Genomic DNA, 72,089 nt, shown 5'->3' on the forward strand with positions numbered 1-72,089 from the left:
TGAAGTAAAGGCAGCATTCAGTAACTGCCTTCTCTGTCTCTTCTGTCACTAGATCACCCATCTGATTCAGCAGCAGACCCACATTTTGCCTGGTGTTGCTTTTCCTACTAATGTACTTGAAGAAGCCCTTCTTGTATTTTTTACATCCTTTGCCAGATTTCATTCCAAGAGGGCCTTAGAGCTTTCCTCGCTGCATCCCTACATATTCTGGCAAAGTTCCTATATTCCTTCCATGCAGCTAGTCCCTTTTCCCTCATACTGTGAACCTCCTTCTTCCATTTGAGTTTTTCCAGAAGCTCCTTGCTCATCCATGCAGGTTTCTTGCCTCATTTCCTTGATTTCTTTTTTACTCATGGGCATGTACTGATCTTGGGCTTGGAGGAGGTGGTGCTTGAGTATTAACCATCTCTCTTTAGCTCCCTACCTTCTAGAGCCATAATCCATGGGATTCCTCCAAGCAGGTCTCTGAAGAGGTCAAAGTTGGCTCTCCTGAAGCCCGTGGCTGCAATCCTACTTACTACACTGCTACTTGCTCACATGATCCTGACCTCCACCATCTCACAGTCACTGCAGCCAAGGCTGCCTCCAGTCTTCACACCCCCAACCAGACTTCTGTTTGTTAGCACAAGGTTCAGCAGTGCATCTCTCCTCATAGAGTCCTCCATGATCTGTGTCAAGAAGTCGTCATCAACACGCTGCAGGAACCTCCTGTGCCTTGCTGTGTTGTCTTTCCAGCAAATATCAGGGTGGCTGATGTCCCCCATGATAATCAGGGCATGTGATCACAAGGCTGCTTTAAGCTGTCTGTAGAAGCCCTCATCAATTTCCCCATCAGATGGCCTCTAGTAAACACCCACTACAATGTCACCCATTATTAGACTGCCCCATAATTCTTCCTATGGGCTTTCAACTCTTTCTTCTTCCCCCACCCCAAGGCAGAGCTCGATACATTCCAGTTGCTCTCTCACATAAAGAGCAACTCTACCACCTTGCATTGCTGGCCTGTCTTTCTTTAAAAGTACCTAGCCATCCATGGCAACATTCCAGTCGTGTGTGCCATCCCATGGCCCTGTGACCGCACCCACACCTCTAGTTCTTCTTGTTTATTCCCTATAGTGTATGCTTTGGTGTATAGGCATTTCAGAGGGGTAGTCAAGTAAGAAGGTTTCCCCAGAGGGGTACAAGAGGATTCACAAGAGGAAACATCCATAAGGTGTTTCTCAAAAGATTAGCAGACCTCCTACCAATGTAAGAAATATCTTTCCTTTTCATAATAGGATAAAATAGGAGCCCTAAATCTTCAGAATCAGAGCCTGAAATGCAAAAGTAGATAAGTATGTGTCTGGCTAAGAACACATCTTTTAAAATCACCCTCCCACATAATATTTATGCTGCTATTCATCCTTCTTTTCCTGAAAAAAGCAAATGCTGGAGATGCCTTTTAGGTTGTAAGTGAAATCTTATGCCTTTTGAAGTCTTTTCCAATATTTGTATTTTCCATTTTCTTTCTATCTCCCTCAACAGCTTTGATGGAGCTGTTTAACACCAATTTCAAAGACTGTCCTTTTTTCAGGGATATGTGATGTTGGGGACAGTGTAGTGTCAAATGCACTGTGCCAAAGGGGTTGTCTCCTGTGTGCCTGCTGGTCTAAAGTTAGACTTCTGTGGTTCAGTCTTGCTACCTGCAGTCTACACAATCATGCTTACACCAAAGGGCAATTTCAGGTATAAGAAAGCAGCCTGGAAGATGGCAATATTCTCTAACTTGCCCAGAACATAGACTGCAGCTACTGACCCTTGGGTACCACCCTTCTCATTCCTGACTGCATAGATCATCTAACTGATGATCTAAGTCCTAAATCCTCTAGCAACTGCAGTTAGTACGAATGGCTAGGAAAATATTTGCAGTTAAAACAGCATAAATGATGAGTGGACATATAGCAGTATTTATTTAGGAGGCCTCCTTTAAGTTTCTAGGACAATCTCAACCTATGAGGCCATAGACCTTTCTGGAGACTTCTAGCAAGGTTAGGGAGAACAGGGGATCGTTTCTTAAAAGGAAGGGTGTGTACAAAAGCTAACAATTAGCTGTGAAAGATTATGAAACTATTAAAGGCCTGAGAGCCAGGAGAGCCCAGAGCATAGGCAAAGTACCTTACAAATTGGCTCATTTTAAGACTATAAATTAAAAACAGATTAATGTGATCCAATTTGGCTCCCTGTGCATGGGTCACCCTGACCTACACAGATTTCCCCAAGTGCTTCTGGTAACATTGGCTCCATGTAACATCTAGCATTTTCAGTTGAAGATGTGGGCTATTACTGAATCTCTTGTATTTCACAGAATCACAGAATCAACCAGGTTGGAAAAGACCTCAGAGATCATCAAGTCCAACCTATTACCTAATACCTAACATCTCCTGACAACATTTTCATGGTTGGACATGGATGAGACCTTCCCTGCTCCTCAGGGGCTCCCAGGCTCAGGAGTTCTCCTCTCACTGAAAGTTCAAGCCCAGTCTCCATACTAATATTCAGCCCTCTTCAGTGCTTTGATTGAGCCCCACCACAGCAGGAGCTAGAATTGCATGCAACTCTGAATCATCTCCTCTCTGAATCATTTCCTTTTTCTCTTTCAGGATGACAATGGACGCTCTGCAACTAGCAAACACTGCCTTTGCAGTTGATATGTTCAAAAAACTCTGTGAGAAGGACAAAACAGCTAATGTTATCTTTGCTCCGCTGTGCACCTCAACGTCTCTGGCTCTGGCATATAAAGCTACAAAAGGGGATACTGCAGTCCAAATGAAACAGGTAAGCTGTCAGCATCCTGCTGTGGCTGCAAAATGACGTGGTTGTTGGAGGTGGCATTCTTATTTATTCTTGTTACCATTGTACTGGAAGTCTAGTTCTCTTGCATGCCAGGCTGCAAACCATCCACCCAAAATTTGTGAATGGTTCCACACTCCATGGCCCCACAGAGCAAAAGAGGCTGAAAATCTGGCATAAAGAAAAACTTTCTCAATTATGTACAGGGTGGAATTGGACACTTTAGAGTCCTCAACTAGTTACATTAAAGCCTTGTCTTCTTTTATCATAGTGTTGATCGTGGCTGCAAATCACAGTCAAGATCACTGCATTTTGTGGATAATTGTTGTTTCATTATTCAAGAATGCTTCAGCTTGATAGAATTGGAAATAATTTTGCCATTACCTGTAATCAACAGTTATGCTTAACAGTCCTGTCACTGACATTTCCTCTTTCCCCCACAATGCTGCTAAGATGAGGTAGATGCAGTACAAGAGGGCGCAATTTCAACCCTGTTTCTCCTTTCAAGCAGCTCATAGTGCTCGAGGGGTTTCCAACACTATGATGCAGCACGGTGGTCATGATACAATCAGTTTATCAAGCTCATTCTGTGGTGCGTGGTGGCAGCCCTGCAGCCCCTTCTGCTGCTTCTAAGTAGAGATTTCTGTAGTTCTTTTATCCCAGCGAGGGTGCCCACAGTTTCTGCAGCTATCTAAAGGTGGATAAGAAGCAAATTCGGTGTGCATTTATATGCTGATTATCACCTGGCTCCGAGGGATATTTGAATACATTCTCCCTCATTTGGGAATTCTTCCCTGTATTTCACTCATTCACAAGCCCAGCATCCTGTGCCCCCACTCATGCCACAGATTACAGTTGAGTCTTGGGCCATTCACAAATCTGCAAGGAAGTGTCCATGAAGATATTCTTGGCCTTGCAGATTTTCCAAACAGCACTGTAATAAAAAAAAAACCCAAACCTCGAACTCAAGATTGAAAATAGAATGATTAAAGGGCACATTGCAGCTTCCCTATTGTGTCGGTGTGAGCTGAAATTCCCCCCCCCCACCGACAATAACCAGGCTAGCCCAGTCTGGAAGCAAATGAAGGGCTGTATTTACAAGCAGATGAAATGCAATGAATATGTACAAATATACAAAATTCACAACATTTACAAATATATACAATCAACAGAAAAGCACAACCGATCTCCCTTTGCTTCCCCCCAAAGGGACCCTCCCAAAGGGGTCTCTCTCTCCCAGGAGCTTCCCCCCAGACCCCCCTGGACAGAGAAGCAGAGTTAGTTAAGCAGAAAGTTGTTAACTTAGCTGCCAAGGTCAGTGTGTTATCTTCAGCCAGAAGAGAAGAAGAAACAGCAGCCAGACAGCCCAGCAACTGCCCCCACTGCCGAACGCAGAATGTGCAGAGTGCCTACTTTGTTTTGGGTAATAGTTCTTAAACATTTCTATCTATCCAATGGAAGTGTTTAGAACAATCGTTATTTTGCTTTCTTACACCCAAGAGTGACTTATTTACATTCTTTCACTTTCTCTGTTCTGAACTTTGCAAGGAAAAATTAAAAAGACAGTTTCAAACCACCACACCTATCATTTCAAGACTCAAGGATTTTCTTTCTAATGGGAGAGTTCAAAATATTAACCTGTCCTTAATTATGTTTTCACTTGTCTGCAATTTGCTTTGAACCATGCCATAAGTCAAGGCACACATCCACAAGTGGAGCTCTGTTACACAAGCATGTTTATGTTATATACGAAGTGTTGAGTGCAGATGTTAGGGAGAACTTGATAGGTTTTACATGTAGCATCTCCTGTTTTCCTGCCTGCCCATGAGTTTGTGCTTGGGCTTTGATTACTAGGTAAGAAAGGAGCCAGGTTGGCAGTCTTACTCAGCAGTAGCAGTTACATTTGTGCCCAAAACTCTCCTAGGTAGAGAAGCTGCAGTAGCATAGCCTTCTCCCCAGTTTCCAGGCACAGAAGCTTTCTGCACTTAACATGCTAAGAGATAAAACTGTTGGAGAAAAAAGAAATAATTTAAGTTGTTTCTGAGGAAATGACCATGGAGTTTGGCTGTGAAAGCTGTGCTGGTGCTGTGTCCTTCAGAGATTTGTCTTGTTCTGCTCCCACTGAGCAAAGAAAGGGGAGGAGAATCACATCCTGGTCTGCATCAAGAGAAGTATAGCCAGCAGGTCAAGGGAGGTGATTCTCCCTCTCTACTCCACTCTGGTGCGACCCTACCTGGAGTGCTGTGTTCAGCTCTGGAGCCCCTATTACAAGAAGGATCTGGATGTGCTGGAACATGTCCAGAGAAGATCCATGAGAATGATCAGAGGGCTGGAGCACCTCTCCTATGGAGACAGACTGAGAGAGTTGGGGAGTCTGGAGAAGAGAAGGCTCCAAAGAGACCTTATTGTGGCCTTCTAGTATCTGAAGGGAGCCTACAAGAAAGCTGGGGAGGGACTTTTTAGAGTGTCAGGTAATGATAGGACTAGAGGAAATGGAGCAAAGCTGGAAGTGGGGAGATTCAGATTGGATGTTAGGAAGAAGTTCTTCACCATGAGGGTGGTGAAACCCTGGAACAGATTGCCCAGGGAGGTGGTAGAAGCCTCATCCCTGGAGGTTTTTAAGGCCAGGTTGGATGTGGCTCTGAGCAACCTGATCTAGTGTGAGGTGTCCCTGCCCATGGCAGGGGGATTAGAACTAGATGATCCTTGAGGTCCCTTCCAACTCTCCTAACAATTCTATGATTCTATGACATGGAGAGATGGCTAAGGCAGAGCAGCAGTTTGGTGTGTCTGTGAAGGTAGATTGTGTTCTTGGAGAAAGAGTGGGAGTGACAAAGGGAAAGGAAGGTGGTTATCACCTGCTATGCCTCTGACAGGTGAGGAGAGTTGGGCATGCTGCCTGTAATAAAATAGCCACCATCAGACCCTGTAATAAGCAGGCATTAGAAGCTTGATTCATGTTTACAGAGTTGGTTTCAAACAAACCCAGCAGTAACTTCTCACCTCTGGTGCCTAACAGCAGTGAGTTTTAGGTCACCACAGCGCTTCCTAGAATTGGACTTGTCATTCCCAGGAGCTGGGAGGTGGCCACATGTGGGTGAGCAGCCCTACCTCCAGCTCATACTGTCTTCCAAAACAGGTCTGATTATCTGATCATTTTTTGCTGAAATATCCTGTGATGTCACACATCACTCACAGCAATCAGGAAACTTCATCTGTTAAGCATTCTTAAAGGTGTAGCCCACTTCTAGAAGGAAGACTAACCAGGACCTTCATTGACTTGGCTCAAAAGCTCCATGTTTCCAGACAGGAATCCAAGTTTGGAAAAAACCATTGTGACGCCATGGGAGAGACACTGACAAAGCTTTTGACCATCTTGTCTCAACTGAGCAAGCAGCAGCCAAACCGCGATGTACCCTGCAGAGGTTGGGTAGTGAACTGTTCCTGGAAGGTTTCCGATGGTTGTAAACAAGGCTCACAGGGCATGCCCAGGCAGTTAAGGGGTAGCGCGGCACCCGCAACTCCTCTCTAAGGACTTTCAAGTGGACCCTGAGGCAGGGATCAGACAGTGGCTCCCAAATAGCTGAGAAGTGTTTTATTCAACGTTTGGCTGAATACAGAGGTGTGGCTAACTTCGGAGTAGCAGACATTCCAATAAAAACTTAGCACCAGCCAGCCATGTAAATAAAAACCCCCACACATTTAACAAGAGGAAGAGAAGAAATGGAAAAGAGAAAGAAAGGAGAATGAAAGATGGAAGATAATTCTCTCTTCCCTTGGATCCAGCGAGGAGTCTTGATAGAAGTCCTCTGGATTCCTCTGGAAGCAGGTGCACAGCCTGGGGCGGGTCTCGCCCTCTTCTACATCCTCGCCCCACGCATGCGTTGTGGGGTAAGGTTTGCTTGAAAGTCCCTGGAGGGTAGGGGTGAAGGGGAGTTGCTGGTGCCCTGCTACCACATAGCTGCCTGGGCATGCCCTGCGAACTTTGTTTACAATCATAGAAAACTCCCCAGAGACAGTTCACTACCCACCTCTGCAGAGCACCTCATGTTTTGACTGCTGCTTGCTTGGTTGAGACAAGGTGGTCAAAGGTTTTATCAGTCTCTCAGGTGCTTTAATTGACTGAGCCCCATTGATGCTGTTATCAAATAACTTCTTAGACACCATTGTGCATAAGAAGTGGAATTTCTTTATTCAGTGCTGGGCCATGGGCCCCAGTGAAGAGTTCTTGTGGCTATTTATCCATGAGCTTTTACACAGTCATGCCTATCTAATATAATTATTCCTCCTACCTGTTACATATTCAGCTAAATATTCGTGTGTCTGCACTTGTGCGAGTGGGCTGGGGTCTCCCAAACCCCCTCCTCAAAATATCTTTCATGGCATCAAGGACACCCTTGATGTTTTTTTTGCCTGCCTTTAGTTCCTGACAGAAAAATTGTACCATAAACATTCTTTCTCATCTATGCTTAGTTTACATACATGAGCTCTCTGTATAGACTAGGAAGCAAAGGAAAAAGTTTGAAAATGACTTGTGATGAAACCAGTATATTACAAGACAAGTGGTAAAAAAACCCATCTGGTGACTAGCTGATGTAATGAGAAACTCAAGGACTCCAGGAAAACATAGGAAAGAAGACAAAGAAAAAGCTAAAGTATTGTTCAGTATTGCTCTTTGAAATGCAGACAGGCCTAAGGCCTGGCCTTTGGAATCTGAACCTCAGGTGACACTGTCACCTGCATGTACAGCTCTACTGATTTCTTTCCACTGCTCACAGTGTTTGGTTAAAGTTCTGGTAGGATCAGGTTTTTAGATTTATATGAAGATGTCAAATAAATAAATGATACTTGAATAATGACAGCGAAAGCCTATGTGCTTAGCTTAAATATGAAAAGCACCAGCTCTGGTCACAAATGAGCATCTTTTGCTAAGCTGTTGGGAATATTTAGATAACAAGAAAAAAACTATGCTTAATATTGTCTTCTGTTTATTTACCAGGTACTCCATTTACAAGATGTCAAAGATGTTTCTTTTGGGTTTCAAACAGTCACTTCAGATGTTTCCAAACTCAGCTCTTTCTTTGCACTGAAAATGGTCAAACGGCTCTTTGTAGACAAGTCTCTAAATCCTACCACAGTAAGTACTGCAGGAAAGCCCTGGGGCTGTGAATTGCTTGCCCAGCATGATGACAAGTGTTACAGTGGAGAGCTGGAATCCCCCTCCTACACTGACAATAACCAGGCTAGCTCAGCCTGGAAGCAAATGAAGCTGTATTTACATGCAAACCTACAATCTATGATGAAATGCAATGAATATGTACAAATACACACTATTCACAACATTTACAAATATGGACAATTAACAGAAAAACACAACAAAGCCCCTTGGGCCCCAAGAGGGGCTGTGCTTCTTCCCCTCCCCGTTCCCAGAGCAGGCAAAAGGGAAGAAAGCCAAGAAGCTGAGAGTTTTGTTAAACTTAGCTTGTCAAGGTCAGTATGTGAGTGTGTGTTATATCCCACCAGAAGAACGCAGCAGACAGACTGAGAAGACAGACTGCCTGAGACTGTACCTTGTTTTGAGTACTGACTCTTAAACATTTCTCTCTGACCAATGGAAGTGTTTAGAATAATCATTATTTGTTTTCTTACACCCAATAGTGATTTATTTACATTCTTTCACTTTTCTGCTCGAACTTTGTGAGAAGAAATTAAAGACACAGTTTTAAAACTATCACAACAGGTTATGGTGTCAGACTGCAGTGTTACATAAAATACATTCCCTCACTTTTGGCTGTTACTTGACTGCTCTGCTCTTGTGAGACACCACCTGGACACTGTGTCCAGCTCTGGAGCCCCCAACACAAGAAGGACATGGATCTGTTGGAGAGGCTCCAGAGGAGGGCCACAAAGATGATCAGAAGGTTGGAGAACCTGTCCTATGAGGACAGGCTGAGGGAGTTGGGTCTGTTAAGCCTAAAGAAGGCTCTGGGGAGACCATACAGTGACCTTCTAGCATCTGAAGGGGGTCCACAGGAAGGCTGGAGAGGGACTATTTATAGGGGATGTGGTGCAAGGGGCAGCGTTTTTAAACTAGAGCAAGGTAGATATAGACTGGACATTAGGAAGAAGTTCTTCATTATGAGAGTGGTGAGACACTGGAATAGGTTGCCCAGACAAGTTGTGGATGCCTTATCTCTGGACATCTTTAAGACCAGGCTGGATGAGGCTTTGAGCAACCTGGCCTAGTGGGAGGTGTCCCTGCCCATGGCAGGGGGGTTGGAACTAGATGATCTTTAAGGTCCCTTCCAACACAAGCCTTTCTATGATTCTGTGACTAGACTCAGATGATGAACAACATAATATTGTCTCCTGCCATAAACATTTGTAGACATTTGGCTCTGTAACTTACAGACCTCACAAATAAGTGAGAAAAAGAAATGTTATGGGTTTGGGTTTTTTTATCCCCCAAAGGTGCCTTTCAAAAGGGCTCCAAGCAAGGAAGCAAGGACAACATCAGCCTAAAAGTAATGTTTCAGAAAACTAAACATGCTTAAATGTTGCTAAACTAAATTGCTTAAATGATGCTGTAATCAGATTGTCTGCTGTTCAGCCTCTGCTACAGCAAATGCCCACAGCCATTCAGAGCAATAAATGCCTCATCTGGTGAGGACAAGCATGATGTGATCTTTGGTCTTTATCTCAGTACTCTCACTTACCCAGGCCTGGACTGACAGTTGTTTTATCCTTTCAAAATCTGGCAATGTGGTCACTCCTGCAATACCAAAGTTACTTTAGCTGGTGATGTTACACCACTGGACTGAAGACAATCTTGGGAGCAATGTGCTAAATGCAGCTGTTCCTCGTGGTTGTCACTCTCTGGTATTGAAGAGCTGTCCATCATAATAAACTCGCCACCTATCCCCTGGTGGAGTTTAGGATGCTGATGTTGCAGGCTGTGTGCAAAGCCTTTGAGTGGACAGAATTTAACCCAGGGATGACTCTGATACTTTGTATCTTACAGGACTTTGTCAACTCCACGAAGAGGCCTTTTCCATCTGAACTGGAATTAGTGGAGTTCAAAGAAAAAACTGAGGAAACTCGACAGAAAATCAACAAATCTCTGTCAGAGCTAACTGATGGTGAGTATAGCTTGATGTTGGGGATCCTGTTTGCCTCTTTGGAGAAAGAGATATTTGTCCTCATGACACCTCTTTTTGAAGTGAATATATAGTCAAAGCAATGGGACAAGACCTACTATTTGGATTTGTGAGGACTAGCAATGTCATCTTGTTTTGAAATCTCTAATTTTACAGGCTGGAGAATTGGGCAGAGGTGAACCTCATGGAGTTCAACAAGGGCAAATGTAGAGTCCTACACCTGGGGAGGAATAACCCCATGCATCAGTACAGGCTAGGGGTTGACCTGCTGTAAAGCAGCTCTACAGAGAAGGACCTAGGAGTGCCTTATGAATGCTTGTAAACAGCTAAAGGGTGAGCATGGGGTCAAGAGGATGGGGTCAGATTCTTTTCAGTGGTGCCCAGCAACAAGACAAGGAGCAATGGGCACAAAGTGGAACACAGGAAGTTCCATATGAATGCAAGGAAAAACATCTTCACTATGAGGGTGACAGCACTGAAGCAGGCTGCCCAGAGAGGTTGTGGAGTGGCCTTCTCTGGAGAGATTCTAAACCTGCCTGGACATTGCAATCCTGGCCAACCTGCTCTGGGTGACCCTGCTTTAGCAGGGGGCTTGAACCAGATGATCTCCAGAGATTCCTTCCAGCCCCTATCATTCTGTCATTCTGTGTTTCCCCAACGTATTACCCTTGGGGAAAGCTGAACTACAAGAGGACAGTTTAGGAGAATGACAGCTCCTGGCTCTGAAGCTTCACAAACATTTGACATCAATACACAAAAGCCAGGCACTGGTTTTCTAAAAAAAAAATAAAAAAGTACTTGCTTGACTCTGAATTTCAGGCCATTGATTTGCAGCTCAGCTTAGCTTAGCTCAGCTGCCTTTAGCGGTAAGTGTGCCACAAGCAGATGTGTGCCTCTTATTTGCCTTCCTGTGGAAATGGGGCTGCAGGCACTGTTCCCACAGCACTGCTGAGCCACCAGCCGCTGGGCTGAGTCACAGAAGAAGCACATCAGCGACCATGAGGGTCTCCATGCAGAGCCTGCCCAATTTATGGGAAGCAGAGGTCTGGCCCTGGCCCATGCATAACAGAGCCTGTTTACAGCCTGTGCCGATACAGCTCTGGGATCTGTTGATTCCTGTTGCCCTCCAGTGGCACAAATATGAAAACAAGGGTGCATGAGTCTGCTCCTTCCTAGACTGCCACAGATGTCCCTGTAGAAGCCCTGTGCAATTTATACATGAAAGCAGGACTTGCCTCCCCAGTGCTCTGAATTCATTGTCTTTGATGGCAGTGTTTGAACAGGTCTAAAACAGAGCAAGGAGAGGAACACATTTCCATATCCTTTTTGCAGTTTGTAGCAGTATTTGGTTATGAACTATAATCAGAGCAGCATTTTTTGTTATTCTGTTCTCATGTATCCATCTAGAGATTTGTAGTTGCTAATCTGGGACTTCCCTTCAAGTCTTGCTGTCCAAATGAGAAATGCTTTTTCACTCATACCTGTTGACTTTCACTGAAACTTCAGTACCTTCTTTAACACACTGAACAAAAGCAGTAGATGTGGTTTTGATTCAACACTATAGGAGCCAAGCAAACATGTCATTTGGGGAATCTGCTTTGATCCCAAATCCCATTTAAAAATTTAAGTTGCAATTTTAAGCAAGTGCTTGTTGTTGGAATGAAAATTTTTTATCTGTGAAGCAGGGTTTAATTTTAAAAATTCAGTGAAATGTTCCCATATTCAGTTGAAGCAATTGATATATTGGTAATGAATTGTATTAACACCCATCTTAAACCTGTTCACAGGCAAAATGGAGAATATTTTGACTGAGGATAGTGTAAATGACCAGACTCAGATTCTCCTAGTTAATGCAGCTTATTTTGTCACAAACTGGATGAAGAAGTTTCCAGAGGCAGACATCAAAGAATGTCCTTTTAAAGTCAACAAGGTATGTTCAGAAAAAAAAAAAAAAGGTAGTAAAAAGAGGGAAAGTACTGTTTTCAATCCAGAAAATGCAAACTTTCAGCTAAGGAAATCCCAAAAGTTGAAAATAAGAAATGTTTATTATTACCATAGCATTCTTAAACTCTGTCTAAACCTATATGCTGTTGCAAGGCTCCCTAAACTAGTTTCCTTGAAATGTTGTTTTAAAGCTTTCTGGTACTTTCACATGATATTTCAAAAGCCCAGTGTGAATACAAACTGTTCTGATAGTATATTTAAGTGAACAGGAGCTGAGTACAAGCTCAGAAGTAGCCATTGCCTACAAAGAGATGCAAGATTCTCATGGGTAGCTTCTTTCAATAAATTGTAGCCTGTATCAGAGGCTGCATACCAAAACCAGCAGGGCTGAAGCACAAAACGTTTCATTTCTCCAGGTCTCAGAGCTAGTGAAACATACATGCCCCTAGGATCTCTTTGACTATAGCCCTGAGGTGCCTGGCCCTGTGCTTTCCTCCTCAGGATGGCATCCCATAATTTCCTTCTTCCCAGTCAGGCTCAGGAATGCAGCCCTCTGCCTATCAGCCCTGCTTAGCCACGAGGTCCAAGTGAGTGCAGCACTGATGTCTGTTGCCTTCAGGAATCTGTGACCAGTGATGAATATTGTGAATGGTTGGTCAGCTATAAAGCTGGGTAGTATTTGTGTGATAAAGAGATTATACTCCAAACATATACACACACATACATATGTATGTGCAGGAGGAAAGAGTTTGAGGTTCACTTAAAATATTCACAAATGACCACATCAGCCAACAGTTTCAGCTAAAAATGTTTTGAAAATGATACAACCAACACTAGATTTTAAACATCTCGAGGTTTTTTCCCTAAGGTAACATTTTTCTAATGAATTTGAATTTTAAATGTTTCAGGTGGACAAAACAGTTTGCAAATCTTCCCTATGCAACAGTAGTGCTTCATTCCTGAAAAGCAAAGACATGGGGCCTTGATAAGCCTGAAATGTCTTATTCTAAAAGATTCTTTTAGAATAAGAAATTTCTTCTGTTTCAGCTCCTGAATCAAAATATCAATTATCCATATGAACAGCTAGACCTCACTGTTGAAATGTGCTCAGTGCTTGACACTTAGCATTATGGTGTCAGGTAGACAGTATAGTTTGCAGCACTCAGTGAAACAGGCATGAAGGGCTGCCAAATCTGTTAGATTTCTCTTTTAAGGCACATGTCCAATGTGCTATTCTATTAAGTAGAATAGTTTTTCTCTGGAAAGTTGCCTATTGTAAAAATCCCACAGTCTCTTACACTGCTTTTGTTACCTAGGAAAGCCACCAGATTCTGATGGTAACTCAATATACCATTTCCATGGAAGCTTACAAACTTTCACACCACGGTATCTGTGAATTAAAAGGAATGCTAGATGGTTTCCTCTCTGTTTTGCAGACTGAAACTAAACCCGTGCAAATGATGAATCTGGAAGCCACTTTCTGCCTGGGCTATGTAAAAGAATTAAATGTTGCCATCCTTGAGCTTCCATGCCTTAACAAACATATAAGCATGCTCATTCTGCTACCCAAAGAGATTGAAGATGAGACCACTGGATTGGAGCAGGTGAGAAAAAACAGAATTGGTATGATGCTTCTCTTGGAAACAGACCAGTTGTAATACCATATGCTTATAAAAGGTTTTGTTATGCTATATAGACAGAAAAAAAAAAGAAAAAAACCCCAAAACCCCAACAAGTTTCCTGCAAATTTATCGTCTCATTCTGATCTTATATTTGTGACATCATTATTTCCCTGCTTGTAAATACGACTTTGTTTTAAGCTACATTGTGCACAGAAGGCAGCGTGAAGTGCTGCTGCTGATCTTGTATTTGTGACATCATTCTCTGTTGCTGATCTTATGTATGTGACATCAGTATTTCCCTGCTTGTAAATAAGACTTTGTTTTAAGCTACATTGTGCACAGAAGGCAGTGTGAAGTGCAGAAGATGCCCATGATGCACTTCAGGAATCTGCATCAATCTGAAAATCCAGAGATGCCAAATAATTTTCATCATTAAGATTTTCAGTTTTGCTTTAGTAAAGTGCTTAGAGTCACACATGCTGGGTGCTCACTAGTGCTGACATAGTTTACTCTGGTGACCTCATTTTTACAGTTGACATGTGGCATAATTTATTTTACTAAGGCCTTACACATCTCTAAGTTTTAATTTTAAGCAACGCTGCCTGAAAAATGTGCCTTTTTTAATTACAATTGCATATAAATTTGAAAATGACTCAGGTATTTCCTAAAGAACAAATATTTCATATGTCATTTTGTTTTGATTTGGATTATATTAATGAGGTGGGAATTATAAAAATACAGTTATCCTTATTCTCCTGAAAACCCTGCCCCAAAATTATGTACAAAACTGATTAGATTTATCTACAGGTTCTATTTGGTCATGAATTCTACCAGGATGCTTATGGGCAACTTTAGTACAAGTTAGAGAATTCAGAAAATGGAAAAGGCTAAGCCACAAAATAGCTTTGCCCCACTTACAAAATCAGAGGCAAGCCAGGACCTTAGGGAAAGCTAAAAATGCTGGGTTTACTCATGAGGACGGAGCAGGAATTTGGATGTGGTCCCTAGGGTCTCTCTTCGGCGACAGGCTCCAGAACTCCAGTTTATAATCCAGTTTGTGGATAATGCGGCACAAAACCAAAGGAAGAGGGACCCCCCAAAATTAAAGTGTCCTTAGACACATCTGCCATGAGGCAAAACTCGTGCAGCAGCACTGTCTGAGCAATGCAAGGGAAGCCGCACTGCTGGCCTGTTCCAGCGAACAGCCACGGTTCTTACAGCAGGCAGGGTCACTCCAGTCTCCTTTGTATTTGCTGCACCTGGCCATAAATTTTAAAAGCAGGAGGAATCTGCCTTTGCAGCTGTAAGGTACTTTTAAATGTAGGAGTAAATAACAGAACACATGGATCTTAAAAAGCAAGTGAAGCCTTTCCTGATACCAATTTGTTGTGGCCCCATATTCTGCTTCCTCACTTCACAGCTTTTAAAACTACTCTAAGAGCAGCACATTTCACTGAGACCAGACTCTGGGACTTGGAATCTTCTTCAGTTCCAAATACCAGCACTGGCCTGTAGGGTCAGGAATAAAAACTTTTGCATCTGCCACTTGGCCGTGTGTAAGCTGGGTAGGGAGTGTCTTTCTCAGGTTCCTTCACAGAGTTACTGAAGTGATGCCTACGTGATTTCATAAAAGTCCCCTATGAAAACCTTGTAAGGGGCTAATAGTCAGACCATGCACATACAGTGGAGTTGCTCCAGAGGCCTGTCCTATGGATGGAGTCATACTTGCCTCAGTCTAACTCAGAGTATGTTAACTCTGAACGCTACATCTGTGAATTCAAAAGCAAAGGTTGCCTTTTGGACTTTACTTTTGGGGGCTTGATAGGAGTGAGAAGTGTTTTTCTCTTTTCTTGAACCAATCAGTAATTTCCTCTGTTCCTTTATGTCTTCAGCTGGAAAAGGCACTCACACCGCAGACATTATTGCAGTGGACCAATCCCAGCATGATGGCCAACACCAAAGTGAATGTATTTCTTCCAAAATTTAGCATGGAAGGCGATTATGACCTGAAGCCACTTTTGGAAAGCCTGGGAATGACAAATGTCTTCAACGAGAGTGCATCAGATTTCTCTGAGATGTGTGAGACAAAAGGTGTGGTTTTGTCAAAGATCATCCATAAAGTCTCTTTGGAAGTAAATGAACAAGGTGGTGAGTCCCGAGAGGTACCAGGGTATCGGATTCTGCAACACAAAGATGAATTTAAAGCTGACCATCCATTTATCTTTTTGTTTAGGCACAACAAAACTCGCAATGTGATTCTTTCAGGCCGATTCTGTTCCCCATAAGCAGGGCATATTCACTATGAAAAAGTGCAATTACATTTATGGTGGTGAATGTTCCTGTGAAACTTGGCATCCTGTCGCCTTTGAAAGGAAATTTAAGAGGTTCCTATATCAGCTGGTACTCTACATATGCAGCAGACCTAGTTTTATCTCCTTTTGTGTCATCCCCTTAAGATGAAGGATTTCCACTGTGAAGAACACATTGTGTCTTACTGAGAAGTATCCCATCCCAATAAGTATAATTTGTTCCTCTGTGACATCTTTGTTCCAAAACTAAATGAACTGAGAGCCTGCTTTAGGCTTTAGATAGATAGATCAGGAGTTGGAAAAGGCTCTGGGAGAAAGAGCTATTTTTCTGCTCCCTATCCAAACTACTCTCCCTCGTGACCCATGCTCTACTACATAGAAGGGGAAAATGTGGACATGACGTGTGATAGCCTCCCACTTGTACCTGACTACACTCTGCTGGCCCAGGGTGCCCTACCAGACCCTGCCAGTGCCCAGTGAAAAACTGCCCAAGTTCTGCAGCATAGTTAAGACAATTCAGGCTAGCATCAAAACGTGCATCTGTGGAACAGCAGCTGCGCTGAGATGTATGGATGCAAGAGCAAATAATCATGATGACAAAATTAATACCCAAAAGACTCCAGTATGAGATATGTCAGTTTGTAAGTTGGGGAGGTTGAACTTTGCTGCATGGACTTTTTGACTCATAGCCCTTCAGACATGGAAGACGGAACCAGTTCACTGCAGCTGCAAAGAGCCCTGTTGCATATATCCTGAGAAAAGTAGAACATTAATGCAATTCTAGGATAGAAAGCAGTTGGATTAATACTGGAAGTGTTATACTTTTCCTTCACACACAGCTATCTGCCATTTCTAGTTCTGAATTCAGCATTAAGACTCCATATAATTACTTTATGTCTGAGGCATGAGAAAGAAATAAGGACTTCAACCTGAGTGACATTGTAATTACCAGTCTCCAAATTCCATATGAAATCAGGGTAATCAGATTTCATTTCTAGCTAAAGAATGCCTGCTGCATATGTTCAGTACTGATTTACCTAATTACTGTTCCGAATAAAGCAGTGTAAAACCTGTGTCCAATGTCTGCAGTACCTCCAGCGTCAGTCTGGGTGTTCACTCTTGGGTGTTCACTGACAACGTTGGTGTTCACTCTTGACCTCAAATAAATGGTAAGAATGGAAAGGATTCACTTAGGCCACAAAGTAAAAATAAAAATCTTAATCAATGTCTTGGTACTTCAGGTCTGAAAAAAAAATGGAAGAAGATTTCTAAATGGGAACATGCAACCCCTAGTATGCATACTTCTAACACCATGGTGATTACTGTGAATTTGGAAAAAGGAGTTCTATTTTGCCTCTTGACTTTACCAGCCCATGAGAAGCCTTTAGTCACAATGACTTTGCCTGTTTCCTTCCCCTTGGAGGCCTTTAACGAACTCTAACATGTTTAAATAACAGAGGGTTAACTGGAGTCCTTGGCCTGTATCTTTGAAGGTACTGAGGTGACTAACTTCCACCAAAACCAATGGGAAGACTGCAGATCTCTGGGGATCTTTGCTCAGATCCATCAGGTGTCCTGATACTTGAACAGTAGTCAGAAGGTGGGGACAATATATAACTGTTACTTTTGCAGCCCCTATGTCACCTCGAGTACTGTGCGCAGTTCTGGGCCCCTCACTTCAGGAAGGTGCTGGAGTGGGTCCAGAGGACAGCAATGAAACTGGTGAGGGGGCTGGAGGTAAAGTCATGTAAGAAATGGCTGAGGGAGCTGGGGTTGTTCACCTTGGAAGAGACTTAGACGGGATCTTATCACTCTCTACAACTACTTAAAAGGAAGTTGTAGCCAGGTGGGGGTCAGGCCCTTCTACCAGACTACTAGTGACAGGACAAGAGGGCATGGTACGAAGTTGTGCTAGGGGAGGTTCAGGTTAGATATTAGGAAGCACTTCCCTACAGAAAGGCTGATGAGGCACTGGGATGGACTGCCTGGGGAGGTGGTGGAGTTGTGGACACTGGAAGTCTTTAAGGAAAAGATTGGATGTGGCACTTGGTGGCATGGTTTAGCTGATGTGGTGGTGTTATGTCATAGGCTGGACCTGATGATCTCAGAGGTCTTTTCCAGCCTCAATTCTGTGATTCTGAGTTTCCAGGGCTCAAACCCACAGGACAGAATGTAGGTTACCCCCCTCTTTCCCCTCCCACTCTGTATAGAAAAAGTAGGCAGGGGAAGCAAAAGGGGTGAACTAAAGACCTGAACAGAAAGTTAAGAAAGTAATTTTTACAAAAAGTAAAGGATATTTAGGGAAAAAGGATGTACAGAGATATAGGGGAAGGGGATAAATATAGATATTTACAGAGCCAGATTGCAGATGGCAATGGATTCTTTGGATGTAGGCCCTGACACGAGGAGGTAGGCCAGGACCACATGGCAGGCCCAACCCTGTGGTCAGCAGCTCTCAGGCAGGCAGGGAGGCAAAGGGCAAGAGAGGGAGAACTGGAAATTCCCCATCCCCCCCATATAGAGGGTAGGCAGGAAATAGGAGGGAATAATATGCCCCAGGGACTCCTCCCCTGGGGGGTCGGGTTTCTCATCCACCTGGGGGGCTCAGGTTCCCACCCACCTAGGGGGTTTGGGTTTTTTTTTTGGTGGGTACCTGGTAGCTCTGAAACCACAAGGTAAGCAGAGATAAGACTAGTTACAAAAAATACCATTCCTTTTCACCCATCATTTTTTCCCCCCAAATGACCATCTTTTGCTACCTATAGATTAGCAGTTGTGTTTTCCTACTTGGATCCGAAGCATTTTACAATCACTAGTAAATGACACTGTAGAATATTCCAGCAGGCTTGATGATCACTAATAATTAGGGCTAGAACTGTCCAAGTGTTAATTTTATCCCTTTCCAGTCTAGCTGCTGCTGTTCTTTGGTTTCTCTCTCAGACAAGTTCTCTCTCTCTAGGCCCCACGCTCCAGCAATCTTTTTAATTACTAAGGAGAAAGTCCTGTAGTTACAGTGGGTTTAGAACTACAGCATTTCTAGGAAAGAGATTTTACATCATGAGTAATATCAGGTTCAGAATTGTGAGATTTGAACAAGGGCAAATCCTGTGACAGATAAGTGCATTGGTTTCTAGGACTACTGTCTTGAAACCATTTCTCCTCTTTGTTTGAATATTGCTTTTTTTTTTTTTTAAGTATATGCTTTACTTGCTGCATTTACGCCTGGTTTTGTTTCTTTTTTTCCCTGCTTACTTTCATTTCCCTGTCAAGCTTATTCTCAAAACATATTTTTAAAAATTAAGGAGGACTTAAAGAGGTGATGGCTATAAAAAGACAATACTTGTGGAGCCCCTAACCTGTCAGCTTGTAGGAAGTAGCCATCAAGTCACAAAAATATGGAAATAGCTATGGCTCGGAGCATGAAAATCAACATATGTAGTCATCATGGATTTTTTTGGAAGCTAGGCTAAACAACCTCTGTCACTTTTGCTGTGCAATGGAACCCGCTTTCTCTTTTAGGGATCACCCTGCCACTTCCCGTTAGCGTCAGCGGCACTCCAGATTGCAACATCTTCAGATGAACGTGCCGAGTCCTGTCATTTCCCCCACAGGCTGTCTGGCGATGATCATCCGCTAAAGGATTGTTCCATCTGAGCGGCTGTGGCTGAGTCAAGTGCCGGCAACAGGCAGGGAAACCCAAACCTGTTGAGGCAGACGTCTGCCAAGATGGGAGGAATCAGAGTGACAGGCCTTAAGAGGGTGAGGAGGGGAGGATGGACTTTGTGCCAGCAGAATAAATCCATGGGCTGCCCCTGTGATGGGAGACTGAGACCATCATGGTGATGGCTGGAAGTTTGTGGGCCGCCATGCCAATGCTGGCCAAAGCAGGCCTGGGGCTGCGCTCTTTGGAGGAGTGCCTTGTCAGATTAGCTGTGCGGCTACTGTATTTGATGCTCAACCTGGATGGACAGGCCTGCCAGGCAGAAACTGCTCAGGCAGATGATGCTAGGGAGGACAAAAATTATCCACCGCAAGACTAAGAAGACAGATGACACCCAGCAGGAACAGCAAGCCAGATCTGCAGAATCCACAATGCAGCTGGCTAGCCCCAGGCTACCTGCCTCTTTGAAGTAGAATAGACATCACCGATGAGCTGTCAAATTAGATCACCAGCCTGGAAATGCTGAAAGAGATTTAGTTCTTCCAACAGAGAAGGGAAAGTTTAATAGATGAAAATCTTCCTGAAGAGGCCAACGTAATGTGGGAGGGGAAAGGGGAATCCTTTAGATGTGGCAACAATGAAAAATTACTTACCTTCTGCCTGCCTGCAGAGTGAGAGATGATGGGATGCATGGTGTTCGGCAGCAACCGCTGTGGCTGCAGTCACCACCAGCATGGAGAATAAAGGCCACGCCTGCAGGAACCTGCACAGAGCAGCAGCAAGTAGCCCTTGCTACAAAATCAACCCCCTGCCCCCCTCAAATCTGTGATGTCTTTATGCATCGCCCTGGAGCTGGGCTCTGAAGTACTATAAATCTAATATTCAAGACAAGCAGCAGTGGGATGCAAACACTCAGCTTGAATCTGAAAGCTTGGCGCAGCAGAGGTGCTTGATGGCATCTCCCCTTGCATGTCTTTTGCAGTAAAATTCAAGCATGAAAAAAAGCGTAGAATACAATTCAGTTTTGATAAATATAGAACAAACATTAAGATTACTAAGCGAGTAGGTATGTGCCCAGGTGTACACTGAACACAAAACCTGGTGATCCGTTAGGGACAGCAGCAGCACGATCCAATTATAGATGCAAAGAAGAAATTCTGCTCTTAAGGGGAAAATATTGAATGTATTAATCCATTAAGCAACTGCATCATTACAATTACACTTTAAAGCTAAAGACCGTGAAACATGCCAAAGATTACAAGGAGTGATAAAGCTGAAAACCAAAAGGAACAAAATAATAATAATAATGATAAAAAACCCCAACCAAACACAAAACCAAAAAAACCAACCAAACAAAAAAAAAAAAATCAAACAGGCCTACAGATTCCTCTTCCCAGCAAAAAAAAATAAAGGTAGAAAAAATTATACTGTAGGGTCTGTATACATATACAATTCTAAAATTGATTTATGGCCATATCAAAGCAAATTTACTTGCAGAAAAATCATAATAATCATTCCCAGCTTCAGTGCTTATGTGGTAGAGAAACCAAAAATCACCTGCAGAGATGCAAACAGAAGATAGTAGCAGATCAGAAAGAGCAGACCTCTGAATTAGAAGAGCTGACAACGGACTCCTGGTAATAATTTTGTAACTATTCCTTTATTTTCACCTTTCTCAGCTAATCTATCTCTTTATAAGTACTTCGTTTTCACCTCTTCCAAATCCTCAGCACTGAGGAACAGCATTTTGATCATCTGTGGCTTCTGAACCGAGAATAAAGATGCCAAAGTTCTACAGCACTCTTCAGCCGTAATGTTAGAGTGCATTTTATTTCATAGATAAAACCATGTTAAGATTTCTAAGTCACACTTAATATAGAATAATATAAACTAGTCTTATTTGAATTGCAAATTACTAACAGTCATTTAAAATCTTTAAGTCCCAGCTCCTTCCTAATAACCCAGGTCCACACCCATGCTGGATTCCTCTTCCACGAACTAAAATTATAATTAAACACATTTATGTGAGAGATCAAGAAAGCAACTATCAATTCTTACACAAAAACTACTCAAGTGCTAACTAGAGGATCTCCCTGTCCAAATGGTATGTGTTGTACCCAAAGAATCTCTGGTAATTCAATAGGTGTCAACCTCTTGAAAGCAAGAACTTACTGTAGGTGGGCAGCAAAAAAAGGTAACAAAACTTGTTTGCTTGGACTGTTTCATTTGCTAATTGTAAGTCGGTGGAAAACTGGGATGCCTACCTGGATGACAAAAAGGAACTTGACAAAAAGCAGGTTATATATTTAAGGTATCATAAAAAACCCCAACAACCCAATTTGTTTCTGAGAAGCCTACACTGCAGTTCCATCTGAATGGCCAGATTTTCTCAGCACGCAGGTCTCAACTGAAACTAGTTTTGTTCATTCACTGTAACAGAGCTTCTCAAATTTATTCAGTCACTCTTTAATCCTGTATTAAACTTGAAGTTTTGTAGCGATCGCTGTCACCCAGTTTCATCTCAGTGCAAGAACTGTCCCTAGAGACATCTGAAGTCAAACTGAACTCACTTGTAAATGAAAGTGTACAAACAAAGGTAACTAAAAATCATCAACAGATTGCTAACATGCAGTCCTTCAATACCTGTTTCAGCCTGGCTTGTCTGCAAGCAGCGGTCATCTTGGCATCGAGAGAAAAAAAGCCAAGTGGGAAGTGTTAAGATTTCATGAAATGCTTACAGTTATCATATTTATTTCACTGTTGAATTCTTCAGTTGCTGAAAGGTTGTCATGCAGCCCCATCTCACCATATGGCAACAACCTCAAGTCCTAGAGGCACATACTTAAAAGACCATAACGTGTCAGGCCCCTTGAATGAATTAGATAGAACAATTATGCAAAACAATAACGCTGCAATGATGAGATACACACTAACAGATGAGGGTGTCATTGCTCATGAAACCCTGCAAAAATAAATTCCACACATCGCTGTGGTCGTTGCCATCATCATCATCAAACTGCAAAGCAACAGAAGTAAAACAACATCATGGAATCTACTGTGACTTTCAGCAACTGAGTTTTTAAGAAAGGGGGAAATGGAAGAAGGTCGCTTTTACTAATGTTCAAAGTGCAATAAAATATTCCAGAAAGACAAGTGGTAGTAGCTTTGAAAGAGCAGAATATTTACCCCCACACACTCTTTGTGCTCACCATCAGTACTTGTTTGAGAGCTCAGGTACACTACACCCCAGCTGTTAATTTTTGTGAAGCATTAGTGTGAAATACGTCCCTCAGTCAGTCTCAGATCAAGCTAAGTTTTTTGATGTTTGTGAGGTTTGTACAGATTGTGTTGTCCTTGATCATCAAAAGGCATCAGATGGAAAGAGGGAGAGGGTAGGAAACCAATGCCATCTCTTTTCCCCAGTCATCTCTCTAAAGGCAAAGTCTCAATTCCTCCTTCTTTGCTTTTAACCCTCTACCCCCTTCAGTTTCTCCATGCAGGGGAGAGAAAATCGAAATGTTCAAGTCATCATGGAATGGCCAAATGCTTTTGAGATACCATAGAGTTAAAGGTTACCAATCCACTTCCAAACGTTTCATCTGGTATCTGAGCATTTTTCCTTCCTTTTATTAAAGGGTTGCAGCAGCAAGTAACAGCTCGGTTCTACACCAGAGAAAATAAAACTGGCACAAGAGGCTTGGGGATAGTGCAGCAGTAGTGTGTCACCACCTTGAGAAATCCCAACACTTGGAAACAGCATCTGCTTGGGATTAGAATAAAAAGCACTTCATAGTATCATCTCCAAAAAAACTTGTGTGAAAAGATCACAGTGTTGCTTCCTTTAGCTCTGGTTCCATCTCAGTGCTCTCAGCTGTGACAGAAGCTGCTGTTTCCATGTATGGAGGCCTGCACATCCACTTCCACGACTTAAATCATTCTCCTTTCCAATAGCAGGTGTAAAAACAAGTGGTCTGTAAGAGGAACAAGAAAATTCCCCAAACCCTAACCAAGAGGATGATGATTCCCACTCACACTCCCCTTCAAAAGCAGAGAGGGGTTCAGTATAGCAGAATTCAGAAGTGCAGGTAATTTTCATAGTAGGATTTAGAGCTGCAAGTTTTTCCTCACAGTAGCAGTGTAGGTAATTTTCTAAGTCTTGTCATCACTTAATCCCAGCCACAAATCGGGGGGGTGGGGGGGGTGGGGCGGGGGAGGAAATAATTAAAAAAAAAAAAAAAATCAAACACTTAAATACATACTAGTAGGCAATAAATATTGCAATAAATTGGGAATTCAGAGTGCAAATACTGACAGTAAAAACCTGAAGGCCCCAATCAAACAGGAAAAGTTTGGAGTATGAAGTTCCTAATATATTTCTGCACTAAATCCCACTCTGTAATTCTTGTAAATCTCAAGATTTCAGCCAGATCTTCATAATTAAGCACACAGGCACACTTTGAAATAGCAGGGAACACGAGTAACTAGTAGAAGAAATGGTAAAATAAGCATATTTTCAAACCAAACAAAAATATTTTCAACACTGTAAGAAATCCCTAAAAATAACACCATGTGCCTGCAAACCCTCCAAAAAAATTATACATATATATACAAAAACCACTCCTTAGATATGCTGGAATTGCCAAAGTTAACCTTACTCATTAATTTTCTTCTCTCCTTTTATATTTTAATTACCTGTCATTATTTACCGTTTTTTTTTTTTTTTCTTTCTTAAGGCCATTTAACATTCAAAACACTCGAAGAGCTATCCAAGATACCTTTATATCTACCTTACTGGGTGGAAGGGTCCTACCTACCTTACAGTAAGGGGTTTTTTGCTGTGCAGGTAGTTTTTTTTGCTGCTGGTGGTTTTGATTTTTTTCCTCTTTTCTTATTAGGATCTTGAAAGCTCCATTTACAGTTGTGTCAAAATACACAGAGTGAGACACATGCAAAGCACTGTAGTTTTGGTACCCAGGTTGAAGGAAAACACTTCCAGAATTGAAACAAAAGCTCACATACCACAAAATGAAGTAGGAAGTGAATTACTAAGCTTTTAAAAAACATCTCCATTTTCTTTACTCAAGAAAAATGAAAACCTTTCACAGCCAAATTAAGACTCCAGGTTTAAAATAATTTATTCAGTCACATAAATACTTTGTAACATTTGCATGTTCCCTTTGTTACATCCTTGGCACACAATATAGCTCTGAACTCTTACAAAACTAGTGTAAACATCCATGGAAAAATAAAATGAGAGGGAGCAGGACATATGGAAAAATGCAATAAATAGCAAAAGAAGTGAATAATTGAAGGAAAATTTCTTCTTTCCTATGAAGCCCATGTAATTACACTTTTATATTGAGAGCTTTTTCATTGTTAAAAAAGACTGAATTAAAACTCAATTTCCATCTTTCTACCATTGTTGCATTTAATTAGATACATGATACAACCCTTTAACCAGGGCAGGTTCTGGAACGCACAACAGCAACTCAATGCAACTGTATTATTTGAGGCATCACCAGTTTTGGTTCACACACAGAGGGTTACAAACCAGTACTTGCAGTTCAGTGGTTTTGGACAAGGTAACTTCTAAACTCCCAAACACCTTCTCAACATAGCATTACGTTTTTCCTTAATGAGCATTAGTGTATAATCTGTTCTTAATGAAGACAACATTAGACAGATGTTGTCGGACACCTGGATAATGTTGAATGTGGTTGAACCAACGAGAGACATTAAGGTATTTCTCCTTTTCTTGCACTGTCAGCTCCACCTGTATGGGAAGAAATAAAGGCACCAGTAATTCAAAGCACTGCATCGTTAGTGCTGTACCATGTGGTCAGGTAAAATAAAAGCAGGTTGTCTTACAGCTGATTTTAAATTCCATCAAAAGTTGTTACAATCCAGCAGTTTTCTACCTTAATGTCACATATTAAAATTCACAGCCTGAAATATTGACTTTTAATTCACTCCAACGAACAGACGTGGTGGGTGGAATATACATTTGAATGGGGTGAGGGGAGGGCATTAGCTTGCTTGAATTGAATTCCTCTACATACTGAGGAGTTAGCAGTACTAGGGGTGCAGGGAAGAGTTCCACATGTCCATCATGTTCATCTAGCAGGTGGTGACTACTTCACATATCAATGTGTATTAGAAGTACAGGAACAAGTTATTTCCAGGCACTTTCAGACTGGATAGAAAGGGTTTCCATGTTGAGCTACGCCATACAAGAGTTACTATGAAAGAGCACAGCTTAACACTTAGCACCCACATGTGCTAGTTCACATTACAGCAACGGTGAGATTCAAGTTAGTACAGTAAAACAAACTAGAAACCTGTCCATATCCCAAGCACATTTTAAGTATTATCACTGACTCCTACAGTTTGAGGTCCTGTTGCTCAGAGTTATCAAGTCACCAGCAGGCACTTGGATATTTTCACCTAGACCTGAACAGTTCAAGATCAATCAAGAAGCCTCCTCACACAGCTCTTGCAACAGCTCCTAGCCATAAGAACTGTGGCTAAGGTGAAGAGCTTCAAGCCTACCTTTACTTTTGATCAGATGAACTCATCTAGAATTACAGACCTTAACTACACCTTTCAAAGCCTAAACTCAAGACAGCAACATCTTCAAAGTTTCACTACAAAGTTTTTTATTACTTCAAAGTCTTTCACCCCGGCTGTAGGAGGACTGTTCCCATCCTGGATTACAATTTTAGGTCTCCTCATTTCTCTGTAAGGAGGTTACATCACTAGTTTAGACACTGCTTCCTCACATTCACCTACTACAATTAATTGCTCTGAAAACAGACTACAAGAACTGCATCAGGAACAGAACGGGATTTTCACATCAACCCTAATTTTATCTCACCAATACTGAAACTGATAAGCTTGGGATTCCTCTCACTTCCATTTTCATTTAGCTAAGGCAGCCAGGAAGCTGAACTTTAGTCATCTTGACAACACCTGCAAGTCGACGACAAAGGACTAGATGATCTCTAGAGGTTACTTTCAACCCTCACTAATCTGTGACTGAAAAGGAGAATTTTAACAGATATCACTAGACATGTCTAATTTTTCATGTTTAGACTCCTAAAGCTCCTGAAGGTTAATCCCCTCTTCAAAAGCTAAGCAGATGGTATATTCCTTATGCCTTGTTCTGCAAACACCAGATTTGATGGATCATTGTTCGTTTGATCTTGGGTACAAGACAGCTGGAAACAAAGATGCTGCAACAAACTTTCAATCACAGGAGGAGCTATATATACACATTTACTCAGCTCTGTGAGTGAGAAGCTGGCATTCAAAGCTCAGTCTCATGTTAAATTTCACCTCAGATAAGGTAGTGGTTTAAATTTCCAGAGCTGCCTATAACACTTGCTGCTTCTCCTTATCGTTCCCTCACACAGCCCAGTATTTGGCTTAGATTTGGAAAGCTTTAAACATGCAGAGGTCAAAAGAAAATAAGGAAATAAGGAAAATACTGGAAAAATACTGAGGAAGATTTTCAAGGAGCTTCAGGAAGGAATTCTGAACCAACCCCACACATCATTAAAGCTCTAGTAACAGAAAGATAAAAGGAATTGGGGCAACAACTGAAGAACAGGGGTCTTGTGGCTGCTCCTAAACCCAAGCAGCTCTTGTTCCTCTGGGACTCACCTGCCTGAATTTTACAAGCACAGCACTGCACATGTATTTTCACAACACCACCTGCAGTTTTGAACTGTGAGGAATCCAGTTCAGGCAGTATAAGAAAACCAGCTTTTTTTTTTTTTCTCTGCTGGCATGGAAGTGTAAACACTACTCCTAAACCATATAGTCTGATAGAAGCGCAAATACAACCATGTATTTTTGATGACCTAGAAACGTAAGAGCTCATCAGCATTCACCAAGTGGAAGGGAATAACAGTGGTAAGGGGAAAAGCTCCACAAATTTTAAATTTATTACAAGCAAAAAGTGGAAGCTATTAAAACGTAACACTGAGTGCTTCACACATCGCCTGAGCTTCTGCAAGGATAGTATATTCAGGACAAAGAAAAACCCCTTGCAATACCATTTCAGGGAAGATCCTTTTGATCACCTGCATTTTGCAATAATGAATTGTAGTTAGAAGGTAGTGCCTGGTATGAAGCTTTACAACATTTACAAAGTGACATAGAGCATGAAAAGAGGAACATGGGTACTCAAAGGTCATTACTGAAAGTATTTAAAATATGAACAGATACTAGAAATGGTATCACCAAGTTCTGTGAGTGTTGTACAATTAACGTTGTAATTACAATACTCTTGAGGTTTTTAATGGGTAAGCACATGTTTATGAAAATCACAGACTGGTTTGGGGTGGAAGGGTCCTTAAAAATCACCCAGTTCCAACCCCAAGGCAGGGATACCTCCTCTTCGACCAAGTTGCTCAAGGCCCCATCTAATTGGGGCACAAGCCAGCCTCATGAGGTTCAACAAGACCAAGGGCACGGTCCTGCATCTGGGTCGAAGCAATCCCAAGCACAAATCCAGGCTAGGCAGTGACTGGCTGGAAAGCAGCCCTGAGGAGAGGGACTTGGGGGTGCTGGTGGATGAGAAGCTCACCAGGAGCTGTCAGTGAGCACTTGCAGCCCAGAAAGCCAACCAGAGCCTGGGCTGCATCAAGAGAAGTGTGACCAGCAGGTCAAGGGAGGTGATTCTCCCCCTCTACTCAGCTCTGGTGAGACCCCACCTGGAGTACTGCATCCAGTTCTGGAGCTCCTATTACAAGAGGGATATGGACGTGCTGGAAGGTGTCCAGAGAAGGGCCACCAGGATGATCAGAGGGCTGGAGCACCTCTCCTATGAGGAGAGACTGAAAGAGTTGGGGCTGTTCAGTCTGGAGAAGAGAAGGCTCCCAGGTGACCTTATTGTGGCCTTCCAGTATCTGAAGGGGGCCTACAAGAAAGCTGGGGAGGGACTTTTTAGGATCTCAGGTAGTGATAGGACTAGGGGGAATGGAATAAAGCTGGAAGTGGGGAGATTCAGGCTGGACGTGAGGAAGAAGTTCTTCCCCATGAGAGTGGTGAGAGCCTGGAATGGGTTGTCCAGGGAGGTGGTTGAGGCCCCATCCCTGGAGGTGTTTAAGGCCAGGCTGGATGAGGCTCTGGCCAGCCTGATCTAGTGTGAGGTGTCCCTGCCCATGGCAGGGGGGTTGGAACTGGCTGATCCTTGTGGTCCCTTCCAACCCTGACCGATTCTATGATTCTAATTTAGCTTTGAACACTTCCAGGCCTGGAGCCTCCACAGCTTCTTTGGGCAACCTGTTCCACTGCTGCCTCTCTCTCAGGGGGAAGAATTTTTTATTGATGTCTAATCTAAATCCAGCTTATTCCTGTGCTAAACTAAAATGCCAATCTAAGTTTCAGATTTTGGAGCTGATCTGGTATTTCCTCCTCATGATTTTATATTGATAGTTCTCAATCTTCATTTCTCTGATGTAAATCAAAAATAGGTCTGGAAAAAAAAAATCCTCCTCCATTCTGTTAGTGCAATGAAAAAACATCTGAAGGGCAAACCAGACAGCTACTCTAATAACAACCTCCCCTTTCTGTACTCTAGGCACAACAAGCAAGATATTTTTCCTTATTTACATAATGTACTCTATCAGTGAAATATATTAAAAAGCACTTTGTGGCATGCTCTACTTTCTACTTGGAACATAACTCTTAGGTTAATTGTTTAGAGATCACTTCCATGGCATTTTTTACAACATTTTGTTAGATGGGTATTTTCTGTTCTTCCTCATTAAATTAGATAATTCCCCCAAGTTAAGAAAGGCTGCTGTTCTGCTGTTAAAATAATTATTTGCTATTAAAGCAATTATTTTAATAGCAAAGAAGCAGAAACTCAATTTGATAGGCTTTTTTATGTCATGGAAAAAAAAAAAGAAAAAAAGGAAAGAAAAAGAAAAAAGAAGTCTTGCTCTTCCATGACCAAGCTCACAAAGGGTAAGCAAGGTGGTCATCACAGAATGCAACCAGAAGAGTTTCTAGAAGGACTATAAATACACAAGCTTTAATTATATTTGCTAATATATAGCATGAGGGATGAAGGAATAAAATATCGTTCCCACAGCCAGTATGTGCATTTGAAATCTAAAAATACCTGCCTACATCTGAAGTTCTGCAGCATCAAGAAGATACCTCACTTGTAAAATGCAGATGTGAGGGAAAGAAAAACCAAAACCAGATAAATGGCCTATTTCATGAAATACATCTCCTTTCACATAGTTGTAAGTCATTCCTTTTTTGCTTATAAAGGAACATGCTGAAAGTTTAATATTTTCTTTAGAGCAAACCTGTTTTTTGTAATTCAAGTGCCATTTCCAGCATCGTCCGTCAGAAGGAAAACCTGTTAATTTCATTACTAAAACAAACAGATTGCTATTTTTTATTCATATTAATTGATAATCTGCTTATTACAACAATGTTTCAGTAAGGAAAGAAATTACTGGAATAAAACCTACTGCTATGGTCTCATCTTAGTGCTGTATAGTTCTGACCTGGGGACAACTTGCTTTGTTTTCTACTTTGACTCCAAAATTTTGACTGAGGCTTCTCTTCCGTTTGCAGATATAAGTTTCAAGTTATTTTCTAGACCTTAAAGAAATTTTCAGTCAGACATATCTGAGACAGCTTCTGACAGCTGGTTCTGACAAAATATCTGAAGTATAAAACCAGATCAATCTTTTTATTGATTCTCTTAAACAGAACTGGACTTCTGCTGCTTGAAAATACGTCAGAATAAAAAACAGAGGGAAACTTTTCATATTATTTTTTACATTTAAAGTAAACACGTTTATTACCTCAGGGACAATTTAATGCTCACCAATTGTCTCAGCTCTCCCCAGGCAAGGACTCCAAATTTGTGTTTTCTTTGCAATCTATATTTCAACTTCCCAGAATTTTGTTGCTTATCATATTTATCCACATATGTGTTTAAGCAATCAAAGTGTCCAAACCCAACAATATTTACATTAAATACATGGCAACACAGAACTATATATGACAATATCCGTCACATGGTTTGAAAAAGCTCAATTTGCATGAAGAATTACACTTTTCGGGTGCTTGTGACCAAAATGATGCAGAACAAAGTATGTAATTTGGCTCCTGACTTATTACAAGTGTCTATTTCTCACTAATAGACTCAGTCTGCAGGAAGCTTGAAATACTCCTATGAATCTGACTCCCACTCATAAAATGTCAATTCCTTTCCCACAAGATAGATTTTTAAACACATAGTACTACTGTGCTTATTAAGATAACTAGAAGGGAGAGGAAGAGTAACAGCAGGCAAATAACAGCAAAATTAAGAGTTACAGCTGTTCAGTAGCCAAACTGATTACTAAGTTCAAATGCACAAGCCTGAAGAGTGAGGAAACAAGATCCAGAACCCCCCCTAGAAAATAGGAAGGGCAAAACAAAGGTGGGGAGGAGGGGAGAAATATGAAGATGTATGATCTATATTCAGAAACATTCAGAAAGGAAGATGAAACAGGTGAAAGAAAGTGAGCAATAGGACTAGGCAGGCCTAAAAACCCTTCCAGTGAAATGTTTATCAGAAGGTGTTACAGTTTTAATAATACTTAGCTCATTCAGAACAATCATAGCTTGTTACTAGTATTTACAGTATTGTATTACTAATGTCTGTGTCTGTCAAAAGCAGAGAGATTAATCGTAAAGGTCAGTATCAGCAACACTTTCAGATCGATTTTCAAGACAGCTTGATGGACAGCAAGAAGTGTGGGGTCTTCCCCCATGTCTCCATTTCTACTTCCTCTCTTGAAAGATTATAGAAAACGTTTACAGTATTTTGCACATGGAAAAGAGTGGTGGACAGAACAAAGTGCTTCCCTGGACCATATCACATCGAGATACAGTCTCTTTGCTTCCCCTCCCTCAAAGCTCAGAGCAGAGAAGCAGCTCTGGATGTACTCTCTTCTTATTACAGGAAAAATAAAAATAATTAAAAAACAACAACAACAACAAACCCCAAAACACCACCACAACACCAAAAAAACACAACAAAAAAACCCCAAGATTCCACACTTCAAGATCTTACCTCTATAGTTAACTACTAATATCAATAATTAATCAATAATATTATCAATTAATCAAAATACATGTAATTCCAATTGGGAAGTTCCTGGAGTTTCCTCTTTATTATTACAGCCACCCCATTATTTGCTCTTTATACCCTTCCAATTGAGAACATTAAATCATGAAATCAAGTATTTCAGAAACAGATGCTGTACTATAAACTTTTCCCAAGTAGTATCTGGATGGTTGCAGGCACCCAGGAGCACCAAGTCATTTGTTTTTACCATCTGTTCTATTTCCCAAAGCAATAACTTGTGTCTTTTCTTCTTGATTAGGTGGTCTACTCTAGAGCAAACTCTAAATTTAAAATAGGCTTGATTTTCCCCTGCCTAGCCTTCGGAAAAAAAAAAAAACAAAAACCCAGTCTCATTTGTCCTTATGTTCCTATAGCACATACAGTAATATTTTTAGAAATTACTTAAGTTTTTGCTGTGTCTATATATCGTACGTGAAAGGCAACCCATCCTGACATGCCAGTCAACACATCTGTCATACTAAAGACAATTTACAAGGCAAATATGATTTAACCAAATTAATTCTAAGTGACTGACTGTAACATATTTTCACCAACCTTCTGAAATGAAGCCTCCTGGACAGTCAAGATACATTTATGAGAGTTCTCTCATGCTTTTGCTAGTGTTTCATTACTTGATCTTTCCCTCTGCCTCCCTTTTGAACTGCTGCTTTCTTGCACTCTTCTCCCAGAGCCCTGCTTTTTCTTGTGCACAGTGACTGTTCACCCCGCTGATTGAATCCACTGATTTCACAGACACACATGCATTTCTCAAAAGGATCTTTGCTACCTCCTCTCCCTCCCAATATTCTAATGTAAAACTGATGTTATCCTCTCCCAAGAATTTAGCACACCTTCTTGTGTAAGTCCTTTGGTCCATTTAGCAGTTCTCACTCTAGAAGAGGATGGCTCGATTTACAGCCACTTTCCACAGTCCAAAATATTAACTAACTTACCCTGCTTCATCTTTCAAATACCACTTGGAGTCGAGAATTAAGGTGCAATGATTTATAAGCACTTCATAGTAAACCCGAGCTGAGTACAAAGACTCTCAACATCATCTCCACTCAGTACAAACCTTTATTTTTGTTGTTTTTCTTCCTCCTAAGCATCAGCTCCCCGTTTGATTTTAATATTCTGTCTGTTATCAGGACTAGAAACACAAATGACATTTTGTTCTGCCTAACACTCCTCTATGTGTTCATCTTTCAGGAACTTATTTATCTTCATCTTTCACAGCACCAGCAGCATTTCTCCAATACTAACAAAGTTAGTACTTCCAGTTCTGACACGTTCTTTTATTTATCTATTGTTGTACATATAAAAATAATGCAAATAACACTTACCATGACACGATGCAGTCCATAGTACATCAAAATGTCTGCTAAGGTAAAAATGTTTCCTGCAAGGTAGACTTTGTCTTCAAGATGTACATTAAGATCCTAAAGGAGGAAAAAGAAAAAAGTCATTATACTGCTGAAATACTGACTTTGTAAGACAAAATATTAAGGCAGCTTTTAAAAATAATAGAAAACTTCTTCTGGAGACCATGTGTATAAAATAAACATCTTTAATTTATCCCATTAAAAGTGGGGGGGAGGAAGAATATATAGAAGCTATCAAGGTAATTGATTGAAACATCATCATTCCTCAACAGTGAGAATTCTGTAACATTTAAATCATCGGTCTCTAAACCAAGTGCTATCCAGTTTGCAGCTGGCACATCAATTTTCATCAGTCCCCCAACTTGGGGCCACTCAAATTGTTATATAAAGTGTGATTTATTTTACAGATTAAACTGACTCCATAGATATACTTCAAAATCTGTCCTTTCTTGGCTTCAGGTTGCTGGAACTCAGATGCAAGAGTTGCAAATGTATTTTTCGTTTGCGTAAATAGAATGACAGGATCATTTCAGTTGGAAAAGATCTTTAAGATACATTAACCCAACATTACCAAGTCTTCTGCTTAAATACATCTGTTGGCACCACATCTACATGGCTTTTTAATTCCCCCAGGGATGGAGACTCTGCCACTTTCCTGGGCAGCCTGTTCTAGGACTTGACAACCCTTCTGGGGAAGAAATTTTCCCCAGCGTTCAACCTAAAGCTTCCCTGGCACAACTTAATGCCATTTCCTTTCGTCCTATCACTTGCTACCTGGGAGAGCAGACCAATACCCACCTGGCTCCAACCCTCAGCTTCCCCTTCTCAGCTGGGAACATTTGACACAGGCTTTTATTAAAGTTGAAATCACTGCCAGCAATTCTTAATGACCAATGTTGTTGAATCAGTAACCCTAAGTCTGTATGAAGAGAGGACTGCTTCAGCATTTTAAAGTCACCTCCCTCTCAACATTTCCGTATCAGTCTACAAATGTGAGACACAGAAAGCTTCCACTTTGAAAATACTTAATCACTGAACCTATCTATATTACTGAAAGACCCCTTTTCATGGCATTTTGTATGCAGGCATTTTGACTGACTCACTCTTTGCTGTTCACCTCTGAGAACACAGGCATCATACATCAGCTTTAACTCTTGACCTGTCCTTCCTTTTCTCCACATCTTATATACCCTTCTGGCCTCTACTTCCCTCTAAAGAAAGAAATACCACAGCAAATAAAATTATTTACTCTAACTCCAATTCCAGCATAAGCAAGTTTTAGTTTTGCAACATTTTTTGCAGGAATGTAGGAAAAGTTTCCCAGCTTTTCCCTAGATTTAGAATCTCCCCCTGCTAGTATTCCTCTGCTGATTGAAAAACCCTGCAATAAATACACTCCCTTTTCCTCAGAGATCTTAAGCCCCCCTGCCCTAAAAACAAAGATAAGCAGCTTAAACATACCTAACGCTTTCCAAGATGTCCCTGAAATAATGTGTCAGTCTCAATTACAGCACGTTCCATTTTAAGAAAACCTTTTATTTGACAGAAAAAGTCTACATCAAGAAAGGACTTAATAACTATTGAACAACTTAACATCTACATTTAGCCTTAAGCACATTGCAGTTTCTTTGGTGCAATTTTACCAATCATAGAACGGTTTGGGCTGGAAGGGACCTCTAAAGTTCATCCTACAATACGTACATAAAACACCCCAAATCAAACCACGAAACTGTAACACTAAGATTTGAAGACATCCGACCTTGCATTTGAATTTGACAAGTTTGTCTTTATTATGCTACCTTACCGCTACTTTGATAACCTCTTCATGACAGGACTCTTCTACTTCTGTAATACTTAAACATCCTCAAGTCTGCTTTGATTTATTAGAGAAAAATCAGTAAAAAAAATATTAACCTCTGCATAGTTAAAATTATGTAAGGTCACCTGCCCCCAGCCATGTGGCTTCTTCTTTTTAGATTGGATTACCACTTTGGTCATGTTAGTTAGCTCTCAAATTACTTCTAACACAGAACTACAGCTCTGTGGCATTTTGTACATATGCCACAAAGATGAATGTAAAGAAGAAAAAATCCTGTAGAAAGACAAAACTTGAGAGATCTGTTTACTAGAAATAAAATCATCAACTCACCTATTCTTACACAGATTCTCTAACCAGCATGTTGCACTCTGATTGTAATTAATGTTGAATTTGTGTTTAACGAGAAGTAACACTGCTGAAATTATATCACACTCTCATCCCCTTTCTTAGTATAGACTACGGAATCAGGATTTTAGAAAGTAAAAAACCTCATTATCTCTGAAGGCACAATCTACAGAAGTTATTTTCCTACTTGAAATTAGGGATTCCTACATGAAAGAAGTTATGGGACAGTAATTCTTAGTTTTATTTATCTTCAAGAGTTGGGCTTGTTTCTATGGATTAATATTGTGTGCCCAGTTGTTCAGGGTGGGTTAACATCACTCAAAGAATGTGTTCTTTGAATACACTACATATGCATACTCAAAATATTCACCAATAAAGAAATCCTAAAACTTTAAGAGCAAGGTAAACCCTTGTAATCTGAACTACTATTTGTTCTGGTTCATGAAATTTTAGGACTGGAATTCAATAAAGCTGATTTAGTATTGGATAAATTAGCATTATTTCACAGTTGTGGTTTTCACCATGTACTTTCCTCCCATGGAATAGACATCTATTCTTATTTCAATCTTCAAGTCAAGCTAGTTCAGCTTAAACACCACAATACAGGGTTCTTTTTTCATGTACACTAGCTACATTTAGTTAATCTTGCCTCATGGGTTACACTTCCCTCAGATGATTGTTATTGGCTAATAGCCAACTGGGTTAAAATTCCCCAATGTCTGATGTTGCTACGCCAAAGCCTGAAGTAGCTACGGTATTAAACTGAAGCAGCACTCCTGCCCTGGAGACATTAATGCAAATACAAATATAAAACTGCATTTAAATTTCTATTACATCCAAGAAATTGAAGTCTGGTAACTGGTTGTTTGTATCACTGTCTGTCATGTACTCAATGTCATCACTTAAATTGATTCTGTCTATCCAATCGCAGCATTAAATGACTGAAATAGCCTTAGAAGTTGCTTGCCACTCTATGAACTTATTGTTGCAATCCTTCAGGAAACCCCTTCTCAGCTTTCAGACAACTATTTAATGCATAGCTGCAGTGAGATGCACTAACACGTGCCGAACAACTGCAGCAATTCCAATTCCAGATTTGAGAATGAGTGGAGAAAAAGCAACAGAAGGAAGAGAAGTTGCATTTTTTATGGACTAATCAATGGATTTCCACTTGTTTCTATGGAACACACTTCAATTTACAGCCCGTATCTCAAGTGACATTTCATCCCCACAACACGCTCTGGCTACCCCACATTATCCTTACCATCGTTTAAATCCACAATCTAATTATTTGTAATCCAATCCATCCATTAAAGTGACAGAATTGCTGCCAGTCACCACACACTGGGACAGCTGCTCAGGTAAGTAACAGTTGCTTCTTACAAATGGATCTAAACCTACTCTGATTTTGGTTTGGATATTTTATCCATCACATCACTGGTGTTTATGCTTCCCTTACACAGAAGCATGTCCTTTTGGTCAGCAATATCAGAGGTCATTTATGCCCTAAATGCCTTTATAACACATTATGCAAAGACAAAGAGCTGAGCACTCACAAATGCCTCACTAAAGCCTTTGACAAAGCAGAACCCAAGTCAAGCATTCTGCAGCCAAATCCAAGAGAAGCAAAACTGCACTGCTGGGGCACAGCCATATCTTTAATTCTAATGAAAGACTTCTGTCTGTCTGGTAAATGAGCTAAATCTGCTTTGGACAATTATAGATCACATACTAAGTTTCCTGTAAAAAGAAGAAAAAATAATCCGCAAGTGCTGCTCAGATTCAAAATCCAAACTTTTAGGTCTCCAAGTGCTTGGAATCCCAGTGCTAACAGAAAAGGGAGAGAAATGAACACAGGAAGTCTAAACAATTTCTGGACAAGAATGTCAAAGACACATCCCATTCAGAAGCCTGTCAAAACCTAGCCTACAAGAACTGTGGATTAACAGCAAGGACAGAGCATGGATTAACCTATTTACATAATTGTGGAAACAGTGTTTTCCAAACAAGGACATTAAATAAGAACTGAAGCTCTCTTGTGCAGATTTCTAATTGGGTTTCATGATTACAGCTTGATAAGCACAGGAAATTGTGACATAACTGGTTGACATCAAGAAATATTTTTTTGTATGACATGCTGAAAGTATTACACAAAAACTCTTGGTTACAACAATCCTCCAGAGACTACAGATTCCTAATTTTCTGTGGAAATTTTTCCATGAATTCAAGTACAAGCTCCCAAGTATTTAAAATATGCCTCTGAAAATGGGGTGGGAGGGGAAGAACTGTAACTACAACTACCTGAAAGGAGTTTGGAGCAAGGTTTTAGTTGCTTTTCCCTACTAACAAGTGTTAGGATGAGAGGAAACAACCTCAAGTTGCACCACTGGAGGTTTAGATTGGATACCAGAAGAAACTTCTTCAGTGAACAGGCTTTCAAACACTGGAGCACACTCCCCAGTGAGGTGGCTGAATCACTATCTCTGGAGATGTTTAAAGGACAGAGATGTGGTGCTGAAAGATGTGGGTTAGTGGTGACCTGGTTGTGCTGTGTTGACACATCAATTCATTGATCTTTCAGGTCTTATCCAACTGGAACAGTTCTTTGAACCTATCTTCCCAAGGCCAATAGAAACCCTTCCTGTTCAACAAACATTAAGGCAGGTATTTACTGATGTTTTCCAGAATCACATCACCTCAGTTAAGGGTTAAAGAGAGGCAGCCTCAAGTTTATATCAGAAACTACTCAACTGTTTTTGGTGCAGCTTACTATATATTGTGGCTCTAGGCTGCAACTGTCCTAAGACTGCCATTGTGTATTCCAGGCATGCTGTAAAACTATAGCCTCAGACTTGCCTCCCCCCCTTTCTTTTTTCAGCTGTACTCCCTTTTGGCAGAGTTTATTTTAATGGTAGGCTGCCTCTTTTCTCTGATTAATTGTGGTAACAAGAGACCAAATTAGAAAAAATTAAAATCTTAATAGCTGTACTATGAAATTACTAGTGCTGGAACAATTCCACAGCAGCCCTGCGTCAAAATACACTCGGGTTGTTCAACATCTGCTAAGAAAACAAAAATCCACAGGAATATTTTAAACTGCTGATATCCATTAGAAAATATTCGGCACTGGTGGGGTCACACCTTCAGTATCAGGTTCAGGTTTCAGCCTTTCATAAGAAGGGTGTAAAAGCAACAAAGCTGGTGAAAGGTCTGAAAGGTTTTATGAGAAGTGGCTGTTTAGCCTGGAGAAAAAGAGGCTCAGGGGAGACCTTCTCACACTCTACAACTACCTGAAAGGAAGAGGTAGAGAGCTGGGTGTTGATCTCTTTTTCTTAGTAAAAAGTGATGAGAGGAAACAGCCTAAAGTTGCAGCAGGGCTGGTTTGGGTTGGGTATTAGAAGAAACTTCTTCACTGAGAGGGTTATCAAATACTGGAACATACTCCCCAAGAAGGTGCTTGAATCCCTTCCCTAGAGGTGTTTAAAAGATGCAGAGATGTGGTGCTAAGTGACATGACTTGGCACCAGACGTGGTAGTTAGATAATGGTTGGACTCAAAAGGTCTTTTCTAACCAAACGAATTCAATGATTTGAACTTAAAGGCAGAGATTCTCTCTCGAGTGATGTAATTTCTCAAAGAAAATTTTGCTTTGTTGGGAAACAATTTAACATATTTGTATTTCAGAATATTGTCTTCTCTACACTGTCACTGTTAAGGCTGAAATTGAACAAAGATACCATCACCTTCAGCATGAAACCATCCTATGTGTCTGGTTTAAATATTCAAATACAGTTCAGCAAATACACAAGCACTGACAAAACAGCCAGAGCAGATGCAATCCATTGTAACAAGACAAAAAAAGCTTTTTGTTTTTTTATTTGGTAGAAGGGCAAGACAGGTAAGTAGAAACTTAGTTACTTATTCTCAGATGGTCTCCTCATAGGAGAGAACAAAAGGCTTCAAGTGTTTGTTTGAAAAATAACAGAAATTAATACTTGTCAGAAAGGTTTAAGTAGACAACAGGGACCTTTGAGGGTCACCTCCTCATACCATCTGTTCAAAGGACAGATAAATCTGAACTTAACCCCTTTTTAGTCAATGCCCCCTCCAATCAAGTTCTGAAAATCCCAAAATGTTGGCAGCTTTACAGTTGTGGACTAACCACAACTGTAAAGGTTTTGATTATAGAAAACACCAGAGGTCTTACAAAAAGCAAAGCAACGTAACAAGCTAATCCTTAGCCAAAGGATGATATTCCATAGATACAAGATTGAGATAATGCAGATTATCTGTGCCTTAAGTTAGAGAAATTATTCCTTTCATGCTTTTACCAAGTTGATCCTTGTCAAGAGGGCATGATATTCCAAGTCCTCAAGATCAAGAAGTCTTATCAGTTTGAACACTGATCAGACACTAGATTAGACATTAGGAAGAGATTCTTCCCCATAAGTCAGGTAAGGCACTGGAACAGGATGTCCAGAGAAGTTGTGGAGGCTCCAAGCCTGGAAGGATTCAAAGCCAGGTTGGATGAGGCATTGAGCAACCTGGTCTATGAGGAAGTATCCCTGCCCATGGCAAGGGGGTTGGAACTAGATGACCTTGAAGGTCCCTTCCAACCCAAATCATTCTACGATTACTAAAAAGGTTTTGCTTTGCACCATTTTCAGATGCAAGACTTTCCTTGATTTTAATTGATACAATGTGTTAACTCTTGAATGGTGCTTCAGTTTCTCTTTGGTTTCTCATTGAGTCATTCGGCACACCGAACAAGTCATAACCCCATGCAACACTACAGGCTTGGAGCAGAGTGGCTGGAAAGCTGTGCAGCAGAAAACAACCTGGGGTGCTGGCTGACAGCTGGCTGAACATGTGCCAGCAGTGTGCTCAGGGTGGCCAAGAAGGCCAAAAGCATCCTGGCCTGTATCAGGAATAGCGTGGCCAGCAGGAGCAGGGAATTGATTATGACCCTGTACTCAGCACTGGTGAGGCTGCACCTTGAATACTGTGTTCAGTACAAGACATTGAGCTGGTGGAGTGCATTCAGTGAAGGACAACAACACTGGTGAAGAGTCTAGGGAACAGGAGTTATGAGGAGCTCCTGAAGGAACTGGTGTGGCAGTTTAGGCTGGGTACCTCCTGTTACTGCCACACAAGTTACACCTCCGGTGTCCCAAGTGTCCAACCCAATAAGGTGGACACAGGAAACAGTATATCTCTACCCATAAATCCTGTGCCCTATAAATCCACCTGCAAAGTCATTCTCTCCCTCTTTCTTCCCTCTGCTCCTGTGGGAGATGCTCTCTTCCCAGGTAATGGTGGGGGAGTATCTCAAGGCCTCTTAGGCCTGTATAGGCCTAATGCCAGGAGGAGAAAGGAGCAGGGGGGGCAGTCTCAGACCTGGCCAGTCTGGGACTTGCCTAGCAGTGGGAGGGGGAAGAGTGAGCCCTGGGGGTTTTGGTAGACGGGAAGAGTTGGGAAGCCTTTGGGTGTTATGTAAGGGACTCTGTACACTTTGGGACATTTCTGCCACTATGGTTGTAGTGTTTTGTAGTTTCACCAATTGCTTTTCCATTTAAACTTTCCATCACTCTCCAATCTGGTTGTGTGAGTGTCATTCTTTTGTCCCTCTCGGGACAAGAGAGGATCTGTCTGGCCTCAAACCAGCACAACTGGGAATGTTTAGTCTGAAGAAAAGGCTGAGGAGAAACCTCATTGCTCTCTACAACTACCTGAAAAGAGGTTGTAGAGAGATGGCGGGAGGGGAGGTCAGTTTCTTTTCCCTAGTATCAGGCAACAAAACAGAGGAAATGGCCTGAAATGGTGCCATGGGAGGTTTAGATTGGATATCAGGAAAACATTCTTTACTCACAGAGGGGTCAGGCATTGGAATAGGTTGTTCAGGGAGTCACTGTCCCTAGAAGTGTTCAAAAAGCATGTGGACATGGTTTAATGGCTATAGTGGTCTTAGGTTGACAGTTGGACTAGGTGATCCCAAAGGTCTTTTACGACTGAAACAATTCTATGACTGTAAAAGCACTAATTAACAGTCACAGCAAGTAAGAAGGAAAATGAGTAAGTTTTGCTGTCTACTCCCTGCCACCTGGCTGCTCAAGCAGCAGGGTGACCCTTGAAATACTCTTTTCTGCTGTCACCTGTTTTAAGAGGAAGTAAGCTTCAGATCACAAGTTTAATAGAACAGATCAAAGACTCTACACCAAAGAGCTCGATGTGAAGGGTTGTTTGCACAGGTTCCTTTATGATGATTTCACTATTCACACACAATGAAGTCCACTTACCCCTCTTGGTATCAATGCCAATTAACACCACATCATATGTGGCCTGTATTCTCTCATTTCCAAACCAATGAGAATAGCTCTTAAAATAATCAAAGAGCTATCTTGAAATAAATCAACCTGTTTGTAACACGGGTTTTATGAAGATGGCAAGAAAATGACATCTTACATGGCTAGTAAGAGACTGGCTGTTGAACAATCTCTAAAGTACATGGAACTACATAGTTCACAGTGTTACAGCAGTAAAACTCCACAAGAGTTTTGCATCATGTATTTTACAGCTTAAGCTGTTTCTCCTCCTGTTTCAGGTTGTTGGGGTGCTTTTGTCCATAAAAGTGAAAAGCAGCAACCTGATTAAAAGCCAGAGATTCAAGATACGGGTCAAGTCTGCTGAGTTTTATTAATTGGTTCTTCATGCAGCAATGTGATCTTCAAGGTCACTCCCAAATTCAGTGGCAAGGTAATGAAGTGCTCCTTACCTTCAGAATGATTCTTGTATCTTCTTTACTAGAGCCTCCATCTACTCGAGTCACTCTATATTCCAACCACTGCTGAACAACAGCTTTCTCCTCTGCAGTGCTTCCAAGGAGTTGGTCTTTCTTAGCCTGTTTAACTAGGTGAGCAGCTATGGTCATTAACCCTGTCAGACCAGGACCATTGTTTGTCTGAAGAACAGGAACCTAGGAGAAGAAATAAAAGTGCAATATTAAAAACAGTCAAAAAGCAGTCTCTAGAGAAACAGCTATTGGGTTCTGACAGCCCCTCAAAAACACCTCTAAAGCAATATACCAGAATTTACAAGTACTCGTACTAAAGCCATAACATAAAAGTATTTTCTTTCCAGTCTTTGGAGTGGCTTTCAGTTTTTGCAGAAGAAATGCATTTAACACACACATGGAAAAAAATATAACATTTTTAGCTCCAATTAATCTAATTCTGTTTGGTCTAACATTACCAGAAATCTTATTAACTAACTCTTAAATTCAGGACTCTGACTTAAGGTTGCAGTCAGAAGCATCCAGTTGCCCTCTGAGCACTCCACAGCAGCCAGACCAACTGAAATGCTTATTTGTACTTCCTGTTCTACTTCCGAATGCTCTGACAGGCATTGGTAGTTAAGTGGTATCAAGGGCGGACAACACAGCATACCTCCACCTTTGATTAGGTCTTCATTCCAGGACACATGCAAAGTGAGGCTCGACAGGACTCTGGGCAGCCTGATTTAGTCAAAGATGCCCCTGCTTACTGCAGAGAGGTTTTGACTAGATGACCTTTGGAGGTCCCTTCCAACCTAGACCATTCTATGATTAATTAGCGACATTAGCATGTGTTAAAGTGCAGGAAAGTAAACTGAACCACTAAGAGTCAGGAATTAATTCAAACTGACTGCAGCAGACTAAATTAATTGAGTCATCGATGACATCAAATGACAGAAGAGAAATTGACTAAAACAATCTTTTAAGTATATGACCACACAGAGGACTCCATGTTCTGATTTAATTAAACATAAGGTGCAAGCCGACAGCATAGCATTCATTTTGCGGTTGTATCAAGATTCTTTGGCTACAATTCAATTTTTCCACTGAGCACACAGCCAAAAAAACTATAGACACACCAATTTTTCAGATTTATGCTCTACAGTGATAGCATTCAAAAACCAACTGGGTTGTGAAATAACTAAAGAAGATTTACCATCAAAGAATGTATATATTGATACTCAAGACTCTAAACAAAAATAATAAATAAGAAAAAAAAAAACATCTAAAACATGAGGTTTTTTCTCTGTTGTCTTTCTCCAACAGAATCATGTAAAGGCCCTCGGGTATCTGCGCCACACTCAACTCTACGTTTCTCATGCCTCATCAGCTTCTTAAACCAAGGAACTTAATGTCCAAAAAGCCAAGACATCTACTAAAAACAGCAAAATATTTAAGAGCAATAGCTCTTCATTAGAGATGTATTTCTGATACTAAATCCGCATTTTTTCCATGTAATTTAATCACACGAGCACAGAGATAATTTACACTGGGCACCCGGAAAACGCAGAGAGGTGGAGTGTAGCGTTAGAACATTTTAACCCGACATCCCTCCAACGACACGATAACCCTCCCACAGGCATGAGATTTCCAGAAGCTACGCGTAGGTAATAAGGCCTTAGAGCCACAACTTACGACATACAGAAGGAAGGCATTGAAGAAGAAAAAGTGAAAACAACTTATGACGTAGTGAAAGAAGACATTAAAAGAGAAAAGCCGAACCCCCCCCTGCTCAAGGGGAAACACTGTGTTCGTGCCGGCATACCCAACTGAGACCGCTAAAAGCTTCGCTCGCCCGCCCGCCCGCCCCGGATAGAGAACAGTGGGAGGCCCGGCCACCATAGCACTAGTGGAGAGAGTGGAGGAATCGCCGCACGGGGAGGTCGCAGGATCTGGCAGACGGGGGAGGAAGGGGCGAGGCACGAAGCTGCTGGGGAAGGAAGTTCAAGAAGGTCCGCGCACGCCATTGCCCGCTCCCGGCCCCTCCTCGCTCCCTTCACCTTCCGTTCCCCCTGGACGCCGTACTTGTTCCCTTTCGGCAGGCCCAGTAGCCTCTCCAGCAGCGCCAACTCCTCCGGTCCCGGCCGCGCGGCAGCTGCCATCTTTGGCGAACCACCTGGGAAAGGAAGAGCACCAACGACCGCCACCTGAAAGCAACCGCCAACCCCATTGGAAGACAGAACCATACGTCACCAAATGAACTGTCACTGCTATTGGCCAGGAGCTGGCCAGCCAATCAGACGCTCGGCGCATGCGCAGCCACGGGCACCCGTTACTCGCTCCCTGGCACTTGGAGCATACGCGCAAATGAACGGAGCCATGCCCTCCGGGGTATGGCCTCGGTCGCGGGAGGTTCGGGATCCCGCATCCGAGACCAAGGGCGGGGCAGCGGTTTAATGATTCCGGTCCCCGCAAGGAAGGGGTAGAATATCCAAGTGGCTGCCTCCTGGCGGCTCTGCGGCCAGGGCACCGCGGCTGAACAAGCCTTGCGGCTTCCCCGAACAAAGGTGTTCCCTGGCAGAGCCGGTTTCTGATTGGGGATGGAGGTCGCCGCCCTTTGTCGTTGTGTCTGTGACTGAGGCAGAAAGGCTTTCCTGATCCCAGTGCCTGCCCGTTGCAGGCCTTGTGTCGCAGCGGTACCACCCAGCCCTGGTTTCTGGGGTGCTGGTGGTGTGCAGGGCCACCCGATACCCGGCACCACCCAGGGCTCCCTGCTGGCCGTGTCCCGGCTTGCCAGGTCCCTCGACACCGCTTAACTCGATTGATTGCTTCATGCAATTGCGGCATGCTGGGGCATAACATGGAATTAACTAGACAGACGCGTCTCTGCCTTCACTCAGGTTTCTCAGGAACCAAAGCTAATAAGATTACACTGCTGATACACACGTTTACCAGATTTTGAAGGTGACACTGCCTGCCTCCGACCTGTAAATTTTGAGCTTAGAATCGTTTTGCTTGGAAGAGACTTTTAAGACCATCAAGTCCAACCACTGTCAGGTCAGTACTTGCCTAAGCAGCTTGTTACAGGGCTTCACATCTGTTTTGGGGAAGAAAATTTTCCTAGTGTCCAATGTAAACCTGCCCTAGTGGAACTTGAGGCTGTTTCCTCTTGTCCTGTTACTTGGAAGAACAAACTAAGCTCTAACCAAGTTCCCTTCCCACCCAAACTGATCTATGATTCTATGAATGGTGAGGAAATGGATAGGATTATTTTGCCAGTGTTTAAAACTGCTAGTTGATTGTTTCATTATTGAAAGATTTCACTCTGATTATGATCCATCTATCAGCAAATACATGATCTACAGTTAGAGGTAATTTTATGTAGGCATACTTTATAAATATTTTGGTAGCTGGAAGGTGAGACTTATCTGTGCAAAGTATTAGTATCAATAGCTTGAAATATCTGTAAGATAAAAAGCTACAATTTCAAGTCTGATGAAATCTAAAGCTTGCTTTTATTTTCTTTTTGGGTTTCCTCCCACCTCAAAGTTGTAAAGTTTTTGGAAGGGTAGATTTAAGTAAAGGAGATGAGCTACCTAGGGTTGTGTAGCAGTTTCCTCTTGGTAACTGTTTAGCTGTGTCTCTCTCCCTTTCTTTTTCTGTGCTCAGTTCTCCCCTCATTCCATTAGATGGAGCTTTGTGATTAAGACTGCAGAAGAAACTTGCTTCAAAGTGTAAGATAATTCACCAGGGAAGGGCTCGGGGAGGAGGAGAATGAAGCCTACTTTGCTTAGAGGTATCAGTGTCCTGTATGCCAGCTTGATACACAAAAATCTGAATCAAGACCCTCACACACAATGAAAATAACTTGAAAAATCGATTCTGTCAAATGGAGCGCTGCTTTAATCTGCTGTTGTCATAGTCAAGTTCCAAATCTAGAGTACCTTAGGTTATAAATTAAATGTCAAATATAATTAATTTGGCACTTGAAACATGAAGCGGATGACTGTTCTTTAGAGAAAGCCTGACAGCTTTATGTATGTCATGTTGGTATCTGTTAAAATGAGCTTTACATGCCAGATGATCCTTGTGTGAATCAGATTGCTGGTAGCAGTACCAGGATTTTGTCAACGTAATAAGTCACAGAACAGTTTCCCCCTTAATTGTCTGAAGCTTTTGCAAGACAACTTAAATCAAGTGTCATCTGTGCAAAAGAATGGTTTTATCATACATCAAATAAGACATTTATTTCTTATTCATTACTAGAGAAGTTATTGTGGAATATTTACATACAGATCTACGTTTTATACTAATGGAGAGTGTTTTCTGCCCTGCGCCTTGGACCAACTGTGGCTACAATTTGAATCCAGTTTGCCATCCACGTTCTTAAATCTAGCACCAGTGGCTTCCACAGGGAGGTCCGGGTTACAGCTGTGTGCACTGTTCCTCCCCCAACCCACTGCTTCAACATAGGGAGACTCTGTCTTCTACACCCTCCTCCTAAACCAGAAGCAAAGACTTTTTCTTCACCCTGTGCATTTTGTGTTCCTGCTTTGCACAATGAGCTACACCAGCCTTTACACTTACAGCAATCCCGGGGAAGTAGAAAAGGGGGTTTGTTCACTGCACGTTTTTACAGTTGTTGAAATAAAAGTATTGATAAACAATGTTATTTCCCACTAACAAAACTAGTAGGACCTTCCTAATCCAATTTCCCAAGCAGAGATTTGAGAACTGCAGCAAGGTTTCACTGCTGTAGTTTTAAATGCACGTAACAAAGTGGTGAAATGTTTGGGACTGATCCCCTTTATACTTCCTGATCTATAGCCTGTGTGAGTGGAGCTATTTAGCTTACGAGCTACTAAAAAGAGGCTGAGACTTTGCTGCTATTATTTCTCTCCTTGAAATAAGGGGAATGTATATAGACTTGTTTCTGATTCCTGCAGTGGCTGAATGAAGCAAAGATGAAATCGGCTTTTTTTAGGTCAGATTCTCTTGGAAAATTGAACTCACTGAAAGAATGATTCTTGTAACAGCCATCTCTCCTTTGTTTCAGCCTCCCTTTTCATCTGCTCAAATCCGTGCTGTACAACAGAAATACAAGTCCCAGATCCATGTTAAAGTTCAGCCATTCTTATATGTGGCAGGCAGAAAAGACTCAAAAGCAAAATTTTAAAGCTAAGAAGCACAATAATTTTATCTTTTGTCTCATTTCCACTAGGTTACACTGATGAAAGGACTTTCAGTGCAAGCAGTGTCTCAGAGATGTTACTGTCCCAGCAGCTAGCAGCTGATTTTAGCCCAAGTGAATAAACAGGGCAGGGAAAAGGTTGCTGTGGTATCACTGCTGCATGAAAAGGAACGAGGGAGACTTGTCATAACCCTGAGAAGGCTGATTTCATGCATATGTCTTAATTTAGCCAAATATGCATCCATAGAACCTACCACTGACTGTTAGAAAATGGACTTAATTCTTTCTGTCTTCTGCTCCATGGAAGATGACCGCAAGGCACAGCGCTGCCCAGTGATTTAAGGTCATCATCTTAGCTGCAAGGCAGTGCCAGGTTCAAAGGCAGGACTGCTGCATTACTGCACAGCTGCTGAAAAGCTAGTTAGCTCAGGTAGGAGACAATTAGCTCAGTACTGCTCTATTTTTAATGTGTTCCTAGAACTGACTTACCTCATAGTCCAGCATTCATAGCTCAAAGTTCCCTGAACTTTTATCTGTTTGTGTTTGGATCTCAAAAGCATTGTAACTTGATTTGGAGATTAAACAACTGTTGAACAGGGGTGTGAGTTTCTGTTTGATAATTCCAAAATAATTCTGACAGTTTCCCATGTAATTTTAGACCAGTAACCAAGAGTGTGTAATATTCATATATACGTGTATAAAATTTAAAAGGTCTCATTGCTGTTCCTTTGAAGTGGTGGTTGGGTTTTTTTGGTTTTTTTTTTGGTTGGTTTTGGGTTTGTTTTGTTTGTTTTGTTTTTCTCCTCATAAAGCCCAGGTAACATTATTCAATAAGAAAAGTGTCAAATCTTAGGCACAGATTGTCACAAATTTGTTTTCCCTGAGAAAAGAAAATACGGTCCTGCATGGAAAATTTACTGAGAGATTTGGAGAGACATATTCTACTCTCAGCTCCATCCTTGTTTCTCAAGTCAGTTTTACTACCTTTTATTACTCATTCGCCTTCCAAACTAGAAGATGTCAGTAAAGAAAGACAGTCGGAATTGATGGGTGTATAGAAATGAAGAATTGTGGAAAACAGCTGATTATTTGGCACAGAAGGGAACAAATTTGTGGCTGATGTATTAACTTGAACACTCAAGCTCACTGTGGCAGAGGAGCACTGATTTGTCCAGTGGTTGTGCACCCTTAACTTCTGGTCCTGAGAGACAGCTGAAGAGATGAAGCAAAGAACTAGAATGCTACACCTAATTTATCGTGTGTAAATGTGGTATGTTTGGTTGAAAATGTAATCTGCTGCATCTTTTACAGCTAAGTAAGTGCTGAGTTATGTCCATTATGATTTGAAAACAAACATGATAGTTGTAACTGCATCACTGCTGGCAAGCTGTTTCTTTGGGGGGGTATACTCTTTGCATAACCAAAAGGTGTGGGATGAAAAGGCCAAAGCATTTCAGAGTACACATTTCAGTAACATGCCACATTAGTCCAGACTAAATCTGTTCTTTGTTCTCCAGCTATGGCTGCACTGAGCTGGAAATATGTCCTGAACGTACACTAGGTGGCAGGCGGGTCAGGTGGCTGGAAACCAGCCTTGCCCATTCATCACACAGCCTCCATTCCTGCCTCCCAAAGATCAATTGGTCTTCCTCAGGCCTATACATAAACACATTTGGCTCGCTGTACTGGATAGGAGTATGCAGTCAGCAGGCTAAAAGCTGTTCTAGCCCCCTGCCCACAAGATGCTAGGCTGTGTTGTTTCCGTCAGATTTGCTTTTTTGCCTTTTAGCCGACAAGGAGAAGATGCCTGATCAGTAACAGCTTGATCAGTAACATCTGTTGTTGAGAATAAGACTTGTGTTAGAGAAGTGGATGTGTTAAAAAAATGCTGTCAGCACCTGAGGCAGGCTCTGATGGCTTGTCTTCAACAGCAGACTCCTGTATTTGCCCTGCAGGACATGATGGCAGCTTGTCACAAAATTTTTGTAGCAGAACCTCTTTCCAGTGCTCTGTGTTTGCCCCAGGATGAAATATGCCCTCAACAATGCCCTTAAAGTGGAGATCTCATTGCAATACCAGTGTGTACAGCCTTGAATATATCAGTGATTACTGTAGGATCCTTTGGGAGCAATTGTGAGACAAAGTCAAATTCAGCCCTCATGTAAACTGGTGTGGTGCTTGCTTGACCCATAGCTCTGTCAGCGTAGCAGAAATGCTATCAGCCTTCACCTCTCCTGATGCCCTTGAGGAAAGGATGGATTTGAAAGGAGATGTCACGTCTCTATCTGATTATGCTAATGTCATAGGTGAGTCTCACAAGGCTCTGAGAGTAAACCTCACTTCAAAAATAGTCTTTCCAGTATTTTTTTTTCCATTAGTAATATTCATAGGAATGCTCTGAGTGGTCATTGATTCTTTTTTTTTTTTTTCCTTCAAAGGCTCCTCAGTGATGAGTTGTGATCAGATGCACTTAAGAGTCTTGCTACAGTACGTGAATTCCTGATCTGGTGCACCTCTTTAGATTTTAGTTATTAACGAATCTCTAGATTTTAAGGACACAACTACTCTACAGTCAGACTCTGCTAATGTAGTTATTAGCACAAATAAAACAACTCTATTCTGAGTATGTTTTTGGAGTTTGCTTTATGTATTGTAGGGGTAGAGCACTTCCTTAGAAGGAAGTTTTTGTTGATAGTTCATCTCTAGATAACAAATGGTGGAAAAGCTGCTGGTTTTGGGGGGTTTTTCCCTTCAGTTTTTTCTATTCAGTAAACTACTGGTTTACTCTTGAATAAACTACAGAGCTGGTAGCTTTGTATCAGCTGAAAGTTATGGAGAAGTAGATGATGGTGAAGCTTCAGTTGCCTTATTCACTGAGTCAGCTAGTAAAAGAGTTGGGACTCTTGAGAAGAGCAGTTGGAAAATCTCAGTTTGAATAAGCAGAGTTAATTAGAAAATAGGAAGTTAAGTATCTCTAAATACAGTGGTTGGTTGAGTTCCAGACAGATTTGTACTGAGGTGCATTAGAACCACACCGGGATGCTGCACTCTGTGCATTTTGGAAAATCTACCAACCTCAGCAACTCCTTTGCCCCTCCTATTCTTTCTGCAGTGACTACACATTTATGTGAAGGTGTTCAGAGAAAACACCTTGCTTTGGAGACGTGTCTCGTGAAATAGCAACCCTAACAGCTCTCCATGATGAATATTGCCTATATTGCTGTGTATCAGATGCACTGTGGTTATTAATTGCTATGAGAAGATTCTGCCTCTGTCTTTATGCTTCTCTCCTTGAAGAAAAGCCTTTATGGCTTTCACTGTTGCATCTGGTAGTATTTAGAGAATGCAGTTATTAAATCAGTAACAAAGAAAGAAGAATCAGGCTTTGGTTGTTGCTAATCTAACCATCTGACACTCCTAGGGTATCTGTAGATTTCCTCTAATAGGACAGGAATGATCAAATACTACACATGCGCACATTTTTCTTTCGATGCCTCTGAGTCAATGAGGAATCGCTCAATAAAACCAGGAAATGTTGCAGAACAGCGAAATGAGAAAGAAGTGATACAGACTTGACACAGCGAGTAGGCAGGTGTATTTATACCAACATGAACAGTGAGAGTGTCCTTCACTGAGTGGCAGCCAGCCTCAAAGGAAAGCTCCCAACCCTTTTGTCCTACAGAGGTGGTTTGAGACAAGTTTTGTAACGACAACAGGACCAAACATCAGAACATGGCCAGACAAATGAAAATACAGAGCAAACAACTTATTGTAGCTTGAGTTCTCTTTTGTGCACATGCAATCACAAGGTTTATCTGCAGCAAAGCCCCTTGAAGCCAGTGTTGCTCATGGAAATACACATATTCCACATATTCTTTGCTTCTCTTTACTTGTGGCTTTTAAATGCCAGAGACATAAATCTACAAAGTATGCAAAAATATCTGAAATAAAAAATTGTACTTAAAGCAATACATTGTCTAACTTTAAAAATGTATATTTGGCTATTAAAGCAATTTTCTTAAAGACAAAATATGTTTGGAACAGATGTTATAGACCCTGGCAAACACAAACTGTCTTTGGGAGGCTGCCTTTATGACAAGAATTATGTTTAGCTTTTGGTGTGTTTGACACACCTTATATCATCCAAAGAAAAACCTGTATTAGTTTGGAGATATCAAATGATGCTCTGCTACTAACACACATGATGTTTGACTGAGGATTGCAGGAAGACTTATACACAGAACTTAAGAGTTTAAGAACTTCAGGTTATGTGTCCCACCTCCTCCCACCCATGAAGCCTGCTGGATGGACTCCTGTGCAGTCACTGACTTCAAAAAGACAGTGGCCAGGTACAGTTTGCAGAGGGCCCTGCCCAGAGATGATGAGACTTCGCGGAAAACTTGCCACAACAGCACTGACCTGCCTCTGCAGGGGGATGCCAAACACATGCACTGTATCATGGCTTCAGTACCTGACTTTCAGCATGTCCATTGTGACTTCCATTGGCCATTACCTTTTGCTTCCCACTTTATCCCCTTACCTGGGGCCATCCTCCAGCTGATGTTAAGGCTCATTGTCTGTTTGTCCATTGTCCCCTGTAGTTCATTTTCCAAGCCTCCTGGGATATTTGACAGGGCTGTTTGGAAGTTAAATTCCTGACGAGAGTAGGGAAGGTGGTGGCAGTGGTGCTTGGTACTGTGTGGATTCAGCCTCAAGTGGGGTCAGCCCTGGAACTCCGTGCATGGTGCCAACAACCTCAATGCAGAAGCAAGGTGGTGGCATGGCTGAGGCATGTTACCAAAAGAAACTTGCTTAGGGAGCTACTCTGCAAGCCATGCCTGTGTCCTATGGATTTCATTGGAATAGGTTGCCCAGGGAGGCGTGGAGTCACCATTCCTGAAGGTGTTCAGGAAACATGGACATGGCAGTCTGTGACATGGTTAAGTGGAAATGGTGATATTAGTTGGAAGGTTGGACTCTATGATCTTAAAAGGTCTCTTCCAATCAAAACAGTTCTATGATTCTATGTTGCACCATAACCCACAAGTTTGATAATGGATCTACCAGATGAAAATAGTTGCAGATTATCTTGTCCTTCAACACCTCTGTGAAATCACATGGTCCCTCCTTTTCCTAGGTGTTCTTTGTTTTGTTTTAATCTTCTTGTTTTTCCTGTTGTTCCCTGCAGTGATCTTCAGTCTTGCTTCCTATCTCCATCCAAAACTTTGCAAAACCATACCTGGCAATGCAGCCTTTCAATCAGCTCTGTATTTGCTGCTGTGTTTTGGAAAGCATTTTGTGGAGGTGAGCAGTGAGGTTTATTTGATGACGAGTATTTGAATTGATTCCAGCAAGGAAATATCATGCAAAACAAGAAGGTTATGATTATAAGCTGCTGAGTGTTGTTCAACGTGTCAGTGATATGGGGAAAAAATCTGGTTTAGAATGATTTGAGCCCATGATCTGGGGGACTGTAATTGGGTTTTGCTTCACAGGAGCTCACAGAGGTTTAGACAATAGTTTATAAAATATACACAGAGATCAAAGTGGTTTGAAATTCAGACTGATTTTCTATCTTTTTTTTTTTTTTTGGTGCAGGAAAAATGAATAAACCTTCAAAACACTTTCACTTAAGGCCAGTTCCTGCCAGCAAGGGAAATTTAATCCACTCAACCCACCAAATCATTGAGTACATTTATTCATTAAAGTAATCAATCAGTGGAAATAGGTTTTTCTTTTTATATATTAAATGGCAAAAATGATGAGTTCATAAAAATGTCAAGAAATTTTCATCTCTGCTATCTCTTTTCTTAGGTCAGCTGTCTTCAAATGTATTATCCCATTTGTAGGAATCTTACTTATTCTGTCTTTCTGGTAGGAAGCTGAGTATTAAGTATTACACAGAGATTAAAATTGAGTAGGGACTATAGAAAATGTCAAACATAGCAGAAATTGTGACACTTGCTCTTTTGACTAGTTGCAAAAGCATCAACAGTTGTTAAATTTTTGAAGCTAGTGCTCTGGCAGCGTTACATTAATCCATCAGTCACGGCAACTTTTTGTTTACATTTTTGCTAGCATCTACAAGTTTGTCAAGATCTATCGTCTCTCTCCTGTATGCAGCCAGCTTCTTTTATTTTGACAAATGGATCCTTGCCAAGAAGTTATGTATGTGCCTTGCACAGCATCATTTGGATGCAGTAGACAATGTTGTGATTATAATTTTTCTCTACTATTTATAATGCAGGCTCCTTCTTGGAGATGTTTCAGTGGAGAAGGCCTGGTGAGGAAAAAAGTCAGCCATCCATTTGCCATGGTAAATAAAATTACATGCACTGTTTGGCTTATATACTCTAAACCTAGAACTTAAGCTCCTTTTAGTGTGGGAAAGATGAAGTGCCCTACAGCTTCCTCTTTGAGCTCCTGTTCATTTAGGAAAGTAGGAATGGAAAGGGACCAACTGTACGTCATGAAATTCCCTGTCCTGTAATACAGACTAACCAAAACTTACAAACCACTCCTTAAGACCTTTGGATGAAAGACCTTAAAATTGTCTAAAAATTCCAGGCTGTAACCCTTCAAATGTTCACAGTCAGGATGGATGGGCCTTCAGCAACCTGGTCTAATAGGAGGTGTCCCTGTCAGTGGCAGGGGGTTGGAACTGGATTCATAGAATGGTTTGGGTTGGAAGGGATCATCTAGTTCCAACCCCTCTGCTATAGACAGGGACATCTTCTACTAGACCAGGTTTCTCAAGGCCTCATCCAACCTGGCCTAGAACACTTCCAGGGAGAGAGCATCCACAACCTCTCTGAGCAACCTGTTCCAGTGTCTCACTGTAAAGAATTTCTAATATGTAGTCTAAATCTTCCTCACGCTTCAATCCATTCTCTCTCATCCTATCACTACAAGCCCTTGTAAAAAGTCCCTTCATGGCTTTCTTCTAGGCCCCCTTCAAGTACTGGAAGGCCGCTATAAGGTCTCCCCAGAGCCCTCTTTCCTGCAGGCTGAACAGCCCCAACTCTTACAGCCTGTCCCAATATAGGAGGTGCTCCACCCTTCTGATCATCTTCATGGGCCTCCTCTGGATCCACTCCAGCAGTCTGATGTCCCTTCCAACCCAAACCATTCTAAGATTCTGTGATTAACCTTCAAAAGCTGTCAGAGGTAAGGGAGAGGTGAAATAAAGGGCATTGCCAATATTTTGAATGAAGCAGGAATTAGCTGATGTTTCCAGATGTTCCCAAGAAATCAGGGGATGTTCCAAGCTCCAAAGGAGCTCCTGAAGTAAAATTCCATCCCAAAATGTGTTGTTACCAAACCACCAGTTTGATACTATTGAGTCTGGTGACAGGTTTAACCATTAGAGTGTGAAAAAAACAAGCTAAAGAAACATCTGATCTTCCTCAGTAGTGCTAGGAATGTCCACCACCGCCCCCAGCACTGCAGCTCCACCTGTGGCAAATCTTCAGAGGAAACTGATTGACAGCAGCCCTGAAGTATGCACTAATTAAATATAAGTAGGTTGCAGTGAACACAAATCAACTTGACCCAAAAAAATTTGGTTCCCAGATGTCAGCAAGATTTTCTGTTTAGCTTTTTAATATGGTCAGGGTCCAGAAGCAGTCTCTGTAAATATCATAGACATCTCTTCATGCCAGCTCTTTCTCCTCACGGTTTTAAAGTTGACTAACAAATATCTTTGGAGCAGGCAGACTCTAAAGGGGAGCCAAAGGCCTCTTTATGCCAGGAAGTCAGCATGTGGTAAGGATGAAGACTGATGGTACAGCAGCTGTCTACACTCATTCTTCATAGGGAGAGTGGTGAACCTTCAGGGCATGCTCAGATGTCCTCTGCCAGCACTCAGATAGTTTAAGAGGTCACTGTTTCCAGAATCTGCCTTGTCCTTTTGCTGGAGTTTATGGCCCCTATTCCAGCAGTGACAAAAAGGAGCACGTGGCCACACTTCCAACATCCAGCCTACTGCATTCATTGAAGTGAAAGCTGATTTCTGTCAATGAGCTGCGCTGCTGTTGATGGAGCCTGAAGAACTGAACCACACTCGGGTGTGCTGTCTGAGCTAAGGGAAAAACCCTGCTGTCAGAAGACTGGAGCAGGTGCCATCATGATATAAAACTTTTAAGATTGTCTCTTTGTGAAAGGAGTGGAAAAAAAAATTATGTATTTAATGATTAAAAGCACCTACCCAGGGAATCAGGGCAGAGTGGTTTGTGCATTTGCAGTTTACTTAGCTGTGCATGTATGGTCTCACGCTAACTTGGGCACATCAGCAGAAAAGACTCTGCAAGTTTCAGTTACTCACAACCACTGTAAAATTGTTCTTTTCTTGGGAAAGAGCAGCACCACATTATTTGTTTGTTTGTTTAGTCCTTATATTACTGATAACATTAAACAGAGCAGAACTTTGCCTGAATAAGGGCGTGTTGCTACAATGCAGCTGTCACTGACTTAACTCCCTAAAAGTGGTAACAACCGTTTCAGATCCTGCTGAGCACTTCCTTATGTGCCTACTGCATGCAATACAAAGCCCTTTTTATTGAGATTTCTATGTTTTAACAGTTATCTTTATGAGGCCTTAGGATTGTGCTGCATCATCTTTCCACAAACAACCAGTGTTTAGGTAAAGAGAGCAAAGAGGCAGAGATCGTATTGGCAGTGTGTAACAATTTCTTCAACACCCCACAGAGAGCAAACAGGGTATCTTCAACTGTGTTTTGGAAGGAGTTCCAGTATCTTGAAAGTATCCACAAAACACAGTTAAGTTTCAAGCTACTGTAGGTTAGGCCTTAGCATCTTAGCTCAAAGAATCACAGAATGGTAGGGGCTGGAAGGGACTTCTGGAGGTTCACCTAGAGCAGGTTGCCCATGATCGCATCCAGGCAGGTTTTGAAAGTCTACAGAGGAGACTTCACAACCTTTCTGGGCAGCCTGATCCAGTGCTCTGTCAGCCTCACAGGAAAGAAATTTTTCTTTATGTTTCAGTGGAATTTCCCCATGTTCTGGTTTGTGCTCATTGCCCCCTGTCCTGTTACTGGCCACCACGGGAAAGAGTCTTGCTCCATCCTCTTGACCCCTGCCTTTTAGAAATTGATAAGCATTGTTAAGATCCCCTCTCAGTCTTTTCTTCTCTAGGCTACACAGACCCAGGTGTCTGATCCTCTCCTAAAAGAGATGCTCCAGTCCCCTCAGCATCTTTGCAAACTTCTGCTGGACTCTCTCCAGTAGTTCTCTGTCTGTCTTGAACTGGGGAGCCCAGAACTGGACTCCGAATGACTAGTCTTTATTACTCGTACTTCCAAACTAAGCCGGACGTTGGCAAGCCCAATTTTGGAATAAATGGGCTATACAAAACCAAGAGTGCTTTATATCTGGCTGTTATAAATTGATCTCTATATCCAAATCTTCAGCTAGGTGTAAATGAATAGGCTGCCCAGGGGAATTGTGGAGTCTCCCTCTCTGGAGATAGCCAAGACCTGTCTGGATGCGTTCCAGTGTGATCTGGTATAGGTGATCCTGCTCTGGCAGGGGGGCTGGACTAGATAATCTTTCAAGGTCCCTTCCAGGCCCTGACATTCTGTGATTCTGTGATACCCACCAGCAGGAATGATTCATGAGGTTGAATCTAATAATATACCATGCAATTAATACTAAAGTTGTCTGCTGTGACAGCCTACCAGCATTGAAATTTCCCTGACAAAGTTTCATCTGCACTTGACTAAGTCTTGTCAAGGTACAAGATTTCAGGAACTCCGGGCAGGTCTTTTACAACCAGTATCCTTATGCTAAAAAATCCCCTTTGCCCTAACACAAATTGTTTGTGGACACCTTGAATTCCTACCTTGAGAGGCAGCAAGGTCAATATTAATTACAAAGAGGGGAAACCTAAAATCCTGCAGCTTCCCTCAGTTCTTTCATGCATCATTGCTGATACTGAAGAGCAGCATTTAGCACATACGAGAACTTCGATGTAACAGAGGCACCCAACTGTGCTGGCCTCAGCAGAGTTATTTTACATTATTTGCTGATACTGATGCCAAAAGCTCAGTTTCAACACATCAGGTCGGTGTTCATGTGATGTGCAAACACATGAAAAAGTCCTTGGGGAAGAAAGTAAGTCTGGATTTTCAGAATGTTTTGCTTCTGCTGCATTTTATAACATCTGGACTCTGTACAGGCAATGTTTGTTCTGTCAGATGCACTCTGACCTGAAGCAACAACCAGTGCTGCTGGTCAGAAAGACCTTACTTTGTAGGTCTGCCAAGAAGGGAATATAAGTGGGAAACAGGTGGGAAAAAAGAACCATCACTGCTGCTCATAACTATGCCTTTCCTATTCCTATACTTGGACTCCAGTTTTCATCTTAAATTACCACATCAACTGGAAATACTCAACACAGAATCCCAGGGAAGAGGAAATCCTGTGAAAATACACCATTCCAGTCCAAAACCTGCTTCCATTCTTGACAAGGAGCATTTTTCCACCAGTTCAAATGAGAGCTTTTGGAGTATGATCCAAAGCCTTCTGAAACCACCAGTTCTTCTTCTGGTGTTTGTTCACGTGATGACAAAACCACACTAAAATAGAGGAGAAGGACTCAGAACTGTTTGAGGAAACAACACTGTGCTCATTGGTTAATGAAATGAGCACATTTCCACTGTAGGCAATGTTACATGCTGTGTATTTCCTGAAGTTATGTCAGTTCTTCCTAGCCAAGGCTCAGGCTGTCAGCATTTGAACAAATCACTCTCCATAGGCTGCTGTCTAGCTGTACATCTGGGCAGAATAAAAATGAGAGGCCAAATGCAGTCCTGAGATAACATTTGAGAAGGATAAAAAAAAAAGGTAAATTATTTCCAGAGTGAATTTAGTTCATTTTTCATCATCATAGAGATGTGCAACTGCAGCTGGGGACTGCTTGTACCAGCTAAACTACACTGCTATGGAGTGGGCCCAGTCACTTGGAAGGCTTGCAACTTCAGGTGATAGGTCCCCAAAGTCAGACCTGAGACATAATGGCTTTCATCCACCTACTTAACCTCACAGATGGAAGTCTCAGGGCCTATAAAAAGGATGAGGGCAGTCTTTTTAGCAGGGCCTGTTGGGACAGGACAAGGGTTGATAGTTTTAAACTGAAAGAATGAGATAGAAGAAATTGTTGAGACACTGGCTCAGGTTGCCTAGAGAGGTGGTAGATGTCCATCCCTGGAAACGTTCCAAGTTAGGTTGTGTGGGGCTCTGAGCAACCTGATCTAGTTGAAGATGTCTCTGCTGACTGCAGGGGAGTTGGACTAGATGGTCTTTAATTGTCACATCCAATCCAAACATTCCTATAATTCTGTGAAAAACAAAACCTTTTCATCTGGTCTGACATCTCACAAACATACAAATACACATTCATGTATAGGCTGACAATAATTTACATATGTAAAACCAAACAAAATGAAGGCAAACATAAAATTGGGATGTACAATGGGAAGCATATAAATACGTGGGAGGTAAAGCCCAGTTTCCAAAGGCTGTAGGGAGAGGTGCTACTTGCCCTGATGCATGGAGCCAATTATACCAGTGCCTTGACATAAGGGAGGGGGGGAGAAATCTTTTTGATGACCCTGACAACAAATTTGCATCCAAAGCTTGATTAGTTGTTTAGGTTTTCTACATTGTGTGGCTGTTAAATAATAAAATAATTTCTTCCTAAGACAAATAGCATTCCTGTTAATTTCCAGCATAGAATCATAGAATCATTTATGTTGGCAAAGACCCCTAAAACCATTGAGTGTAACCATTGATGCAGCACTGCCAGATGACCACTAAACCATGTCCCTCAGCACTACTTCTACGTGGCTTTTAAATCCTGCCCCCGGAATGAGGACTCCACCACTTCCCTCGGCAGCCTGTTCCAGGGCTTGACAAGCCTTTCTTCAACTTAAAGATCTGCACCTCCCCACATGAAGATGTGGAATTGTGAACTGATGAGCCAAATTATTTGGAGCAGAGTCAGTAATATCTCCAGGGATTGAGGACAGAATATTTATAGGCAATTTAATGTTTCAAAATACTTTTCATTTAAAAAATGAGAAAACGTAGCAATTAGGTATTAATATAAAAAGCACTAAGTATTAAATTACTAAAAGGTCATGTTTACATGTTTTGCCCACTAGCCACACAGAGAAAAAGTTAAGCATTTGATTTCACTCTGAACTTTATGCCTCTGATAAATTTAAGATTATTGCTGCATTAAAGCCATTTTCTATCCTCACTGGGAGTTAAGGCACTCAACGCTTGCAGGACTGTAAAGATGTAAGTAGAGTGTGAAGTAAGATGGGAGCAGTAATGTGACCACTCTTGAATCATACTGCCTAACATCTGAGTAGGATCAGGAAGACAATCCTTAGCCCTGAGCATTATATACAAATGAAATAGAGGTTATCTGGGGGCAGCATAATTCATTAAATGTTCCTTCTAAATGTAAAACACTGAATTCCCTTGATACAGTCAGCCTTTTGATCTGCAGTCTAGTTGTGACATAAAAAATGATATTACAGTACGAGTAAACTTAAATTCAGAGAAGCTCAGAAGTTCACTGTTAAAGCTCAGTCTATTTTCTCATTACATCTTGTAACAAACAACCAAGAAAAACATTACATTTCTCACTCCTTTGAAAAAGTGGCTGATTTTAGAAGATGGGACTCCTGGTGTCAATCAGGAGATCTGCATTAAGTGTAATCCAATTACCCTGTACCACTGTCAGCTGAGAATCTGATCCAGGAGCTGTAACAGTCAGTTAGAATTGCATCCATGTATGGCTTAACCTTGCCCTCATATATCTTTCAGGGAAAAAATTCAATCAAATATTGTGATCAGATTTTTATGAAGACTGGATAAAAGGACATTGTGACTGAAAAAGAATTTATTTCAAGGGAGGGTGTAAGATGATCAGACCATGCAGCATTCAGAAAACCCTCACAACTCTAGTTGTACTGTGGGAGATGTATATCAGCCCTGTCACACAAACTGTGTGCTCTTCTCATCTTTATTTATCTGTACATCAAACCTCATCAGGAAAAAATAAAGGATTATTTGACAAGTTTGGGCAAACAGGACACAACAGGGTAAGCAGTTTGCCTAATGCATGTATCAGAGGAGCACGAGTCTGTCTTGTGCTGGGCTAATGCCCCAGTTCCCTGAATCACCCTGTCTTGTTGACCTTCCGTTATTTAATTCATACAGGGTCTATTTATAATCTTTGAAAAGTAACTTTTTTGTACTCCAGCTTAACCAACAGGGAGAAGTTGAAACGTCTGCCTTATGAGCTGAGAAATGGAGGGTGCTATATAAAAGGCAATGGTTATTGATTTTAAATATGTTGTTACTGTGCCATTAACAGGAGACCAGTCCAACGACTGGGATGATTCTCTTAGTTCCACCAGCAATGCCCAACACCCTGCTCACATTCTGTCTACTGAGTCAGATGCATTCAAGTAGCAACCTGCTTGCCCTCCATCTGTCCTTGCAAAGCTGGGACCAAGTCTCAGGGTCTAAACAAAGGTTACAGCTGATTGCAGTGGATATTCAGTTATGCCAAATCACACTTAATTTCATTATAAATTGCCAACAAAACGTGAAGGAAAACTAAAGAAGTTAATGTAAAGGGGTTTGGATAAAAGCTTTGTTGGATGTATCTTAACTGAGACTATAAAAATACTTGTAGCGAAAATGGAAAGGAAAAACTTTAAAGAGAAGCATTTACATTTTTTTTCCTTCCATAATTCTTTTTTAAAATTCCCTCACAGAACTGCTGCTGATTCATAGATTTGAAAAATCCACTCTCTGCCTGTTCAGTCTCTCCCATAGTGGGCCAGTCCAGATGCATTGTCCACACTTGTATTTCCTTGGGTTTGTGTTAAACTTCATCTAGAGAGGTTGAAATTATAAAAGAAACATACATCTTGGGTCCCTCCAAAACTCAAGATTCCATTTACCTACTTTTAAGTCCTTTAAGATAGAGCATATACTATAAATGATGTTACAAGTGATTACTAAAAATATTTGGTTCCTTTTCAATCTGAGACCATGAAGCATTGCAAAGGGACCAGTGGAATAAATAAGTGAATTTACCCACTTATGGGCACTTTATAATGTCAATACAGCGAGGTAAGGAACACAATAGTTACATCTTTGTTTTTAATTATTTCTTTTTTACCCCAAATCTATGAGGGCTTACCTTAAATATACATGATACTATCAAGTTCAGCAAGCTGCATGATTTATTAAACCAGGGCCACCATTTCTTCCTGTCAGTTATATCTGATTGGTTATTGTAAGTGCCTATCATCTGTTATATATTTATTTATTGGAGGTCAGAGACAGTCTTTTAAAAGATTTTCATATGCAGCATACTAGAAGAAACTTCTTCATTGAAAGGGCTACCAAACACTGAAACAGGCTTCTCAGGGAGGTGATGGAATCCGTTCCCTGAAGGGGCAGATGCGTGGTCCTGAGGGACATGGGTTGGCAGCAGACTTGACAGTTAGATAAACCGTTGGACTTGATCTTAAAGGTCTTATCCAACAAAAATGATCTTATGGTTCTATGATCTGGGGACAATATCCCAAAACTGACTTCCAGCTAGCTAGTGAAATGAAAGTTCCAGGCCACATTATCAGTTGATAGAAACCCTTGTAGCTTTATGCTTCTGGTTTATACCTCAGCCCTGAAGATCCAGCCTATTATTGGTGACCTTGTACCTAACGACTTTTGGTGCAGTTTTGCTTTGGCATAGTGTAGTGATGCCAAGAAATTCTCCCAGAAATATACAGAAATATATCTCTTGTCAGGTGTTCTGTACCTCAAATTGGTGGAACAAAGCATGTTATTTCCACTTAGTGGGAAGAAACCAACATTGTTATTTCTCCTGCTTTAGTGTCAGGGCTTTTTATTTCCACTGCAGTGATCGTACAGGCTCTCATAACTGATAAGCCAACATCCACCCTGCTGAAAAAAAAGACAAAAAACCCCCGAACTTGGCTGAAGCACATTAGAGCACACAAAATAAAACTGACTCCAGGTTGCTGCTAGAATGGAAATGTCTATTTTCCTAATAGCAGTGGTTGGATATGACTGAAAAATGACATTTTTTTCTGACATATCAGCAAGCTCTGGGGTTTTTTCATGTCTCTAGATGATGCAAGCAGAAGAACCACAAAATAACAAACCAAGGATGCATATAGATTCCATGCTAGCTTCAAAGAAAACACGTACTATTTGCTTATCACAGAATGGGGAGGGTTGGAAGAGACCTCTGAAGATCATCTAAGTCCAACCCTCATGCTAAAGCAGGGTCACCCAGAGCAGGTTGCCCAGGATTCCAATGTCCAGGTCAGTTTGGAATCTCTCCAGAGAAGAAGACTCCTCAACCTTCCTAGGAAGCTTGGCCCAGGGTTCTAGCACGCTCATAAGAAAGAGATTTATCCTTATGGTTGTATAAAGTAAGTGCAGTTCAGGTTTGAAGCTTCTGGATACAAGCGGCTTGGTATAAAGGATCCAGATACAGTGTATGAGACAAAAAAAAAGTTACCTTTCTCTACAAGAGTGTAATTTTAAAGAGAATTTCCTCTCAATAAGAGACACAGCATCACTTTTCAAAATTTCCTGAGAAGCAGCTCAAGGTTGAAGTTGAGGCTCCCTGAAAACCTCCCTGTCACAGAGCTAATGTGAAACAGTGCCCTGTGAACACTGGCTGTGCCCCATTCCCAGCCTGCTCTTGCCAGTCGTTAACCTGAACCACCCTCAGCCCCCAGCCCTCCTTCTCTTACAGCACAGCTTGGTGCTGTGACCCCCTCCACTTCCCAACAACAAGCTTTCTGTTTCACAGCATGTGAGCCTGGGCCAGGAAAAGATGGGTTCAATTTTGTGAGGACTGCAGTCTATAAAGTCATTGCCCCTGAACACACAAAGCTGGACCGAGGTTCAATACAAATCTATATCACTTCACGGATGCAAATGGAAAAAAAGAAATTTGTTTTAGCTGAATGTACAGTCTGTAGGTCTGGGCTGACTCAGGATTTATTTACTGTGGTGAGAAAGAAAAGAACTGGGTTTTATTGCTTACCAGTGGAAAAAATAGGTCCCAATTATCCATAAAACTAAGACTCACTTATTTTAAAATAAGGGAAACTTCCAAGAGGGAAACTAAAAGATACTAGTTTATGGTGAAAATGGTAATTCTGTTATTTGTAAATGCAATGAGCTTCTCAGCTTGATAAATTAGCACAAAACGTGGGCAGATGTATGAAAATGAGGCTTTTAACAGAGATGATCACTTTTCACCTCAGAACATGTATGTAAATGCTCTTTACAACACTGAGTTTTTTAATGACACTGTACTCACTCTGGACTGTGACTTGAGAATTGACAATACAAGAACATGTTACAGAATGTTTTGTAATTTTTATAAAATGGATTTACTTCATAAAGGATTTTACTGAGAATTATTTATTTCAAGTTATCACCTCCCCCCCTTAAATTTAAGGCTGACATCAGCGTAAGATGCTTATATTACTAAATGTTGGAGACATCAGTTCAAAACACATCCTAAAAGTGCCTTCAAAAAAAATATTCTAACATTAATTGCAACTCTTCTCACCAGTACCAGCTAACATCTGCCCAGCTGCTGTCATACATTTCTACCCAGTGAAACATGGCCATCCTGAACCTCATTTCTCAGAAGAGATGAGAACAGGGACTTGAAGATCTCAGTCCAGTATGGGCTGTAGCACCTGGATTCGTAACAGCAAGCAGAAGCAGAACCACAGGGGCAGAAAGGTGCTGGGCATCCTCAAGCTGAAAGCACAGGGAGGTTGAGCTCTGGACGAGGTTGGTAGCACCGCATGGTCTCGCTGGCGCCAGCTGAGGTCACTGTGGCTCCGCACCTCCCACTGCTTTTGGAGCAGTTTTTGCTGCTGGATGGAAGTAAACTGCAACAGATTTTTTTCTTTTTTTTTTTTTTAACTCCTCCCCTTTCTCCTCAGCACATATAGTTTCTAAAAATGGGGACCAAGTGATGGTTGTAATTTTGATGGAGATTTACCTGTAGGCAAGACAGCAATCAAACCCACACTATTAACGGAAGGCTGATTGAGTTAATAAATATAATTGTCAACTCTACAAACCGATTCAGTCTGTCTAACAATCTATCAGTTCGTCTGTCTTCTTGCAGTTTGTCCCCATTTATATCTCCCTGGATAGTGACTGTAGGTGAAAACCTAAAACTCCCATAAGTATAAAATTGTTTGAGGGAGGACTGATGGATGCTTGGGAAAGAAGAGAGAGAAGGTAATTGAATTAATCACTGTTCAATTAAACACAGTAAATTTGGGTTAGGCAGCTGAACTAGCAGGTAATGTTACCCTTTATCTCTATTGTACAGCTAGCCTGGACCAAATTCAGATCTTTTACTCATTGGATTAAGTTTACAAATGACAAGTCCTTAACTTAAAAGGCTTATAGTGTGATGGATGAGGGGGTGTGCAGGAAGCATTGCATATAGATACTAAAGACTGGTGCTCCAAAGCAATGATAACATCTTTTGGGAAGCAGGGAAGAGATAAGAAGATGGGAGGAAACATCAAAAATACCTTCTATAGGTCAAAACTTCAGGCTTGCCAAGCCTGCAGCTTGCCAGCCTGAAGCAACACTGCAAAATACATCACCTCATCTGCAGATTTCCTTTCCTACAGGGAACTGACAAGCGTCTGCAAGGAAAGACTTTCCATCCTCCCCATCAGTCAGGCTCAGAGTTCAGAAAGAAGGGAGTGAGATGTTAGAAGGTGAGAAGTAAACTACTGAAGAGTAAGAAAAGCATAATGCACAGCTCAGGCCAGGGTCAAATCCAGTCCTTTCTAGGAGCAGTCACTCTATGTAACCTTTTCAGATGTATCAGAAAAAGGTTTGCATTCAGCTTTTGAAAGAGGCATACACATTCAGCCTTCTCACCAGAGCTTGACACTGCTCCTCAGAGCTACCATCACCAAAGAGGTGAGGAACAGTATATAGCAGGAGAGTCACCTGCCTTTCCCCTGGAATCCCATACAAGCAGGAAAACCAAAGTAAAAGCACACTAAATGGCTGTAAATAACACTGTAAAGAAGTGTGACATTGAAATGATCATAACTTTGAGAGTAGATGTGATGGTTTTAAAGACTGGGTCTTTAATTTTTATTCACAAAGTTTGAGCAGAAAAGTGAAAGAATGTAAATAAATCACTATTGGGTGTAAGAAAGCAAAATAATGATTGTTCTAAACACTTCCATTGGTCAGAGAGAAATGTTTAAGAGTCAGTAGTCAAAACAAAGTCAGTCAGTCTCAGCTTGCTCTGCTGCTCTCTTCTTCTTCTGCCCTCAGAAGGTAATACTCACCCCCGCATAGTGACCTTGACAAGCTAAGTCTAACAGCCTCTCTGCTTCTTGGCTCTCTGCCTTCTGCCAGGGGTGTCTGGGGGGAGTCCTTCTGGCTTTGGGGGGGAGGGGAGGGAAGGAAGCACAGCACCTTTTGGGGGGCCAGAGGGCTCTGTTGTGTTTTTCTGTTGATTGTACGTATTTGTAAATGTTGTGAATAGTGTATATTTGTACATATTCATTATATTTAACCATAGATTGTAGTTTTGCATGTAAATACAGCTTCATTTGCTTCTGGACTGAGCTAGCCTGGTTATTGTCAGTGTGGGAGGGGAATTCCAGCTCTCACACTGTAACAGTAGAAAGAATCCCTGTGTTTGCTGGAAGGTCATTTGTGAATGCTACCAGTCAAAGCAAGGAGCAAGAGCCTGTGGAGAGAGATCAGCAATACATTCTTAGGGCAGAGCTGCTCTTTTTGAAGCAAAGTAACAGATGTCCCTTACCTACTCCAAGAGGAAGATTAAATGGAATCAGATTTGCCCCTGCCGTAGTTGTCTGTCTACAAGTAAGGCTGTTAGGCCACTACTGTCGGGAACACAGGCAAGCATAGGTGCATTTTAATAGACCACATGAGCCCGTGGCATGTGCCCTGTCTAAACAAGTTTCTCCCAAGTAACAAGCAACAGGACAAGAGGAAATAGCCCCAAGTTGCACCAGGAGAGGTTTAGTTTAGATATTAGGCAAAATTTCTTTCCTGAAAGCATTGTCAAGCCCTGGACCAGGCTGCCTAGGGCAGTGGTGGAGTCCCCATCCCTGGAGGGACTGGAAAGCCATTTAGATGTGGTGCTGAGGAACATGGTTTAGTGGTGAGCTGGCAGCACTGGATTAACAGTTGGACTTGACCATCTTAAAGGTCCCTTCCAACCTAAACAATTCTATGATACTACATAGGTATTGCCTTACTGGTAGGCGTACTTATATAATGGTAGCAATAGGATGAGAGGTAATGGTTTTAAACTGGAGCAGAGTTGATTTAGGTTAGACATAGGGAGGAAGTTCTTTACAATGAGAGTGCTAAAATACTGAAACAGCTTGCCCAGGGATGTGATTGAGGCCCTGTCCCTGGAGACATTCAGGATCAGACTTGATGTGGCCCTGGGCAGCCTGATCTATTTGGAGGTATCCCTACTGACTGCAGGGGGGTTGAACAAGATGACCCTTGAGGGTCCCTTCCAATCCAGTGCAATCTGTGCATCTGTGAATTGTTGGACATACTTACACAATTAAGTGCGAGAAGACGTATGTAAAGTTTCCTAATAAAAAGAGTTGACTAACTTCTGAAATCTTATCTCCTATGCAGGTAACACTGTGCTTTGCCATCTTCCCATCATCTACAGGTCTTTTTCAATACATGCATGATAATACATTATCTGCGGGTGCTCTGTCATGAATCTGTGTTGTTAAAGCCTTGTGTACAGCAGATGGACGAAGGTTTGTAACGCATTTGTTCCTATTTCAGCTATTCCTTAACTAGCTCTTGCATATTACTCATTTTATTTAATTTGCATGCCCTGTCATGCAACACTGCAAGCCTCTTCACAGCATAAAGAATCTTCTCCCTCCCAAATTTTCTTATGCTGCATCACTGTGTGTCAAAGCTGATTAATACACCTTGTCTGTACAACTGCAAGTTTATCCTCGACTTAGTTGAATTAGACATGGGGTTCCAGAGACTAAACTGCCACTGAACGCACTTCCTTCAAATTTAACGTGAAGTTTAATCAATAAAGATAACAGCAACAGATTTGTCTCATTCCGCCTTTTTTTTCCTGAAATATAAATGGCTTTCAGCTTGTTCCTCAAGAGATACCTTTGTCATTTATTGAGCACTTTGTGCTTCACTAGAATTCCTATTACAATGCCACAACTTGTATTTGCCTTGCCCCAGTGCTCTTGAAATGCAATCTGACACGGGAGGAAGCATAATTCGGTGCTTGTATGGTGATATGCACAGGATCACAGGATGTCAGGGGTTGGAAGGGACCCAAACAGATCATCGAGTCCAAGCCCCTGCCAGAGCAGGACCATACAATCTAGCTCAGGTCACAGAGGAATGCATCCAAATGGGCCTTTGAAGTCTCCAGAGAAGACGACTCCACAACCTCTGGGGAACGTGCTCCAGTGGTCTGTGACCCTTACAGTAAAGAAGTTCCCCCTTGTCTTGAGCTGGAACCTCCTGTACTGCAGCTTACACCCATTGCTCCTTGTCCTATCACAGGGAGCAAGTGAGAAGAGCCTGTCCCCTCCCTCCTGACACCCAGTCCTCAGATATTTATAACCATTTATTAAATCCCCTCTCAGTCTTCTCTTTTCCAGACTAAAAAGTCCCAGGTCTCTCAGCCTCTCTTCATCAGGCAGTGCTCCAGTCTCCTAATCATCCGTGTAGCCCTGTGCAGGACCCTCTCCAGCAGGTCCCTGTCCCTCCTAAACTGGGGAACGCAAAACTGAACACAGTACTCAAGATGAGGTCTCACCAGGGCAGAGTAGAGGGGGAGGAGAACCTCCCTGGATCTGCTGGACACACTCTTCTTAATACAACCATACCACTGGCCTTCTTGGCCACAAGGGCACATTGCTGCCCCATCTAAATCATCAGTGTCTATAATCTATTTGCATATGAAAACATTAAAAGACACTGAACATAGAAAGAAAATACAATTAAATGCAAAGTGAAATACCTCTACCCTGAAGAATAGGTTAGAACTGCATGTTAGGAACCTGAGTGAAGGAGTCAGTATCTCTTGCTCAGAAATGCAACGTTCGCTAAAAGTTGAGTTACCTGAGTAAAGTCAGCTGATAGAAGGCTTAATTATGACCCATAAAGCCAAAAGGATTGTGTGTGGTTTTTTTTTCCCCTTTGACAGACATACAGACCGTCTGATAGGCATTTTTAAAAAGGTTGAGAGGAAAACAGGGATTTGGGGTTCACCATTCATGTCCTGTCTTGCTGGCCTGCGTGTGAGAACTAAAAAACTATTATAATTTGGGAGGAGTCAAGAGCAAAAATCTTAAGTGTTAAGGAGAGAAAGGCTAAAAAGCCTTGACTGTTTGGTTTTTTTTTTTAGCTTGTTTCATTTCAGTGACTAAAAAGCATTTGGAAAGAGGATGTTTTTATTTAAAATTCAGCATTCATAATGCTTACATTATGGTGTGAAGCTGCATTAGATGAGTGATATCTTGGCAGATCTCCCAGGGGCAGGATTTTAGCCATTATTTTTAAAGCAAACAAGTATAGGAGAAAAAAAAACCCAAACCAACAAAAACAAACAAGCAAGAGATTCACATTTTTCGTTGTAATGAATAAATAAAAAGAGCACCAGCTTAACTTCTAAACAAAATATATTGCAGATCAGACTTTTATGGAAGGGGCTTTGAGAGAGCACTGGGTCAGGTTTGGTATCTGAAAATATCTGCCCTAAGTATAATTCATAAATAAAAAGGGGGGTTAGGGTGGCAGGGGTAATTTTTTGACTGAGTAATGTGACAGAGACTCAGCCTTTCATTTTACCTGAAGGATTTACTAAAATTCACCATCTGAAATAGCAGCTCAAATTCAGACATAGCAAATTGTTTCTTACTGGAAATGGCAACAACCTTTGTCCTCATTTTTAATACTTGAGTGACTTTTATGCCATACCAGTAACACCCTTATCTCAGGACTGACAGAATAACTATAAACTGTAAATTCTCTTATTTGTGATATTTAAAGCTTTACTGGATAAAATGCTAACAAATGTGACACTAATTAAGAAATAATCCTGCACAATTGTAAAGTATGTTAGATCTTGAGGAGTAAAAAGTTTCTCCATTTCCAAAATTTTTAAATCTGTGGGAGGCAGAGAATCATGTTCTTAATGAGTTACTTTTTAGCAGGAGAGCAAAGCACATTATAAATTAACCTTGATTCAAACAATGCATTTTCTTAACATTCCCTAAGCCTGGGATTTTTTGGAAATCATCAGTAACCTTTGGGTTGGTATGTAAAGCGTTATGTATTGGCCACAGCCAATATGGAATATAAGTAGATTTCCACAGTTATAAGTACACTTAATGTAAGTAAAGTTCCACTCAAGTGTAAACATTTTAAATCTTAGAATCTAGTGTAAAATGATGGACTTAAGTTTTCAGAGGTGCTCAGGTACTCTGATGGTGGGCAAAGCACAACATCCCAGCTCAGGAGGCTGTGTTAGGGAGATTGCTTAGCACACAGGTGGCTGCTTTAATTTGTTGTTCCCTGATCTCAGCAGCTCTGGGATCAGCTTTCTTCAGCAGAGTTCCTCCTCCTCAGCCACATGAAGGCATGCATTCAGGGAGCTGTGTATTCACAGGCATAGTTCACATCCCTGGAGTTGAGCTTATCGATTACTCACAAACAAATGCTTAACCTAAACAGCTTTCTTAATTGTTGACTAATTCACTTACAGTCCGTTTTGTGCAATAAGAATATACACTAAAATACAAAAGAAACAAACCAGAAAGTATGTATGATCTTAAGACAGGCTTTAGGCAGATCTAAGACATTCAAGTCCACTGTTGAACTGAGCTCATAATGTTTCTGCTCCGTTTCTTCTATGGCTCTGAGTAAAAACTGCTTTTCTTCCAAAACATAGGCCAAACCATTAATCAGTAAAGGTCATAGTAACAGTGGCAATACATGACACACATTGATAGCGAGAGAAAAATGGGTTGTGTAAATGCAATACTTCATTAAACATTACACACTACTTCAGCATAACAGTTGCTTCGGAAGGTTGAAACGTGTATTTTGTTGAACAGCTAGGAAGTAGGGTATAGAATGTCCTCTGATCCATGTTATGCCCTGTTCTCTCATTATAAAAAAATAAATTGTCTGAACAAAGATAAATTCATCATAGAATTGTTGGGGTTGGAAGTGACCTCAAGGCTCATCTAGTTCCAAACCCCCTGCCATCATACTATTCCTTGTGCGGGTTTGAGCTAGAACAGAACGAATTCTGTTCAGTAACCCGACTCTTCAGCTCAGTCTCTTGTCAGTAATGGCACTTTCTGAAGGTAACACCATATTTTCACAGGCAGTGGCTGCTTCTGGCAGTGATAATGCTGATGGTTAGTTCCCACCAAGGGTTGGGGGTACAGAAAGGCTTTTGCTCTGACTTCTTCCTGTGCAGACCAAGGTCACTGCAAAATCAGGTCACTCTAAAATCATCAACAAGCAATTCCCTTTCACCTACATTATATTCAGTTTAAAGCTGAGGGATCAGATGGCCACAGTCAAGCTTCTTCTTCAGTGGTTGACTTCTGAGGATTCTGTCTATTCTGCCTTTAATCCCAATCCATGTGTTCCCGAATTGAGTTCCAGGATCCAGTTCCGAATCTCAGTTCCCATCTGCCACTGAATCCAATCTGGGACTTTCCCAGTGCCTGCTCTCCAGTGTCAGTGGTGATGGTGACAGCATTGTCCTCAGGGGGTTGGGTTCAGTATTGGTTTGTATCCATTTCATTTTATTATTATTATTTTTGTTAAAGAAGTTTTAGTTTTCCAGTCCAACAGACTCTCCCTTATTCCATTTCTTTTCCCTCTGGAAGGGAGAGGGGTTCATACAGACCATCACTTACTCATTTAGTGTCCAGCCCAGCCCTAACCCTTGATATTCCCTCCCATCTATTTTTCACCTGTGTGATCATTCACAGGTTGTCATCACATGACATCACCACATACTGTCCAGAGAAGTATTTCAGTCCAGCAATAAAGAGGAGAAAAGTACCCAACAGTAAACAGAAAAATGAACATATGGACTAAACTTCAAATACTATTTCAGTTTCATCTAATTAATTACAGAGCACAAAAATTCTCTCAGCACCAGTATTGGCAATGCTGATCTCTATGCCTCAGAGGAGAGCCCTCAGAAAGGGGTTCTTTGGGCCAACTGTATCTACAGGATGGACAGATAACTGCCTTATTTTTCTGAATAAAAATAAAGCTCCTTACTTTTTAAGACAGCCTCCAACCAACCTTTAAAACTACCCCATTCTCACATCTCTCTTTTTTTTTTTTAATTATTATTTCTTTTTGTTTGCAAACACTCATTCTCTCCTAGCAGGATTTACTTATGTCCTGCAGTGGGACAGTAAGATCCCAAGAAGTATGGGTTTATAGGAACCTGTTATGTCCCATTTTCCAGCTGTGGGAAAGTAGTTCTCAGCAAAAGGAAAATGACTTGTCTCAAATCACACAGTGAGATTAATGACAGAGCCACGTTTTGTATATTTAGGCTGTGGTCAGATGATCAGTAAGATTGGATTTATGCATTACTGGCTCACCTGGCAACACAAATTTGGTGCACAGGCAGGCATTCCTGTTGAATTATTCACAGCACATCTAAGAGTGCTTATGTCAGCTGGTGCCATGAGATAGCCCAGAGTATGACAAATCCCATATGCCATTCATTCCCATCTTTCAA

General features: G+C 41.5%; 2 protein-coding genes across 2 annotated transcripts; one reads left to right on the top strand and one right to left on the bottom strand.

Annotated features, from left to right (window-relative positions):
• Positions 1-2,640: 2,640 nt before the first annotated feature.
• On the top strand, positions 2,641-15,837 carry SERPINB5 (serpin family B member 5). The gene is made up of 6 exons (XM_054381847.1): positions 2,641-2,814; positions 7,829-7,966; positions 9,851-9,968; positions 11,774-11,916; positions 13,367-13,534; positions 15,445-15,837. Exons 1-6 carry the CDS (start codon positions 2,641-2,643, stop codon positions 15,835-15,837), a joined length of 1,134 nt encoding a protein of 377 aa, XP_054237822.1.
• Positions 15,838-24,644: 8,807 nt separating this feature from the next.
• Positions 24,645-44,161, bottom strand: EEF1E1 (eukaryotic translation elongation factor 1 epsilon 1). Its single transcript, XM_054381742.1, has 4 exons — positions 44,043-44,161; positions 41,986-42,186; positions 33,011-33,106; positions 24,645-25,295 (listed from the first exon to the last, which is right to left on the bottom strand). Exons 1-4 carry the CDS (start codon positions 44,142-44,144, stop codon positions 25,155-25,157), a joined length of 540 nt encoding a protein of 179 aa, XP_054237717.1. The 5' UTR covers positions 44,145-44,161; the 3' UTR covers positions 24,645-25,154.
• Positions 44,162-72,089: the final 27,928 nt, after the last annotated feature.

Source organism: Indicator indicator, chromosome 6, assembly GCF_027791375.1.
Source record: "Indicator indicator isolate 239-I01 chromosome 6, UM_Iind_1.1, whole genome shotgun sequence".
NCBI classification, from domain to species: domain Eukaryota; kingdom Metazoa; phylum Chordata; class Aves; order Piciformes; family Indicatoridae; genus Indicator; species Indicator indicator.

Coding starts and splice junctions, on each gene's coding strand:
- SERPINB5 (XM_054381847.1), top strand. CDS start 2,641: ATGACAATGGACGCTCTGCAACTAGCAAACACTGCCTTTGCAGTTGAT. Junction 2,815..7,828: donor CTGCAGTCCAAATGAAACAG/GTAAGCTGTCAG, acceptor TTTATTTACCAG/GTACTCCATTTACAAGATGT. Junction 11,917..13,366: donor GTCCTTTTAAAGTCAACAAG/GTATGTTCAGAA, acceptor TCTGTTTTGCAG/ACTGAAACTAAACCCGTGCA.
- EEF1E1 (XM_054381742.1), bottom strand. CDS start 44,144: ATGGCAGCTGCCGCGCGGCCGGGACCGGAGGAGTTGGCGCTGCTGGAG. Junction 42,187..44,042: donor GCGTCCAGGGGGAACGGAAG/GTGAAGGGAGCG, acceptor TTCTTCTCCTAG/GTTCCTGTTCTTCAGACAAA. Junction 33,107..41,985: donor ATACAAGAATCATTCTGAAG/GTAAGGAGCACT, acceptor TTCCTCCTTTAG/GATCTTAATGTACATCTTGA.